Source organism: Rattus norvegicus, chromosome X, assembly GCF_021556685.1.
Source record: "Rattus norvegicus strain SHRSP/BbbUtx chromosome X, alternate assembly SHRSP_T2T, whole genome shotgun sequence".
Lineage (NCBI taxonomy): Eukaryota > Metazoa > Chordata > Mammalia > Rodentia > Muridae > Rattus > Rattus norvegicus.
This window is the reverse complement of record NC_141554.1, coordinates 66764160-66836248: the sequence shown is the minus strand read 5'-3', so window position 1 is coordinate 66836248 and position 72089 is coordinate 66764160. Positions and strand designations below refer to the sequence as shown.

General features: G+C 40.4%; 1 protein-coding gene across 10 annotated transcripts; it reads left to right on the top strand.

The window, feature by feature from the left end:
* The first annotated feature begins 20265 nt into the window (after nucleotides 1-20265).
* Zfx (zinc finger protein X-linked) lies at nucleotides 20266-69499 on the top strand. Of its 10 annotated transcripts, none has more exons than XM_087600460.1 (9): nucleotides 20266-20340; nucleotides 29521-29588; nucleotides 43620-43709; nucleotides 47249-47818; nucleotides 61778-61927; nucleotides 62109-62252; nucleotides 62596-62745; nucleotides 63257-63397; nucleotides 64145-69499. In XM_087600460.1, the coding sequence occupies exons 3-9, from the start codon at nucleotides 43649-43651 to the stop codon at nucleotides 65326-65328; spliced, it is 2400 nt and encodes a 799-aa protein (XP_087456586.1). In that variant the 5' UTR covers nucleotides 20266-20340; nucleotides 29521-29588; nucleotides 43620-43648; the 3' UTR covers nucleotides 65329-69499.
* Nucleotides 69500-72089: the final 2590 nt, after the last annotated feature.

Here is a 72089-nt window from a genome sequence, read left to right as displayed (position 1 = left end):
TTCTCTAGTTCTGAGGTCATCTGCATTCCTAAGCTCAGTTCTTCCTCACATTACAACACCCTCTGGTATCCAGCCCTACATCTTGCTTCCTCCTTCTCAGTCTTGTTTTTAAGGATTTTTGTCATTACATTTAGAGCCCTCATGAACCCAAATGGATAGAGAACACCAGATGAGTTCTTCTCAAGATCTAATCACATCCTATAAAGTCCTTTTGCCGTATAAGGCAACACTCCCAGGTTTCTGAGAGTAGAATGTGGGTATCTCTGTGGGCCATCATTCAGTCAAAAACAGGAATGGAACAGACCAAGGGTTATCAGGGCCTGGAAAATAAGAAAGAGGTAAAGCCATAATGGGGCTTCACAAAAGTAGTGGCTGCTACAATACAAATGTCAAAACCCAGAGAAGAGTACACCAGAGAGCAAATAGAAAAATCAAATATTACTGCCTGAAATTTAAAAAAGCAAAACCACAGGAAAGACCCTACCTGGTCAACAAAGGAACAGGGAAACAGTATCATAGGAGGGATAAACTCAATAATTGTGTTGTGCAATGTGATGAGACCAAATAAATGTTATTAAGAGAGGGGGCGGGGTTGGGGATTTAGCTCAGTGGTAGAGCGCTTGCCTAGGAAGTGCAAGGCCCTGGGTTCTGGTCCCCAGCTCCGAAAAAAAAGAACCAAAAAAAAAAAAAAAAGAGAGGGGGCTGGGGATCGAGCTCGGCTTTCTTGCAAGAAGCTTTTGAATTGATCCCCAGAGTCAAGAGAAGCTGGTGTGGAGGCGCACACCTATAATTCTAGTCCTGGAGAAGTGGAAGCAAGAGGATTAGACGTTTAAGGGTATCCTCAGCTACATAGGAAGTTTGAGGCCAGTTTGGGATACAGGAGACTCTGTCATCTGTCGAAAAAGAATGATAACAGAAAGGAAGGAAAGGAGGGAGAACCCAAGGAAGGACAAAAGGAAGAAACACTGAAGAAGAGATTTTTAAGCTTTCAAATCATAAAAATAAAATATGTAATAGATTGAAATAATCAAGTAAGGGTAAGAACATGACTTTAGATTATCACCAAACAAACCTCAGTTTTTCACCTCTAAAGAAAATATGATTGATGTAGAAGGCTTAGAAATTAGTGAGATAAAGAAATTGGTAAATATGGGCTGGAGAGATGGCTCAGCAGTTAAGAGCACTGACTGCTCTTCCAGAGGTCCTGAGTTCAAATCCCAGAAACCACATGGTAGCTCACAATCATCTGTAATGGGAGCCAATGCCCTCTTCTGGTGTGTGTTTGAGGACAATGACAGTGTACTCATATAAATATAATAAATCTTTAAAAAAGAAAGAAATAAATTGGTAAATAAACATCTCAAGGAACCAGCCACTTAATGGGAAAATTGTTTTGGAGTATGGCTGTGAGTTAGGGGCAAGCCTGAGCTACATAGTGAGACCTCGTTTGTCTGTGAGTACAGATGTGCATTCGTGTGTGTGTGTGTGTGTGTGTGTGTGTGTGTGTGTGTGTGTGTGCGCACACACACAGACACACACACATCCACATACATAACCACACCCCTAACCTGTTGACAAGTGTGCTATCATATGCCTGTAGTCCTTGCACTTAAGGGGCTGGGGCAAGAAAATATTAAATTTGAGGATGGTGAGTTTGAGGCCACCATGTTTCATAAAAGAGAAAAGAAGCTTGGTAGGTGGTGTGTTTACTCAGGAGACTGAAGCAGGCAGATCATGAATTTCAGGCAACTTCGGGTTATATAACAAGTACCTGTCATATAATAAAATAAAATAGATGAGGGGGAAAAAGCACACAATCATTTTATGTCTTTGGTTTATTTTTAAATATGATGAGAAAATGGAGACACACCAAAGAAAATCTATTAAGGGCTGGAGAGATGGCTCAGTGATTAAGAACACTGCGGGGTTGGGGATTTAGCTCAGTGGTAGAGCGCTTGTCTAGGAAGCGCAAGGCCCTGGGTTCGGTCCCCAGCTCCGAAAAAAAGAAAAAAAAAAGCACTGACTGCTCTTCCAAAGGACCTGAGTTCAATTCCCAGCAAACACATGGTGGCTCACAACCATCTGTAATGGGATCTGACGCCCTCTTCTGGTCTGTCCAAAGACAGTGACAGTGTACTTACATACATGGAATAAATAAATAAAGCTTTAAAAAAAAGAAAATCTATTAAACCTTAGTTTAAACAATGGGAACCTGAGGCATTTGGGCCACAAACTCCTCCCACACTCTGCCCCACCTACTGTTTGTGATAGAAGTTTTTTTTTTTAAAGATTTATTTATTTATTTTATGTATGTGAGTACACTGTAGCTGTCTTCAGAAACACCAGAAGAGAGCATTGGATCCCATTACAGATGGTTGTGAGCCACCATGTGGTTGCTGAGAATTGAACTCAGGACCTCTGGAAGAACAGTCAATGCTCTTAACTGCTGAGCCATCTTTCCAGCCCATGATAGAAGTTTTATTCTGGGAATACAAGTCCAAAACCTAGGGGCACTAGTTCTTCTCAAAAACCTGAAATAACTTTAGCATTAATTTTAAAAAATGGAAGTGGATTATAAATTCATGCATTCAAATTTACCCGATTATTTCAATCTACTTCCATTTAAGGAAGAACTAGTGCCCCTAGATTTTGGACAGGTTCTAGTTTCATCCTAAGGAGGGGCAGGGCGTCAGTGTCTTTCATCCTTTTCAGCTCCACACTGGGGTAGCTGAGTTCCAGGCAACTACAAGGCAGAGGAGCTCCTTTCCTTCCCCCTCTACTTTTGGACAGAAGTCCTACTATGTGCGGGGCAGGCAATGGTGCTAAGCCCTGAACACACTCACTCTGGCCTGCTAACATTAAGGTAGAGGTTCCATACCAGGAAGGACAAGTCAGGTCAGGAAGAACAGGGCTTAATAATCTCTCCCAAGGAGAAGCAGGGCACAATTCCTGTGTCCTCCACTCAGTTCAAATGTGATGACCCAGAGATCTTCCCTAGGGGGTGAGAGATAACCCAAGTGAACACAAAGCTTTACCACTCTCTCAAAGAGGATGATATTTTGAAACTGAGCTTGGACAGTTCTTGCCTGGGACAACTTGGGGAAAATGGCAATCTCAGCAGTGAGTAGATAAAAGAAGGGCCATGGTATTTGTAGTGCCAAGTGAAATGATGTACCTGCTAGAAGGTTAAAATAGATAATGAAGGAGAGACAGCTAAGAAGAACTTTCTGGGGTAGGAGCAAGCATCAAGGTTGGGCACTATGCTGTCCCTAAAATGGGGAACTGATCGGATTGTGGCATAATTTATGCTTCACTATCTATCAAAACCATAGCAATCAGCTTCGAGTTAGTAGAGCGCAGCAGCTGGGTGTGATGCGTTTCTGGTAGGGCAGCTAGATGAGAAGGTCAGAGAGAAGCTAGCTAGCTGGTGCTTCTGAGAAAGACATCAAAGGCTCTGCACTGGGCAGGAATCTCAGATTCATTGAACTAAGACAAATGACTAAACAACTGGCCCTGGGAGAGAGGGGAGAGTCAGGATCCAGATTTGCTCCAGTGTCTCTAAAACATTCGGTTGTCAACAACAAAGAATGAAATATGAAAAAAAAAACAAAGTGCATGCATGAGCCGTGACACACACACGCACATGCATGCACACATTGGGACCCATATATAGGAAAATAATACAGGTATTAGAAAATCACTTTTGAGGGTTACCTTACTCTGTTTTCTTTTCTTACAATGAAAAACCAGAAAGTAGATAATTTACAAAGAGCAAAAGGTTATTTGGCTCCTACTTATAGAAGGTGGAGGGTTCAAGACCATCCACTAGGGACCTTTTTGCTGTAAAATCTGGTGGCAGAGAGCATCACATGACAAGGTATCAGCTCCAGCTATTCTAACTCTTATGGGACACCTACCTTAATGACTTTACCTAATGCTGATTTACTTCCAGATCATGTATTTGGGCATTAAATTTCCAGGACAGAAGCACATTGGCAAGGCAGGCCCCCACAGAAACAGTGCTTTGCTCCTTCCTGCCTTATAGGGTGTTCTTCCCTTGTAATGAAATAAAAAGTCAGTAAATGTAGCTACATGCAGGCAGTTAGGTCTTCCTGGAGCGTCAAGCCTTTCATTCTGCAGATACCATTTTCTGAAGCTCAGGGCCCCCGTCTTTGCAACTGCCACTTTCCTGCTCTGAGGTGGAACAGCAAGTCCCCCTATCTATGCTGCTGCGGCCTCTGTATTCTCGGTATCACCCCACTCTTTCAGAATTCTCTCTTCTACCTCCGAAGGCTGGGGGTCCTTGGGGTTTGGCCTTGGGCAAAAGTATTCGTCACTGGATTGGTGGACTCTGCTGGGTCCAACATTCCTGAGTCTCTGTGGCTTAGAGGAGGAAGATAAGCTGCCCCAGACCACCCGAGGGAAGGGGTTCTGGCCAATTTTCTGGCGCCCATTATCTCTGTAGCAGCAGCTGCCCACAGCTAAGGACAATGTGTGACTCACCTGTCATAGGACTCTGTGCTTGGGTGGGGTGGGAGGGAAGCCAAACCGTGAGAATCTCAGAACCAGGTGCTGCTGGAAGCAGCTGCAGCAACCTGGGGCCTCCTTGTGGGAGCCGCATACAAGGGCAGACCCACCCTTAGGCCCAGACCTGGACCCTCTGTACGTCGAAGCCGACATGCTTACAGCAGCCCACCACTGTGTGAGCATCTAAGTGTGCGAGTCTCTGCTCCTGAGCCCGGGCTCCGCTTGACGTTCTGTTCCTAATCCTTGTTTCTCTACCCAGCCAGTTATATCACGGTAAAATCCCCAAGTGCCTCCACAGACCAAATCGTGGACTGCGCTATCTCTCTCTCTTGATTTTCATGTAAACCAAGCTCTCACACAGCGCGCCCCAACATAGCGGTACTATCAAAACACTCAGTTGTCCCGCACCTAGGACTCTTGGATGTGATTCAGACTTCATTGGAATTTTAATTTTGCTCTGTCAGACTCCTGCTGTGTCCTTGGCTTGCCTCACCTTTGCCAGAATTACAAAACTTTCCACAGTCCTGCCAGCTGCTTCTTCCTGTTTGGTTCTCAATTTAGGGGTGTTTATTTCTTTTGCTTGATGTCTGTGTGCTAAAAGAAATAAATAAGCAGAAAACATTTGTGGTTCGTTTGAGACCAGGGCACCATCCAAATTTGTTCCATATGATATTGTCTAAGAATTCCTATGTCTTGTAATTAGTGGCTTTTTTTTTTTGGTATTAAAGTATAATGTTAAATTCTCACTTATTTTAGCCTTTAAAAAAAAACAGGGTGTATGTTGTCCTAGCTGTCCTGGAATATGATATATATGTAGACCAGGCTAGCCTCTAACTCATAGAGGGTCATCTGCCTGTCTGTTTCTGGGATGAAAGGTATGTGTCGCCCTGCAGTGCTTCACATGATGGACTTAATTTTAACAAATTTATTGAATATATTTGATGCAGGGACGCAGGAGTCTTTGTTTAAAGTCCAGTTCAATTTTCAAGACGTGATTGGGCCACAGTTAACAGAAGGGTGGTCATGTAAGTTAGTGAAATATTGTGTTGTGTTACGTACATTGTGCAAAGCAATACTATTACCTGTGTAGTTTCTGCAGTGCTTCCAGTCAGTGGATTTCTTGTTACTAGCATGCGACAAGTTAAAGACAGAAAGTGAGGGAATGTGTTTAAAAACATATTTTATTTTTTTGGAGATAAAGTATCCCCTCTGACCTCAAACTCAGGTTCCTTTGGAGTGGTATAATATTCAGGTGCTACTAGGCCTCCTTAGTACTGTTTTATAGAATTTGATAAATATTTTATACTGCCATCTCTAATAGTAAAAAATTTGATCTTCTTTCCCCCCAAATTGAAGTTGCTAGTTTACTGTCTGTCTTTTCAGTTATACACATCAAGGGTGCTCAAAAAGCATAGCGTTTTCTCTCCTCCAGTAAAGCACATAAGCTCCTGGGTGGTGAATTCCGTGGGAGAATCACAGGTAACATAGCAAGTGGAATCCCTGGAATCAAGCCGACCTCATTTTTAAAAAATGTCATTTGGAAATCTTACATCTGGGGCTTGGAGAGATGGTTCAGGGCTAAGAGCACTGACTGCTCTTCCAGAGGACTGGAGTTCAGTTCCCAGCAACCACATGGTGGCTCACAACCATCTGTAACTCCTGTTCCAGTGAATCTGACTCCCTCACACAGACATACATGCAGGCAAAACACAAATGCACATAACATAAAACCAAATCATTATAAAGTACTTTATGAAAATATTACTTCCCAAGAATTTAATGAAAAGCAAATAAGAAAATATTTGCACTGTGGTCAAAAACAATTTATCTTGAGGCTGGAGAGATGGTGCACTTATTAAGAGCACTTATTGCTTTTGCAGGGAACCCAGGTTCAGTTCCCCAGCAACCACTGGGTGGCTCACAACCATCCATACCTTCTGTATTAGAGGATCTGCCGCCTTCTTCTAATCTCCATGCCAGGCACACAAGCGCCACACATGCACACATTCAGGCACTCATACACACAAAAATGGAATAAGTAGTTTAAAAATTACCTAATTTATTCTTTTTTATACAAATAGTGTATAGTAGATTAGCCTTTTGTTTTTTTGAGACAAGACTGACCTAGAACTTCTACCTCAGCCTCCTGGGATTACAGGCATGAAATATCAGGCACAGTTTAGATTGGGGTCTGTCTGTCTGTCTGTCTGTCCGTCTGTCTGTCTGTCTGTCTATCTATCTATCTATCTATCTATCCATTGACCTACCTATCTTTGAGACAAGGTGTATTTTGTTGTATTGCTATGAAGAATCTAAGAATTGAAATATATGAGCCAATGTGGATCATTCTTATTCAAACCACCACATTCTTCTCCCTTGCTCCTGTAGGCTTGTAGCCATGTCATAGCATAGAAATGCATTCGGTTCGGCTGGGGATTTAGCTCAGTGGTAGAGCGCTTACCTAGGAAGCGCAAGGCCCTGGGTTCGGTCCCCAGCTCCGAAAAAAAAAAAAAAAAAAGAAAGAAATGCATTCGGTTCAACTTCATAAGCACTCGAAGCATATCGTAGTCTCAACATTGCTTAAAAGTTCAAAGTCTCTTCTGAGACTCAAGACAATCTCTATACAGTATGTAAAATCAAAAGCGCATCGCGTACTTTAAAAATACACTGTCCCAGAATACACATTACCATTCCAAAATGTAGGGAAGGGAGCAGAGGGAGGAAATACTGGACCAAAGCAAGACGGAAAAACAGCTGTCAAACTCCAAACTGCATCTTCATGTCTGATGTCAGAGCTCTCTTCAGGGCTGTAAGTCCTCTCAGCTATGTTAACTGCAATATACCTCTCTCTCGGGGATTGTTTCCACTCTACTAGCAGCCTTCCTCAGCAGGTAGCCCACAACTCTGGCATCTCCAACATCTTGGGGTCTCCAAGGCAAAATCCATGCTTCATTTTCTCAGCTTTCCAGCTTTATGCAAAATGGCTGCCTGGGCTTTGTGAAAGGACACTCCTGACACACACCTGGCCTCAGGGGCTTTCCTTAGTCATCCAGGGAGATTTCATAACTCCTTGCTTGCATCTTTGATTCTAAAGACAGAGTCACATGGCCAGACCTTCCAAGTTCTGTTGCTTGCTGGAGTGGAACTTGGCCCCTTCCGCCCCAGCTTTCTGCCGTGGATGGTTTCCTTCACTGCTTAAGCTTTCCTCAAATTCTTTCTAACAAGGAATTAAAGGAAATATAAGGAATTTCCTTAGCCGGGTAGGCTCTTGGTCTGATGTCATCGCTCCCTTTATTATATTTAACATCCAACTTTTCCTTAAACTTTTCATCTCCTTGAGCACTGGGTATAGCTCCATTACATGTCCTGGTGCTCCTTTCTCTCCCCTAAACTGTACATTTTCTATTTTTTCTTGTTCAGCTCATTCCTTTTTTTTTTTTAAAGATTTGTTTATTATATACAAGTACACTGTCACTATCTTCAGACACACCAGAAGAGGGCATCAGATCTCATTATAGATGGTTGTGAGCCACCATGTGGTTGCTGGGAATTGAACTCAGGACCTCAGGAAGAGCAGTCAGTGCTCCTAACCACTGAGCCATCTCTCCAGCCCCAGCTCACTCCTTTTCATCGTAGATCTGCATAACTAACTACTAGTTGCTACTAACTACACCACACAGTCAATATTAGCCTGTCCTGAAATCCCTGCCAGCAACGTTAGTCCAAAAATCTTCAATTTAGCCTCAGACAGAGGTTTAGGATGTGGGCAAAACGTAGCGGTGTTGTCTGCCAGAATATCTCAGGAACAGTCTCTAGACCCTTTACTGATATTCTTTCCCTCTGAAATCTCTTGAGCTTGGCCATCATAATCTGCATTGCTCTCAGTGTAGTGACAATTTTGTAATTTTGGTTTCTTTAAAAAATATGTGTATATTACAAGAATATGTTTTTGTTTTAGTCCCGGGTGTGGGATATGGGGCTGCTTCAGATGTCCCAGAACTCTGGGAACGTTTTCAGAGGGTATATAAATGCTAGGGCTCTGAGAGGTGGGTGGTTGTTAGTTGATGTTGCTTACTGTTGGTCACAGTTTGTTAAGGTAGTGTGCTCAAATAAGAAATAGCAACAAGAAGAAAATTGATATTCCGATGGTGATCAAACTTGCCTCAAGGAACTCAATGACTATCAGCAGGAAGTAGTCTAATGATAATGTCACCCCTTTCTGACCCCGACTTAATTCTCTCTTTTCGAGGACTAGGGGGTTGAAAGGGTGGAAGAAAAGGGTGGAGAAGAGAGAAAAACCCACCAAGTAGCCAAGGACCAGTTGCATCTCAGCACCACTGTCTTCTATGCTCCTACTAGTATGACCCATTAAGCCCTACTTAAAACATTCAGCTGCCAAAGTCCATACTCCTTCAAACAAAAGTGTGATCGGGCTTATCATAGCAACAGCCCAGTCCCTGGCACCAACTTCTGCCTTAGTCACTGCTCTATTGCTATGAAGAGACGCCATGACCAAGACAAGGCATAGAAAAGCATTTATTTGGGAGCTTCCTCATCATCTCATGGCACGGAGCATGGCAGCCATGGTGCTGAAGAAATAGTTGAGAGGGAGAGAGGGAGAGGGAGAGGGAGAGGGAGAGGGAGAGGGAGAGGGAGAGGGAGAGGGAGAGGGAGAGAGAGAGAGAGAGAGAGAGAGAGAGAGAGAGAGAGAGAGAGAAGAGAAACTGAACTGACTGGGTCTGACATGGGCTTTTGAAACCTTAGAGCCCCTGCCCAGAGACACACTTCCTCCAACTAGTTCACACCTCCTAATCCTTAAAATCCTTTCAAAGAGTTCCACTACTAATGTCTAAGCTTTGACCCTTTGGGGGCCATTCTTATTCAAACCACCGTGCAAAGTACCACTCTGTATCCCTGCTGGGGCTAAAACTAGTTAGTTCCTTGTACTCACAGAGAAATGCCTGATTCTGTCACCCGGAGCTCTAGGATTAAAGACTTGTGCTACCTCACCTGACTGAAATAAACAAAACAAAACAAAAACCCCAGTCCCCAGTCTTTCACTAAAGATGGTTTGTGTAACCCATGTGCCAAGTACAATCTTTGGTTCAGAGAAATAAATCATATTTGATATGAACAATATAAAAACAACCTTGCCCTCCTCTGTTAGGCTCTCTTCCTCCCCACCCTTCCTCTGCCCTGTTCTTTCTCCCCTCATCCCGAACTCCCCCCAGGATCTCTCTATGTTGCCATGGATGGCCTCAAACTACTGGGTTCAAGCTATCCTTCTGTTCCAGATTCGCCAGCCACTGCAACTTCATACACAGTCTACCATATCTGGCTTTGTAGAGGCATTTAAAAGCACTTCTAAATAATGACCAGGTTAAAAAAAGAAAAAAAGTTGAGAGGTCTGTGAGATGGCTCAGCAGGTAAAGGTGCTTGCTACTAATCCTGACAACCAGAGTTCAATCCTGGAATCCACACAGGGGAAGGAGAGGACCAACTCCTGCTAGCATGTTGTCCTGTCCCATGGTGTACTATGGTGTGCATGAGTCTCTTTGTCTCTGTCTGTGTCTCTGTGTGTCCTCTGTTTTTCTCTTTCACACATACATACACCCAACACACACACACACACACACACACACACACACACACACACACCCCACCACCACCACCACCAAAACGAGAGAGAGAGAGAGAGAGAGAGAGAGAGAGAGAGAGAGAGTTAATTAAAGCAAGAAAAACTGTAAATGTTTAGCACTTGACAGCAACAAAACAAGTCTATCCAAACCTGAGTGATACAGGCAGGGTACTAAGAAGGAAGTTACCATTTTACTTGTGTATTTCAAAGAAGAGAAAGCATTTAGAACATATGATCTGACTGCTCAGAACAAGAAGATAAAAAGGTAAGGCTCAGTACTTTTCTCAACGAGTTCTCAAAACACAGAAATTTAACGTGATTTAACTGTATTCCCATTCCGCAAAGGAATCTTGTGGCGGTGGAAGGTCCAGGTTGGCAGGAATCCATGCCAAACGCAACAGGAGCCTCTTATCTGCATAGGCCAAGTAGCACTGTCAGCCTGCTGTCGTGTCCAAGCCATCAGACAATGGGAAAGGGCCCAAGAGAGTGCAGACATCATGTTTTAAAGGGGCCCTGAAGAGGCACTTAACCTGTCTTCCCCAGTTCTGTTGGTATGAACTTGGTTGTCTGGGAAGCTGAGTGCCTGCATTCTCAAGCCTCTCAACCCCACAGGCCAAGGAGCTGTGATAAGAATTAAATCTTGAGGTCATGCTTTAGTCAGAGACCAGGGGTCAACATGTTTAAAGAAAAAAAAAAAAACCACAACAACCTCTGCCTTCTATCTCTTCTGCAGCCAGCACTGGGTTATAGGGGGAAGGGAGGTCAAAGGGAATCAGCTAATCTCTGCAGCCCTCAGTCTTGGCCTTCTGCTCAGATACTTAGTGTCACTTTGAAGACTCAGGCTATCTGCCCATGCTTCCCTTGTTACCAACCTGTGTACTCTTCTAGCTGGTGGATGTTTGAGCCCAGACACTTGAAAGGCTGAGTCTCGTTGGGTTCTGCTGGTATCAACCTGGTGCTCCTCCCAGGACATCTGGATTGGGGGAGGGGGGTTAATGCAAAACAAGCCAACAATTAACAGTGCATACTTTCTAAGCTATTAATAATATGTACGTGCAGATTCCTTTTTGTAATATTGAGTACAAATGTTTCTTTATAATACAGAATAGAGCAAGGCCTCATCCCTCCCTCCTGTACTATATTAATGTGGTGACAGCTAGTGGCAAAGGGGGCCAGGAAGTGTATATTTTAGCTGCAAAGCCCTGTGTCTAATTAAAATTCCCTCGTTGTGAAGGAAAAGGAGAAATACTTTGGGGGGATAATTTCCGTGCTTCCATATTCACAGTATTAAACTCAGACAAAATTGAATAAAAACAGAAGTTTGGGGCTAGAGAAACGGCTCCATGTTTAAGAGGTTCAATTCCTAGGGTCAGTTCCCAGCACCCTCCTGGGAGCTCACAACCACCTGTAATCCAGTTCCAAGGGTTCCCAGACCCCTTTCTGGTCTCCTTAAGCTCTAGACACAGGCATGGTGAAGAAACATACATGCTGCCGAAAACACCCATACACATAAAATAAAATCCAATAATAAGAATAATTAAGTCAGAGGCTGGAGAGATGGCTCAGCAGTTAAGAGCATTGGCTGCTCTACCAGAGGTCTCAGGTTCAGTTCCCAGCAACCACATGACAGCTCACAATCATCTGTAACTCCAGTTCCAGAGGACCCAACACCCTCCCACAGACATACCTCTAAGCACATAAAATAACCAATGCACATAAAACATTAATCATTAAAAAAGAATTAAATCATGCCTTGCTCCTCTTTCTCACCTGTGGGCTATGTACAACACACAGGACGAAACGATGAGTCAAAACCTAAATAGTTCCGTTAAGGTGTCTTTTCCTCACGAAGGTCATGTATTGAGCTTCCAATTCATGTTCGCAAAGGAGCCAATTAAGGCTAGGATGAGAAGCAGGTGTGTGTGCATGGAGGGTGTTGCTCTGTAGGCGGCATCTGCAGAAAAAGCTGGAAACCCCACCCAGCTCTCAACTCTCCACTCTCCCAGCTCCAACTTGTATGAAACATAGATTAAAGAAAAGAATAACCAGGCGCTGGGAAACTAAGTAGTTTGAGTTTGTTCCTTTTGGATTTCTGAGACACAGTGTCACGTAGCTCAGGCTGGCTTCCATGTTGCTAGGTAGTTTAGGATCTAGAGCTTCTGACCTTGCTGCCTCCACTTTCCGGGTGCTGGAATTATAGGAATGCACCACCATGCCGGGCTCACACAGTGCAAATGTTCTTTCTAAGTAGCCTATACATTCAACATAATTAAACAAAATATACCACCCAAGTCAAAGGGTGGTGGTGCACACCGGTAATCCTCGTGAGTGGAGCTCATACTACAATTAAAACCTGCATCATCAGGGAAAGTACATCAGGGCCTTCAGGGCATCTCAATCACTGAAAGCATTTGGTAATCAAGCCTTCCGTGATTAAGCAGCAGGCATTTGCACTTACAGCCTATCTTGCCACATTACTTTCCGGTCATTGTTTTAGTGTTAGGGGTGATACAACCCTGGGCAAAAGGAACAACAGAGATCCGGTGTTTGCCCTTGGGAAGGTCAGTGAGGAGGTTGTGGAAAGGAAAAAATATTCTTGGATATCTGGCATGTTGCTCGAGCTGCAGTGTAGCACTCGAGAGAATGAGGGAGGGTGGTGGTGTTGTACACCTGGAATCCCAGCACTCAGGAGAGGACGAGGCAGGAAGATCATGACGTTTTTGCCAGCCTGGGAAAAATTCAGGGCCAAAATCACGTGACCCTTGTCTGTCTCAACAAATCAAACCAAGCCAGACCAAATTATAAGTCCTGAAAAAAAATCATTGGGCTGAATTGAAAATTCGATGAGGTATTTCAGTTTATATGTGTGGGTGTTTGTGTGTCTGTGTACCATGGGCACACAATACTCATAGAGGCCAGAAGAGGGCGTGCTGTCCCCCCCGAACTATGGTACAAGTGGTTGTGAGTTTCTATGTAGGTGCTGGGAACTGAATCCACTCTTCTGGAAAAGCAACTAGTACTCTTAATCAGTGAACCATCTCACTATGTATTTGGTGATCTGCTCCTACCTCCAAAGTGTTTCAAGTATGCCTTCCTTCCTTCTTGTTTTTTTTTTTTTTAAACAAGGTCTTAGTTTGTAGCCTTGGCTAACCTGGAAGTAAGTACACAGACCAGGCTGGCCTCAAACTCACGGAGATCCACTGCCTCTGCCCCTGGAGTGCTGAGATTAAAGACATGTGCACTACTATACAAGGGTAGATCAGAATTTCTAATGAGACCCTGAAACAAATTCAGAAGCTGGGGCTCCAGTTCATTGCTTGTCTAGAGTTTCTGCAAGATGGGCCCCAGGTTTCTTCCTCTTTACCAAAGTGGTCTCTTACACATTTGGAAAACATTACTGTTTCCTGCCTCCCTTTTTTCTTCCTTCCTTTTTGTTCTGTCTGTGTTGGAGATTGATCCTAGGGTTTCATTGGTGACAGGTAAGCCCTCTATTCCTGAGCTGTATTCCCATCACTAATGGCTTGCTTAGTAATAAGTAGTACAGTTTTAGTCACTTAATTGCTTAAGCGTGATGATCGTTTTTGTCATAAGCAATATTCATTGGTCCATAGAAAAGTGATATATGCAATGGCTTTGCCTGCGTCAAAGATGCTTTGAAGTTGGAAGCTAACTCTCTTCTTTGTATACATATGCATATAGGGTTTAAATTTGCTATGGAAAATTTAAAGCCAGGTCTGGGGATTCACATCTGTAATCTCAGCAAATGAGAGGCTGAGGCAGGAGGTTTCCCATGAACTGAGGACAGCCAGAACTACATAGTGAGTTCCAGGTTAGCCAAGACTACATGGTAAAACCATGTCTTAAAAGAAGGTAAAACCATGTCTTAAAAGAAGAAAAGAATGCACACACACACACACACACACACACACACACACACACACACATACACACACTCACAGAGAGAGAGAGAGAGAGAGAGAGAGAGAGAGAGAGAGAGAGAGAGAATAATTTAAGAAATCCTTTCTTGTCTGTCATTCAGCTTCACCATGTGTGGTCATGCTCCCCTCTGTTAATATCACTTAGTCACTCACTTTACCTTCAGTCTTTGTTTCATTCCAAACCACCCCATGCTTTTTTTTTGAAGGCCACCCATAATAGTATGTCATTTTACCTGAAAATATTTTGGCCTTGTATCTCTAAATGATATCATCATACCTAAACAAATGCATAATCTGTTTCTATAAGCTGTATATCATTATTTTTCCAATTCTTTCATCAGTTTTTAATTTAATTAATTTATTTGTATTTTATTGCATATTTTTTGTTTTTCCTGAATTCATGTTTGTGTGAGGGTATTGGATACCCTGGAACTGGACTTACAGATATTTATTAGCTGCTAAATTGGTGTTGGGAATTGAACTCAGGACCTCTGGAAGAGCTACTAGTGCTCTTAACCATTGAGCCATCTCTCCAGCCCCCCACCCCAACTCCTTTAAAATTTTTAAAAATGTATTTTGATTTGTTTGTTTGAGTCAAGGTTGAAATGAAAACGCTGAGGATGGTGGTGCATGGCTGTAAGGTTTGCACCCAGGAGGCAGAGGCAGAAGATTGTTTGGATTACATAGACCTTGTCTCAAAACAAACATGACACCAAGAAACAATTGGAGTTCATTCGTTGCAATTAGTTGGCATTTTTTTTTTTTTTGGTTCTTTTTTTTCGGAGCTGGGGACCGAACCCAGGGCCTTGCGCTTCCTAGGTAAGCGCTCTACCACTGAGCTAAATCCCCAGCCCCATTAGTTGGCATTTTTAAAGGTTTGTTTGTTTTTTCTTAACCTCTGAGCCATCTCTCCAGCCCACTTTTCAAGGTTTTTCTAACTTCTTTTTTTCTTCTTTGTTTTTGAGATAGGAATTTATGTAGTCCAGTCTGGTCTATGTAGGCTGTGATAACCTTGAACTCCTGATCCTCCTGTCTCTACCTCCCCGGTGCTGGTTACCAGATTTGTTTTTCTCCTCGATGGTTTATAATTTGTAGGAGAAAGCAGACCGCTTGTTTTCTAGACTTTTTTAATAATTATATGTTGTTGGTCACATCACAGACTTCTCTTTGTTCTATTTCTTTGTCCTCTGTGTTTGCTGTGAATCGGCAATGTATGTCCATCATGGGGTATACATCTGGTAGGCCGTTTGCTTAGCAGCTCTTGACTATTGTTGCCAAGATCTATTATTAGCCTGGTGGTTACAAAATGGGGATAGTCTAATTTTATCAAGTGTTCTTTGAATATTAGTGGGAATATTTCTGCTTAAAGAGTTCCCTGGCGAACCATTTAGTCAATTGGAGGAACAGTTCTTATGGGGCAAGTGCTTCATGTTTCCCTTCGCTAGCTTTCAAAGTAATGAGTGGGTCCCTTAGCATTCTCCAAACGTGATCATTTTAAAAAAGGAAGATATAATTTGCATACCATCAAAATCACCATTTTAAGGTGGTGAACCTGATAGATAGCATAGCTCAGGAGGTAAAGACAGGCAGGTTAAGTTCCAGGTTAGCCTAGGCAATATAGTGGAACCCTATCTCAAAAAAACAGGGGCTGGGGATATAGCTCAATTGTAGTTACTAGTTCCTTACATTTATTCCAAGTTGTGCAAGCATCGCCATTAACTGATCTTTTTAAGGCCTCATAAATTCATGACCATATCCAGTACATTCCGATCCGTAGAAGTTAGTATCCTTCAGATGTTCGCCTTTTCTGAACTTTAGCCAGCCGGACTCTTTGAACTGGTCCCCAAGACCTTTTCTACACACTATTATTAAAGTCGGCCACTTTCTTTTCTTGCTTTCCTGGAGAAGGTGTCCTGGCTCATTGTGTCCTTTTCTGGTCTTCAGTAATTTCTCTGAGGAGCCCTGAGTTCTTCAGTGGAAAACAGTGGAGGTTGAACGCTGGCACCAGGGGTGTTCCCGATTACTGCTGTTTGTTTCTAGGCCACTGTATTGATTTTTCCCTCTTCAATGGAGCTATTCGGTCTGCTGTGTCCTGTTATTTATACTCCCTGAGGTACAATCTGCCCATTGGTGAGTTTTGGGAATTATACAGTATCTTACTCAACTAATGATTCATATGAAAAACATTGCTTGAAACTTCACCTTCTTCTCAATCATTACTTTGCACTTATTTTCCTCAGGGAAGGCATACAGCTTGCAGACTTAAAAATTCTTATTTGGCACTAATTGTATCCAACTGAACTCTTCAGAACATGCAACTTGCTCATGCTAAGTATACTTAAGTATGAAATATCAGACAAGTGGTTAATTTTTATAGGGCATGCTCAGATAAAGATATAGCTTCCCTAGGGGAAATTTTAAAAAATTTAAATGTTGGGATATAAAATAAATGCATCATCACAACTTTATTCAAGAAAGTCTGTATTTAATCATAAGTCAGAAATACACCATCTTGTTTGGATTCCTACTAGTGACCATTGTGGAGTGCAAATCTTTCCTTTTTTTCTTTTTTTCTTTTTTTTTTTTCGGAGCTGGGGACCGAACTCAGGGCCTTGCACTTGCTAGGCAAGTGCTCTACCACTGAGCCAAATCCCCAACCCGTGCAAATCTTTTTGAACTAATCTTTCTCGGGGAAATGATCCAAAGGCCTCATGTGGCTTCTGGTTCAAGCATATATAAATATGTCAGAAATTCTGTTATTAAAACTTCCAGGGGCTGGGGATTTAGCTCAGTGGTAGAGCGCTTACCTAGGAAGCGCAAGGCCCTGGGTTCGGTCCCCAGCTCCGGAAAAAAAAAAAAAAACTTCCAAAATTGACTGGATTTTTTTAAACATACATGAACAGCTCTGAAGGAACAAATACATATCAGCATACTGTCAAAATTCTATTAAGTGCTTTGAAGTCAGTCATTTTATATTTCTAATATAGGCTTTTGGAATATTCTGCTCTCCGTTTCTTCAGATAAAATTTCCTCTTATTTTGTGTTTACTTAGCTGAGAAAAATGAAAGCAGTTTAAGACTGTATTTTTGTTAGGTGTTTGAGACAGAGTCTACCCATGTATCCTGGGCTGGTCTTAATTCAGCACTTTCCTGCCTCAGCCTCAGCATTGCTTGAGATTAGAAGTCTGCAGCATCATGTTGAGTTCAAGAATGTTTTTATCGCTCTACACAGCCTCCTTTTTCCAAGTTCTGCAAGCCAGGCAGTGGTGGTGCACACCTTTCATCCTAGCGCTCAGGAGGCAGAGGCAGGTGGATCTCTGTGATTTTGGAGCCAGCCTGGTCTATAGAGCGAGTTCCAGGACAGCCAGGGCTACTCAGAGAAACCCTGTCTCAAACAAACAAACAAACAAACAAACAAAAACAACAAAAATGTTTTGTAAGGGTAACCTTTGCATCTTTGTTGCTTCCTTTCACCAAAAATCTACATGCCATTTTATCCGGAAGGCAGAGAATTGATACCCAAGGTTCTATAGTCATTAACACTATTAGAAATTAAGCAAGAGGTGTCTAATGCTTAATCACCCAAGGCTTGATTAAGAAAGGCTTGGGGACTGGAGAGATGGCTCAGTGGTTAAGAGCACTGACTGCTCTTCCAGAGGTCCTGAGTGCAACCACATAGTAGCTCACAGCCATCTATAATGGGATCCGATGCCCTCTTTTGGTGTGTGTCTGAAGATAGCTATAGTGTACTTATATATAATAAGTAAATTTGGAAAAAAACCAGAAATGCTTTTCAGTAATCTTAGGTACACTAGAGGTTTGAGCATACTTTCATAAATGATGTAGCTTTTTAATGATAGTTCACTATCTCTTCCTCCTCCTTTTTGGATGCAGTGCTGGCTACCAAATCCAGGACTTAGCACATGATAGACACATTGAGCTATATATCTCTGTTACCTTTCGTGTCATGAAAATTTAAAAAAAAATACTTGATTCTATTTCTGAAGTCATCGATAGGATTCTCATTGCACTTTAATAGAAATATGTCTAATTTAAGCATCAGAAGTAGGCCATCCTTTCTTTCCCCTTTCCTGTCAAAGTTTCTTTATATATGCCAAGTAATCACAAAGGGCTCTTTGACACTGTCAATACCCAATAACTTGTGTGATCTTGTAAATTGAAGCAGCATCTTTCTTTATTCTCCTCGAACACTCTCTTCTTAAGTGCTTAGCAACTGCTAGAGGAGTTGGTGGTTAACAAGGGAAAACCTGACCAGAATGCTGACATTTGGTTTTTCTGTTTTGAACCTGCTGTTTATGGTTGTGTGGATAATGTAGATTCCCTTCTGGCCAAACCTAGTATTAAGTAGAGGACCTTAGAAAGTACTTTAAACACAGGTTGTCATTAAATAAACTGTATTAATATGACTCCATAACCCACCCCCCCATACTTTTTCGAAGTGAGGCTGCTCTTCAAGTCTTAGACTGCAAAGATTCCTTCCTTCTTTGTTTCTAGAAACATCTAAAAAATGCAGAGCCTGCCTGCAACTTTTTTTTTCAAGTTTTTTTTGAGAAGACCATGCTGGTCTGAGCTCTTGATTTTCTTCTTGCTTCCGACTCCTGAGTACTGAGATTAAAGGCATATGCCACCCCCAACCTTTTCTCATTTCTCTATTTGAAGCACTCTTGCTTAGTTTTATTTTCATGTGGACATACCCTGTATCATAGCTCGAATTTCCTATAAGTGGTGAAAATGTTGTCATTTATATTTGAAAGACTTTTTTTTGATGGCAGGAAGCTAAAACCCCAACAAGAAAATTACTATCTGATTATTAGATAGATTTGCTAGATTTCTAGTAGATCCTCAGGGAGGGAATGATGGATGGAACCCATCACAGATTTACGGCATTCTTTCCAGGGTCCATGCTCATTTCTGTTCCAATCTCAGTATAAGTTCTACCTAAAGAGTCCTCCCACCCCCTGCTTCTTTTTTTTTTTTTTTGGACAGACTCTCACCCAATAAGCAGAGTCTGGCCTGAAACTTGCCAAAATCCTCTTTGACTTAGCCTTTGGATTGTGGAGATTACAGGTTTGAGTTACCATGCTCATCTCCCTTTTAAAAACAATTTTATGATTGTAAGATGTCTGACACAACAATTTACATATTTGGCATTAAAATACATAACCTCCACGTTTAAAGACATTTCACTATTTGCTATTTGCTTTATCATCTTTGTTTTTTGATATTTAAAAATGTCTGTGATCCCAGCACTTGGGAGGCTGAGGGAAGAAATTGTCAGCCTGGACTATATCCCCAAACATTCTTACATCCTCCTAGTACACCACAAGTTATATCATGTTAGAGTCTACATTAATGTACAAACTACATGATTTAACGTTTTCCTAGTATCTTTTTAATATTGTTTTAGCCCCCAGTCCAGTATAGAAATGTAATAATTGGGCGGTAGTGGCCTATGCCTTTAATCTTAGCGCTTGGGAGGCAGAGGCAGGTAGATCTCTTAAGTTCAGCCTTGTCTACAAAGCAAGTTTCAGGACAGCTAGGACTACACAGAGAAACCCTGTCTTGGAAAAAGAAAATGTAACGTAGTAATCTAGACAGAGGAAAACACAAAATTCCTGTTTTTAAGTTTATAAATATTTTGTCGAATCGGAAATTTTCCCTTCTCTATCGTCTTAAAGTTTCAGAGACTTAAGAATCTTATTAAAAAAAAAACTTCCAGATAATAGTAGAATGTATAGTATTATTACTGAAACATACATTAAAGTTATAATTCATACACTTCCAGTGTAACACACGTGTAGTTTCTATACCACTAAAAATTCTCTTCCCTGCAGTGTGCAAGTCTTCAAAATGTAACCCCCCCTCCAAAAAAAAGACCAATTTGGCTTCCTGACAGAAAGCTTATTTATTAAAAAAAAAAGTACGGTAGTTGGTAGTTGTTTTTGCACCCCCCCCCCCCACAACACTTTGCCTGCACCATTCAAATTGGCAAGCCCATTTTCATTTTGTTTCAAAGTTGTTTTTTTTAAGGGAAGACAGGGGACGGCGAGGGTTGCTAAATTTATCTTCATCCCCAGGCACCGGGGATGAAAACACACACACATACACACACAGCACAGCACACACACACACACACACATTTACGGCGGGAGGGGGGTCTGAGGGCCTGCAAACAACTCGAGCCACCGCCTCAGGCCAGGACCCTCGCGGAGAGGCGGTAGGTCTCCCTGGAGGCCCCCGGGGGGTGGTTGCGGCCCACAAACATGGTGGGGGGTGGCCCGGGCCTCCCGCCTCTCGACGGGGTCGGCGGACCACGGCCTCGTGCGGACTTTACAGCCGAGGCGGCGGTGGCAGCGGCGTGTGTGTGGCGGCGGTGGCGGGCGGGAGCGCGGAGGTGGAAAGAAGGGGGGCGCTGTCACGGAAACTCAGGCCGCCCGAGACCCCGCCGCAGCGAGGCCACGGGGCTCCCCGGTTGCGGGGCGTGAACGGTGCCAACCCGGGGCGTCAGAGGGACCCACCGGGCGGAGGAGGGGGCCCATCTATCCTTCCGCATTTTCCTGGGTCTCTCTCCCCGGCGGTGACGTGACGTGCTGACGGCGGGCCCGTGCCGGGGAGCTGGGCCGCTTTTTGTCAGCTCCGAGCTCGGCCCCTCCTCCCTCCCTCCGCCCGCCCCACCAGCCGGAGCCCGGCCCAGTGCTCCAGAGAAAGGCCGGCCTGCAGCACCCGCCACCGTCGCCGACCGCCGCACGACTGTCCGGTGAGTCCGGGGTGCCACTGCGGCCGTAGGGCCTAGTGCGCGCGCGGCGGCCTGGTCTCGGCCTGGTCGGCGGCCCGCAAGGCGCCCTCCCGCGCTAGGCCGGGCGGCGTGGCGCGCGACGCCGAGCAGGCCCCGAGGAGGCCGCAGTTAGGCCCGGGGTGGCGCCCGGGTGTTCAGAACGGCGGTTGAGGCGCGCTCTGCAAACGGGCGGGCGCCGGGGCAGTGTTGCCCGGCGGTTGGGGAGGCAGTTGAGGGGTCCTAGGTGGGCGACGCGGCCGACCCGGGGCACCGTGCGGGGGCGAGGCCTGACGAGGAGGCTAAGGCTGCAGGCATGAGGTGAAGGCCGCAGGCCGGCCGGGCCGATTTTCGCTATGTAAATATCGGCGAGGGGGGGGAAAGAGGGACGGGGGACAAGATGGCGGACGATCGGCGCCTGCTGCAGGGTACGACTGAGGGGGTTGCCGGGAGGGGGAGCCGCCATTTTGAAGGCGGCGTCTGAGGAGAAAATTCCGCTACAGCCCGTGAGGGGGGGTGTGAGAGCGGGCAGCGGCGGCGCTGGCTACGGGTACCGGAGCCCGGGCGCGGCGTCGAGTGTGCGCGCAGGGGCGTGTTCGCTCCCCATGGCGGCCATTGCCCTCGTCGCCATGATGAGCACTTGGATTCCAGGCGCTTGGCGGCAGCGCCACCTTCCTGCCCAGCCTCCCACAGCCCCGTGACTGGCTGCTGTTTCCGCTGTATTTCAACTCAGCTGCCGCAGGCGGCCATCGCGGCTGTCTTGGCGCCGGAGCCACCTCATCCGTATTGCCCCGGGGCTTCGAGCCTTTCCCTGGCGCTTGCTGCCGCTTCAGGTTGATCTGCAGCGGCGGCAGTAGTGGAGCCGGAGACATTTTATTATTACTTTATTTCCTCAGAGGTAGACATGGCCATTAGGGTGACCCTGGTGCGGTGGTTCTCCGCCAATCGTTGCTTTCACGAGTCTGTGAATAAAGAAAGAAAAGTGATGGGAAAGTTCTCACCACTCTTTTGACCAATAGGGGGGAAAAGGCATCCTACGAAAGCGGAAGACTAAGTATCGGAGGGAAGTTTTTGTGTTCCTTTCTGTAGAAATAAGTTTCTTGGGACGCTGTGTTTAAATTTTAGTATATTCTTTTTTTTTTCTTGAGGAAGATTAAAGGGCAGAAAGTTATTTTCTTATCGAACAATGTAATGTGATTATTATCTAGCGTTCGTTTATTCGCTGTGGTAGTTTGTGAGATTTTTAGAGTGGAATTCCACCCTTGAAAGTTCTTTCGATCTCACCCCGCACAACTTTTCTGGTAATCCCATGCTAGCCGTGCTAGATGCTAAGGAGGAGGTTCTTGTAGGAGGTGGTTGCAGGAGGCTTGTTGTTCAGAGGTAGAAGAGCAAATGTTGAAATGTAAGAAGTGCCGCGCGAAAGCTACAACCGAGTTGCTGTGGGGTTTCAGAGGACGCATGGTTTCCTTATGAAGCATCAGGAATGAGTTTCTGAAATAAGTGGCATTTTGAGGTTCCAAGCCTGGTGTTTTTAGGTGGTGGCCCAGACAGGCAAAGGGCGTTTCAAGGGTGAAGTTTCTTTAGAGAACGCTAAATATTTACTGTTTAGCTAAACTGAATAGTATAGGCAGGAGGCTTGGAAAGATGGGTTGCAGAGTGAATGGTGGAAGGGCTTATCCTCCGTGGGGAAGCAGTGGGGGAGCCCTCAGACTCGAAGGATGACGACAACACCCGGATCTGTGCTTGATAGCTATCAGCTCGGTTGGGCTAGAATAAGTTTGAGAGAAGTAGATTGTAGTATAGGCTGACCAGTGTTTTCATAGTGATGGTAATTACAAAGAGTGGTCAGAAGCCAGATTTTATTACCCCTTTAAAGTATTTTATTACATTTTTGAATGATCATTTTCGTTAGCTGCTCCTTTTTCTCTACTCGCTGTAAATAACGTTTCGCTCAGAGTTGTTGTTTCTCTAGTAAACAGTAGAGTTTCCTATAATTTCATTTATCATTATTGAAAATTAAGACTGGTGCTTCTTGAAGAAGATGAGAACGTACGAGAACGTACGAGTGTTCCCATGATGACTTTTTTAGGAAGTCAGTTTTGTAAAGTGGTTTGGAAGGATGGTTATTGAAAAGCAGTGGCCTTCAGCTGCCCTTTGCAATCTGTTTTTCTCCCTGCTGAGAGTTTTGTTTGAGAGGCTGAAAAAGGTTATTTGCTAAGCAAGCCTTCCTGCATTTTTGATTAATATTTGACTTATCGAGATGCTTATGTGGGAAATGTGCTTCACAGTTGTACATTTATTCACTCTCAGTGGCTTCTCTTCTGAAGACAGCAACAGGTTGGAAATATTGCTCCTGAAGAGTGGTTTTCCTAGAGGCCATGGCAAACTTTAATTAAAGAAGTTTTCTTAAGCTTGGTGGTGTTGGCACATGCCTTTCACTCCAGCATTCAGGAGGCAGGGGGATTTTTGTGAGTTTGAGGTCAAAATTAAAAAGAAGAATCACATTTAAAAATTCTCTTTAAAAAGACTTTCAAGATGCGGTTCTTGGGTGGGGGGCAGAGAGCAGTCAGAATGCATAATATACAGTGTGAAGTTCTTAAGTTTAATTGGTACAGTTAAGTGGTTCTTTGTAAAAAGGTAGATGGTGATTTTTTTTGTTTTTGCAATTTCCTTTTTTCAAAAAAAAAAAAACCTGCTCTCAGATTCTTTCAAAGACATTTCCCCTTCCATTGCTTGAAAATGTTTAGTCTCTCAACATTGTTAATGATAAGGTGTTAATTATGCTTATGCACAGTGGCAATTTACCTTTAAACTAAAAAAAAAAAAACAGTTAAAAGGCCCCTGAAATCCTTCATCCTCATCAAAGATATAATTTTTGTTTGTTTTGAGACCCAAATCTTATTAAGTAGCTTGGCTAGCCTCAGCCTCAGCCTCCTAAATCTCCAGCCTCAGCTTCCTGAGGCATGCATATCCCCACAACTGGCTTAGAGTCCTCCCCTCCCTTTTTTAAACCTAACTGAAAGTCTAGCCAGTTACCTGGTTGTCAGTGTCTCTTCATAGTCTTGAGTTTTTTCCGTGCATACATTTCACTTTGCCTTTTGTCTCTGTATAAGGAATGCCCTACCTCTATCTAGCCTTGGTGTCTGCACACACAGTGGCCTGCTTCCTTTGGGATGGAGCTCTGTCCATTCTTTTTGGTTGGTTTGAGACAGAGTTCTCTGTAAATAGTCCTGGCTGTCCTGGAACTCATTATGGTAGGCCAGGCTGACCTCACCTCTGAGTGCTGGCATTAACCTTGCCTAATTTGGTCTCTTGTAACTTTGCTGGTTCCTTTCCCTGTCCTTACACGTTTTTTGTTTTTCTTTTGTTTACCTCACCTGTCTTTCTTTGCTTTAACTTTCCACTTCACCTTTTACTAAAGCCAATAATTCCCAAGTCAGGAAATTTCAGCCACATGCTAATGTTGTCAAGTATGTTCTGTTTCATACACTCTGCTTTTTCTTTCTCCTATGGTGGGGTTTCCCTCAAGGTTTATCTGTTAGCTTCTCTCTCTGGAATCTTCTCTGTTAGTTCAATGTCTCTTACCATACCCACATATCTAGTGTCTAATCCAGCATTTGAGGTGTCTAGTGTGTCTTAACATAGCTGCAAACAGACTTATCCAGCACATAGATGACCAGTACTATTTATAGGATTATTTTAAAGCTCAGGGTCCCCAAACAACTCTCATTTCTTACTCTTTCTGTTGTTAACACCATCCGTGTTCCTGAGCTGTTATTTTTTGTTCCATGAACAATGTGGACATCTTTAGCATTTAATCTTTAATGTTTTAATGAATGTTTGTATGTTTGTCTTCTCAATAGAATGTAGACACAGGTTCTCATTTGTCTTTGTCCCCAAGCAGTACCTGGCATATGATCATCATCTTCCCAAACAATTATCTAAATTATTGGGCTCAGTAAATTTGATTTGTTGAATAGTTTCCAGCTATTCAAATTCAGTTATCTATCCTGTATGTTCTTTGACTAAGGGATATTCATTTTAAGGCACACCTATCTTGTTAGGACAACAGGTCAAACCCAGGTGCTGAGTAACCTCTATACTTGCCCCAGATTTGATTGGAATATAGCCAACCTGCTCCTATTCCTGCCAAATTCTTTATCCAGACAGCATTTTTTAAAATCCATGTAATCTTAAAACCTTTTTTTTTCCGGAGCTGGGGACTGAACCCAGGGCCTTGGGCTTGCTAGGCAAGCGCTCTACCACTGAGCTAAATCCCCAACCCCCAAAACCTTGTTTTTTTTGCTCCGCAGGAAGTATACTTTAAAGAAGCTAAATGGCCTTAATGTATATAGCTGTTTGTTTAAAGTTTTAATTATGAAGTTTTTCAGAATTGTTAAAGAGTAAATATTGAGTTGACAAATTTTAGTTTGTTGCGATGTTTTTTTTTTTTTTTTTCTTTTCTTTTTTTCGGAGCTGGGGACCGAACCCAGGGCCTTGTGCTTGCTAGGCAAGCGCTCTACCACTGAGCTAAATCCCCAACCCCTGTTGCGATGTTTTAATGAAATGCTCTCACAGCTTACAACTTCAAGGATGCATCCCCTTTAGCCACATTCCTCTTTTCTACATGCAACCATTGTTCAATATGTATGTAACTAAAGTAATATCAGGTATTGCCTTATGCGTCTTAACTTTATTTATAGTGCATTGTTGTATATATTTAACATGCTTTGTTTGCTGGTTTGTTTGTTTATTTATGCATGCTTTTTGAGAGGGTTTATCTGTGTAGCCCTGGTTGTCCTGGAACTTGATCTGTGGACTAGGCTGGCCTCAAATTCAGAGATCTGCCTGCTTCTGCCTCCCGAGTGCTGGGATTAAAAGGGATGTGCCATCACCTCCTGAGAGTACCAAACATAGTTTTAAAGATCCAATTTATTGGTTTCCAATGTGCTACAGGGATTCTTCCAGGTCCCTAATGGTCTTAGAGGAGGCTGATGAGGTCAGAATTAGCTTCATAATGCTGTCACTTGCCCTTTTTATCCACATTCACCTGTATATTATTCAGGCATTAGAGAGTACATGATTTATGATGTCATAATTGAGTAAGTGCAGAAACAGTTGGAATTTATCTTTCCTCTGTGAAGTGAGTCATTAGATTTGCAGAAATAAAACAAGTTTCAATTTTAAAAAACTTAACATAGTAAAATGTTATTCATGCTTAAAATTTTTAATGAATTAATATTTTTAAATGTTTAAAAACAAAAGACAAGATCTTGCCCCAGTTCCAGAGGGGCCTGAAACTTGGTAATCAAGCTTTTAACCTCTCAAGTCCTGAGGTGGCAGGCATGTGCCATTATACTGTACTCTTAGTTTAAATTTCTCTGAGTGACATAAAAAACATCTTATGGTTCTGTCATTTTGAAAGCTTAAGAGTCCTGAAACCAAAAAGTTTGAAAACTACTGTTGTAGTTCATTCATACTTTTGGGGGACAAGCAGTACTGGGTATCAGAGCAAGGTCCTTTTGGGTGCTAAGGAAGCTCTTACTAATACTGTATTTCAATATATAAAAATGCTGATCTATTTATTTTTATGGGGGACACATTAGGCTGTTGGCAGTTTTGAGCAATTTCCAGCAGTGCTGTCGTGAGCATCCTCAAACAGTTGTTCCCCTTGTAGTAGAAGTGCAGTTGCTGTATTGAGGAAGTCTGTGCATTGTCAGTTTTACTGGGAATTGCCAAAACACCAAATTGCATTTCATTTGACACTCTCACCAGCTGTTTCTGAGCTTAGTTCACCAGAACATTGCCAAAAGATTAGATTTTGCTGTTTTCCTAATCTGTTGGGTATAAATGCGATCTCCTTGCTAAAAGATTAGATTTTGCTGTTTTCCTAATCTGTTGGGTATAAATGCGATCTCCTTGCTGTGTTTATTTTCCATTTCTTTGGTTACTATTAGAGTTGGCTGAATTGCTTCTCCAGATTTACTGGCCATTTGAGTTTTCTGGGAATTGTTTATGCATACGTCCTTGATCAACTTTTGTGTTGGACTGTTGCCTTTTTCTTATGGTTTATGGATATTTTTATATTGTGGATCTTAAAGATTTGTGATTATATATGCTAAAAGTATCTTCCTACTCTGTGGCTTTTCTCGTAGCTTTGTTTACTTTTTGTGTTGGAGTTCTTAATGTGAAGGTAGCTGGTTTTTGGGCTGTGCGCTCTCTCTCTCTCTCTCTCTCTCTGTGTGTGTGTGTGTGTGTGTGTGTGTGTGTGTGTGTGTGTGTGTGTGGTGTTCTAGAAATTCTTAAAGGTAATCATGATACCTTGCTCTCCTTTTCTTTTTGTTTTTTTCTTGAGACAGGTTTTCTCTGTGCAGCTCTGGCTGTCCTGGAATTCACTCTGTAGACCAGGCTGGCCTAGAACTCAGAGATCTGTCTGCCTCTGCCTCTCAAGTTCTGGGATTAACAATGTGTGCTACCACTGCCTGGCTGTGTGCTTTTTCATATACAGTTTATCTGGAAAATTTTCTCTGGTGATGATGCAGGGATCTCATTTATTTTTGCATTTCTCAGTTCAGTCTGTCTCCCCTGAGGTATTACTGCATTACATACATCTGTACATGTTTTCATTTAATTTTGTTTAAACTTTCATTGCATCATTTATTTCTGTGTATATTCGCGGGGCTGTGTCTGGAGGTTAGACGAGGACCTGCAGGGATCATTTCTCTCACCATGTGGGTCCTGGCGATTGAATTCAGGTCTCAGGCTTGATGGCAAGTGCCTTCTACCACTGAGCCACCTCATTGGCCCCACATCTGCTTTTAGTTTCTGTTTCTATTGACCTGTTGGGCTAGTTCTATCACTGCCACCTTGATTTCATGATGCTAGCTTTATAATTAAATCTTAACTTGTTCATTTTTTAAAGGATTATTTTATTGGATTTTTATTGTGTTTGCCTTTAACTCTATTGGAAACACTAATCTCAGTTTGTTATCTTTGTTGCCATTGTAAACCCAGTTTTCTTTTCATTTGTTCTCTGTCCCTCCACCCTGAACCTGCTTTGGTGCTGTCAGGGATTAAATTTAGTGATTAACACATGCTAGACCAGCGTTCTTCCGCCAAGCTGTCTGTCTCTTTACTCTCTCCCTCCTTTTCTCCCCTTCATGTGTCCTAGGCTGTTGCCAAACTAGCTGTATATAACCAAGAATAACTCTTGCCTTCTGATCCTCCAGCCTCTGTATCCAGAATGCTAAGATTATAGACATATTCCGTTATGCCAAGTTCTTTGATAGTCTTAGATAGCACTATGGATGTGATACTTGGGATCGAACCTAGGACTTCATATGTGCTAGGCCAACAAATTGACTACATCTATCCTCAGCCTCTTCAGTCCTTATTTTAAAAGATTATTTATTATATATAAGTATACTGTAACTGTCTTCAGACACACCAGTATAGGGCATTGGATCCCATTACAGATGGTTTTGAGCTACCATGTGGTTGCTGGGAATTGAGCTCAGGACCTCTGGAAGAACAGTGAGTCCTCTTAACCACCAAGCCATCTCCAGCCCCCAGTCCTGGTTTTTTAATTGCTAATTTTTTTCCACATAGTTGCCCATGTTGGCCTTGAATTCACTCTATCTAGCCCAGACTGTCCGAGATTTTGAGATTCTTCTTCCTTCAGCCTCTGCAATTGTAAGCCAATTGGGTGCTACCAGCCACCTCTCCCGCAAATGGTGCTGAGGACTGAATGCACAACCTTGTGCATGCTAGCCAGACAAGCGCTCTGCAGCTGTATAAAAGACCTATACCAGTCTTTAAATTTCTATTTTATCTTTTATAAACAGCATGGTGCATTCATTTTACAACATTGCTAAGCTCTTGTGATCATATGTTATAGATTCTGAAATATACTTCCTACATTTTAACATCTTTGAAATAGAGCCCCAATTGATAGTATCATATAATTACTTTCCCAGGCAGGTGCCATTATATAGTTACAATTTTTTTAAGGTGGTTTCTCTGTTAATTTGGCTATCCTGAAATTGACTCTGTAGACCAGGCCGGCCTAGAATTCACAGAGATCTGCCTGCCTCTGCCTCCTAAGTGCTAGGATTAAGAATGCGTGCCACCACTGCCTGGCACATAACTATATTTTGCTATCACTTTAAAGAATATGTGCACTGTTGCATGTTATTTCTTGCCAAACAGTGCAACAGAACACAGAATTGCTAAATGGTTATCTGCCTTGAAAGAATGCTATAGATAATAGTAAAGCTTACTAAGAAATGCTACAATATAAGCACTTGCTGACAAAATAGTTTTGTTAGAAACAGTTGACCAGGTTTGAGTTAGAAGAGCAACTTACAGTGGAACCCTGAATGTAAATTGGGAATACCTACCCTACTAGTTCTTTTACACATATGCGTGCGTGTGTGCGTGCGTGCTTGAGTGTGTGCGTGTGTGTGTGTGTGCGCGCGCGCGCGCACGCGCGTGCGCATAACACTATAAAAACCCTACCCAAAATAATTCCAAAAGTTATTTTGCTAAGTCTAAATGAAAGTTCAAGATAATGACATAGGATATCCTATTAATTGGGTTTTTTTTTCTCTTTCTGTCTTTCTACAGGTGCGTATAACTGTGCCCAGCTAACCTTGTAAGATGAATTGGGGAGCATTCCCTCTTTTTTGAAACAGGTCTGTTGCATAGAGGTATCTGATCACTGAAAGGTAGACAGACTCCATTTGTAAAACTGTACTTGGTTTCTTCTTTTTTTGTAGATTGTGGATTTGAATTACTAATAGCCCCCTTTCTCCTGTGGTTATATCCATTTTGCTTTTGAAGTTTTTTTTGGGGGGGGGGATAATTTATACAAAATAAAGTATAAATTTTCAAATATTATGATATAATACAGTTTCCTTGATGATTAAAAAATTAACTTTAATTTCCATTTTTATTATGCATTGTCAATAACTAGCCTGTGCTAATCAGATTTTTCAAACTGTTCATTTTACGGATGTTTTGTGTTTCTATTCTTGGCACTATTATTCCTTTCTATTTTGTTTCTGTATGATTTGACATTTAAAAAGAGCTAAGTTGGAGGCTGCTTACTAGTACTTAACCGATTTTTAAACTACATGGATTGAAATTTGGAATTTTTCCTCTGATAACTGGATCTTATGATTTTGATACTTTATTTTTATTATTAAGTGGTTCTGAATGCATTGTGCTTTTCATAATTTTTCTGTTAAAGACAGGGTCTCATGTAGCACTAGCTGGCCTCAAACTCACTGCTAGCCATAATTCTTGATCCTTTTGCCTCTGTCTCCCATGTGCTGGGTTTACAGACATGTACACTGTGCCTGTGTTCTGACTTTTCTTTTCCAACTTTATTGTATCATGGTTGGAGAACATTGACTACTAAACAAAACTCAGTTGTAGTTATACCAACAGCAAGCAACTTGAAAATCAAATTTAGGAACAAGGATAATTTATAATAAGATCAAACAGCATATATTTTAGTAAATCCAAAACATACTGTAACTTTTATTTTGGTTTTTGCTTTGTTTTGGTTTGTTTTTCCAAGACAGAGTTTTTCTGTGTATCCCTGGCTATCTTGGAACTTGCTCTGTAGAACAGACTAGCCTTGAACATTTATCCCGCCTCCCAAGTCCTGGGATAAAAGGCAAGCTCCACTGCACTTGGCCTTCTTCCCGTTTTGAATGATTAGTCTTAACCGTTGTCTGGCTCCTTCCTTTAACACTGTGGTGATTATGTTGTGTTAATGTCTCTCTGTATGTGGAGATAGAGTCCCACTAGGTAGCTCTGGCTGTCCTGCAACTCACTGTGCAGACCAGGCTGGCTTTGAACTGAGAAATCAGCTGCCTCTTCCTACCCAGTGCTGAGGTTAAAGGCGTGCACCATCAAGCACAGCACTATTATTCTTTTTACATGATGGGTCTTATTTACAAATATTTGACTTGAAGTTCAAAATAGCCAAGTTTCTATTTTGGTTAAATTGCTTCATGGTTTTGTTTTAAATGGGGAATTTTATTTGATAAAGCTTTGTGTTCTGGCATAGTTTATTCCAGTTTGGAAAAAATGTGATTTTTTTTATTTGAATTTTAGATTTATTTATTTTATGTATGTGAGTACACTGTGGCTGTCTTCAGACACACCAGAAGAGGGTATCGGATTCCTTTACAGATGGTCATGAGCCACCATGTGGTTGCTGGGAATTGAACTCAGGACCTCTGGAAGAGCAGTCAGTGCTCTTTTTTTTTTTTTGACACAGTGCATAATATTCTTCATTTCTCTAAATCACTGAATAAGAATAATTTTCACCATTGACAAGAGATATGAACAACTATTAATTCAAAACACAGTCTTTCTGTAATACGATTTTGCATCTTCAATTAGGTACTTGATTTTTTTTCGTCTTGTTTTTTTTTTTTTTTAAAGATTTATTTATTTATTATATATAAGTACACTGTAGCTGTCTTCAGATACACCAGAAGAGGGCATCAGATCTCTTTACAGATGGTTGTGAGCCACCATGTGGTTGCTGGGAATTGAACTCATGACCTCTGGAAGAGCAGTCGGGCGCTCTTAACCGCTGAGCCATCTCTCCAGCCCCCCCCCTTTTTTTTTTTTTTTTATTAACTTGAGTATTTCTTATATACATTTCGAGTGTTATTCCCTTTCCCGGTTTCCGGGCAAACATCCCCCTCCCCCCTCCCCTTCCTTATGGGTGTTCCCCTCCCAACCCTCCCCCCATTGCCGCCCTCCCCCCATAGACTAGTTCACTGGGGGTTCAGTCTTAGCAGGACCCAGGGCTTCCCCTTCCACTGGTGCTCTTACTAGGATATTCATTGCTACCTATGGGGTCAGAGTCCAGGGTCAGTCCATGTATAGTCTTTAGGTAGTGGCTTAGTCCCTGGAAGCTCTGATTGCTTGGCATTGTTGTACTTTTGTGGTCTCGAGCCCCTTCAAGGTCTTCCAGTTCTTTCTCTGATTCCTTCAATAGGGGACCTATTCTCAGTTCAGTGGTTTGCTGCTGGCATTCGCCTCTGTATTTGCTGTATTCTGGCTGTGTCTCTCAGGAGAGATCTACATCCGGCTCCTGTCGGCCTGCACTTCTTTGCTTCATCCATCTTGTCTAATTGGGTGGCTGTATAGCAGTCAGTGCTCTTAACCACTGAGCCACCTCTCCAGCCTGTGATTTTTTTTGAAAGGGTTATATCTAACAATTTTGTTTTTTTAAAAAATTTGTCGTAATTAGATTAATTTTTCCTTCCTCTTCCTCCTTTCTTTTTTCCCCAATATTAGGGATTGAGTATTAGGTACTAGGGTCCTACACATGATAGGCAAGCACATTACCATAGAGCTGCCCCTCTGTGTATAACAAAGTGCTGGTAATTTACATGTTCCTCATTGATTTACAGTTTTCTTAGAAGTTTTCCCCCCTTTTTTGTATCAGTTCTCCATATTTCAATTATATTTTTTTATATCTTATTTAATTATATTTTTATGTTAGTAGTTATTGTCTTCATACTTCTTAGGGAAAAAAACCCTTAGATAATTCCCTCCTTAAAATAGTTGATTAGTTTAAAAGCACTTGTTGATAGTCAGCTTGGAGTATGTTTATTGCTGGTCTTGTATGCCAAATCCAGCCCGTTCTTTTGTTTGATGACTCAAGGATTTATTAAATTATATATGCAAAGCCTATTGCTATTAATACAACATCAGTATAGAAACACACTCTACAGTTCTGCAACTGCCAATTAGAAAATGTTGTTCTAGTTATACAAAAGCCCAATATTATATTCTTACCAATGTTTATGATGCATGGAGACCATTACTGGTGTTAGTATAATGTATTTAGGAATAGCAGTAATAGAAATCTTATGTTTATGTAGGTTAGGAATAGTGTGGAGTCACTATTAGTTACTTTTATTTAGTATTAGTGGGTAGGACGGTGATATTAACAGTGTTTATAGTTAGTTTGACACGATGGCACATGACTTTAACCTTAGCACTAGAGAGGCAGAAGCAGGTAGATCTCTAGTTCAAGGCCAATCTGGTCTATATAGTAGTTCTAGAACAATTAGGACCAATAGAGATATTGTTTCTCAAAAATTCAATTAAAAATAATAGATAGAAACATAAATGAATGTTCATAGTTTATATTTGTGATATCTGGTGTAGAACCCAGTTTCAAACAAGCCAGGCAATCACTCTACCACTGAACTATACCCCTAACTCTTCATAGTTATAAATATCTTGAATGTTTTAAAAATATCTTGAATGTTTTAAAAAGTACAAAGTGATAATATATGAATTTAAAAACTAGTTACCAGACAATTAAGAAAAGAATTAGTTTGAATAAAGTAATTGAAAGTTAGACCACATTAAACTAAAGGTGTAGGGCAATTACAGTAGTTAGCACTTGTAATTTCAGTACACAGGAAGCCAAGACAGGAGGATTGCTGTTAGTTCAAGGGCAGCTTAGGCTTTTGAATTGTTAGACCCTATTTCAAAAAGTCAAAACCCAGCAGTGGTAAATGACTTGTCTGGTGAGGGTGGCTGCTGCTAGGCTAGACTACCTGGGTTCAGTTCCTGGAGATCACATGGTACAAATAGAGGGTTAACTCATAGGCTGTGCTCTGACTTTCACAAGAATGTGGGTCTTGAATGCACATTCACATGCATGTACTCATAAACACTAAATAAATAATTGTAATGAAAAATTTAAAAAACAAAACCAACAAACAACTCAAAGTCCTTTTAAGTTTTAATGTATTAGAAAGAGTTTTGTTTTGAGAAAGAGGTCCTGGCTGTCCTTGAACTCTCTCTGTAGACCAAACTCACAGAGATCCTCCTACGTCTGCCTCTCTAGTGGTAAGTTTAAAGGCATGTACTATCACCCAGCTTAAGTTGTTATTGTTGGTTTCTTTCTGTTTGTTTTTTCGAGACAGTTTCTTTGTATAGCCCTTACTGTCCAAGTTGGCTTCAAACTCACAGAGCTCTGCCTGCCTCTTCCTCCTCGTTGGGATTAAAGACAGTTTACACCACTACTAGGCTTTTTTTTTTTTAAATGCCAGGGTATATGTCACTCATTGAGAAAAAGAAGAGAAAAAAAAAACATATCGAGAAAGGGAATCCATAAGAAAGGTACCCAACAACTACTAAAATGACTAGGCCAGAGATAAATTAAATACTTAGTTTGGGAAGCTCGATTGGCAGAAATTATAGGAACAAAACAAATGTGTAAGGGAACCCTTTTTAAATAACACAAGGGGTTGGGGATTTAGCTCAGTGGTAGAGCAGCAAGGCCCTGGGTTCCGTCCTCAGCTCCAAAAAAAAAAAAAAACAAAAAACAAAAAACAAAAAAAGAGAAAACCAAATATTTCTTTACCCTGCATTGTATTTGATGGAAATCGACTTCTTAAAAATTTCACCTGTAATGGTTGTATTTTGCATATTCTTGTCTAATGTAATGTAAATTAATCTCCACTCTATATTATGTTTACATAATGTCTTTATCCTAGTTTTACACACTCCACTCTAGTACACCTACAGCTAAAAACAGGATACATTCAGGAGACATGTGAGTAGGATTTCTGTTGAAAATTCCAGCAAAAGTTACAAAGCAACTTATAATTAGTCACTATGAAGTCAAAAAGGGGGAAACAAAGAGTCGTTATATTCATCCCATCATGATAAACAGTAGAATGTTATGGTAAGTGGATTGGTCAACTACTGCATGCCTTTAAAGGGTAATGCTTTTATAAAGGGGGCTCTATTGCTCTACATATGTGAAAACAAGTGCCAAGCCTGTACTGTTCCTACCATCAGGCTAATCTTAAAAGCATTTAACATAGTGTGCTATTGTTAGCTTACAAATATAGCTAAATTCAGAGGATATTTTTGGCAGTTCTTAATCTGAGCAGGAATAGGGGCTTTGGAAAAATAAGGGTTTTAGGTTTTTCGTTTTAGGGCCAATTTTTAATAGATTGTGAAAGTTCAGGCTCTTTAAGCAAACAGAACCTTGCAATTACCAATTGGCACAGGATGATTTTATGGAAAAGCTAGTCTGTAACAAAAACTTGGACTTAATTCGTGAGTGAAGCGTGCAAAGGTTCCAAGTGGGGCAGGGCAAGGAAGGAGGACAAGGTTCTTCCATTCACAACTGCAGGCATTTTCTCTTCCCTTTGACAGAGGAGGTGAACAGGATTGTTTGAAAGTAAAGTAATCTGGTATAATCTGTTCTAATGGACTAGGGTTTGAATTGATTGGTTACTTATGTCTAAGAATATTTGTTCTGTTAAGTGTTGTTTATAATGTGTTACTAGTGATTCATTTTTTAAAAATTTTTGTCTCATGGATATTTTGTTTTATTTACACATTTCCAGGCTATTTTCTATGGTACGTTAAAAATCATGACTTTAAATTTAACGTAGAATAAATATCAAATACCTTTGCTCTTTTTTCCTCCAAAATCATGTTGAGGAAAAGAAGTAAAAATCCAGAGCCGAGGAACCTTGAAACATACTTTTCATAAGAATACTTTGTCCTTGTATAAATCAATTTAGAATCTGTCAGGGGAAAAAAACAAGAGAGTTAGTGAATCTGTGGTCATATACCAGAAACTGGCATCCTATAAATACACTAATGTCCAAAGCAAAAAGGTCCTAGGAGAAAGAACAAAGTCATGGCCATAGTCAAGTGATTAAAGCTGAGCCAGTTCTCTGTCCATGTAGGTAGGGTCTACCTCTGGTGGTCTTGCAGCAGGAAGTGCATTAAGTTAGCTGAGTTATACATGGATTTATAAAATGGGTGCCCTGGCAAGAAAAGTTGGGGAGTGTTTGTTTAATTTTGTGATACTGTAGATTGAATGTAAGATCTTCTGCATGCTAGTCGAAGTACTCCACTTCTAAGCTATTTTCCAAGACCTCTTTTTATTTTGTTTTATTTCATCTTGGTTTTTTTTCCAGGTAGTGTTTTCCTGTGTAGCCCAGGCTGTCCTGGAACTCACTCTGTAGACCAGACTAGCCTCAAACTCACAGAGATCCATTTGACTCTGCCTCCTGGGTGCTGGGATTAAAGATGTGCATCACCCTCTTCGTGTTTTCATTTTTTGAGGCTGGATTTGCTTTGTAGTGTAGTCAGGCCTCAATGTCCCAAGTAGGTAGGATTAGGCTTGTGGCACCAGACCTAGCTAAGGGATAGTGTTTTAGTTGGCTTATAGTAATTCTACAGGCTATGAGACTTGGCCTGGAAAGTGTAATACTTTTCTACCATTAAAGGAAAGCCTGACTGATTATATATTTTGTCTTCTGTACGCATATAAAGGATGCTTGTGACTGGTAGAATACAACTTCACTCCTTGGCAAAGCAGAGATTTTTCACTGGGACTGAGGAAAGTTTCCCAGTTGTCAGTGTAACTAATTTAGCAACTTGTCTGTAAATGTGGACAACCAAAAGGAACAATGCTTTTGAGGAAAAGCAGCAGTTTAGAAGAGGCATCCAAAGCATCCAACTGAGAAATGAAACACTAGGGAAGACAGTGTAATGTTTGCTATAGGATAACCATTGGGATTTCAGAAGTGTCTGGGAAAACATTTTCGTCCACCACATAATTGAAAGATGGCTATGGAAAAACCCTCAGTTATTTAGGAACCAAAACAGGATCTCTCGCTGGGTGTGATGTCCTGTGCCTTTAATGTAGGTGGATCTCTAGTTCGAGGACAGTCAGAGAGCATAATAGAGAGAGACCTCGTCTCCAAAACAAAAGAAAAGATCTGGTTTGTGATGATCAAGTTAGCCAGTATAGAAGTTAGTAGAAAGGTAAATAGAATAAGAGGGAAGTCGGGTTGGAGAGATAGCTCAATGGTTAAGAACACATATGACTGACAGGACTGGAATTGAGTTCCCACGTTAGGCAGATCATTACCACCTGTAAGTTCAGCTCCAGAAGATCTCACAGCTGGCCTCAGTGGGTATCTGCACTCATGTGCTCATACCTACATATGTAAATACATAATTAAAAGCAAGTAAGAGGAAAGTTACTGATAATAGAGGACAGATTTAGGAGTACTTACCCTGTAATAGAAATTCTAATGAGTGATAGAGAAGCCAGCAGAGTGCACTTAAGAGTTTGAGGCAGGGGGCTGGGGATTTAGCTCAGTGGTAGAGCGCTTACCTAGGAAGCGCAAGGCCCTGGGTTCGGTCCCCAGCTCCGGAAAAAAAAGAACCAAAAAAAAAAAAAAGAGTTTGAGGCAGGAGAATTGTCACCAGTTTGAGGCCAGCCTGGCCTGTATGAGTTACAAGCCAGCCCTGTCTCAAAGCCAAAAAAAGATGAACTACAGAAAATAGAAGGAGCTGGGGTCTAAGCACTTAACCGTACATGGACTAGGTCTAGCTAGAATCAGTTTAGTTTTGAAAAAATAAAGTACATTAGGAATATCTGTGTCTGGAGGTAAGAAAATCCCTAAGTTGAAAGAACTTAGCTGGACCTTATGACATGGATATGTGTCTTAGGTTTTACTGCTGTAAAACAGACACCATGAGCAAGGCAACTCTTATAAGGACAACATTTAACTGGGGCTGGCTTACAGGTTCAGAGGTTCAGTCCATTATCATCAAGGTGGGAACATGGCAGCATCCAGGCAGGCACAGAGCAGGAAGAGCTGAGAGTTCTACAGCTTCATCTGAGGGCTGCTAGTAGAAGACTGGCTTCCAGGCATCTAGGATGAGTCTTAAAGCCTACACCCACAGTGACACACCTACTCCAATAGGGCTGCACCTTCTAATAGTGCCACTCCCTGGGCCAAGCATATACAAACCATCACGATACATAATCCCAGCAACTAGGAAGACTGAGAGGCAAGAGGATAGAAAGTTAAAGGCCTGCTTGGCATGATAGGGTACGTTAAAGGCCAGTTTGAACAACTTAGTGAAATTGCTTCAAAAGTGAAAGAATGACTGAGATTCAATCAGTGGTAGATAGAACATATTTGCTCTCTGTTGAAGGCCCTTGAAGTTTCTTGTGCCAAAAATCCTCCAAGAAAATGTTCATTGTTTAAGCAAAATTTGATTGAAGTGCCGACTAAGTGTACATATGATTTGAAAAGTGCTTGTTAGAGTGATCACAATGAAAACAAATACAAAACTAATGACAACTGACAGTAAAAACTGATGATTACTGGTGAGTAAAAACTCAGTGAGAGCAGTGAAAATAAATTAAAAACGGACACAGTTTTAATCTCAGCACTCAGGAGGCAGATGCAGGTGAGTTTGAGGCCAGCCTGGTCTACAGAGTTCCAGGACAACCAGGGCTATATATAGTTCACTGTCTTAAAAAATAAAAAGAATAGCTGACTTGAAGGGTTAACCTAATAGAAGTGAGAATACTTGGAGAAATGATGGCTAGCATTGAACAGCACGGCAACATTTGGGAACAAAGTCTAACTAAAGAGGGATATTAATTATTATTAATTAATAATGTTAATTACATTTTAATAGCTGCAAATTTTCACCAGTTTCAATTTCTGAAAAAAATTCTAGATAGGTTTGCTCTTCATGAAGTTTGAAACATTTCCTCTAACATATATAATACAATTTAGTTCTCAGGGTGTGGCAGGGAAAAGACTGGTCAGCCATAATATTTTATTACATCAAGGTTTTTGGAGGACCACAAGCAAAAAGTGATTTTGCATATTAGTAATGTGAATATTTAAGAATCCTGTTAATTTGTCCAAGAGTAGACAGGGAGGTGTGTAGGTATACGAAAATAGAACACAGCCATGTGTTTGAGTCTAGCCTGGACTGTATTGCAAGACCCTGTCTTTCTCTCTTTCCAGGGAGAAAATTAAAGAAATATAAAATAAGTAAATTATCTCACATTCCTAATCTAAGAGATGGTACCAGTGCATTTCCTATTGACTTAGTGGGGGTATTTATGTTGCTGTGTTTTAAAGGTTGGAAGAAAAGTTTGGGTTTGATATTCAATATTTCCCTTAATACTTAATTTTTCCATTCTGAATTGTTTCAGAATCATGACTTTTGTATTGGGAGGGGATATTTTTCCAAATTGGGTTGACAGTCTCAGAGGTGTTTCAGAAAAGCAGTAGCAGTGATACTTTTCCTCTGTATTTCATTGTGGTGCTCTGATGCATTCTGTTTGCCTAGTTTTTTTGGGGGGGGGGTGTTGGTTCCTGCTCCCCAGTGCACACACTTCTGTGTCATTGTTGGCCTGGCCCTTTTCTTGATCACATTTTCTAAGTAGTTTCCATTCTAACAGCACAGTTTCCTTGTTATTGTCAGAGGGAATTAACAAGTCTAACCTCAGAAGGGTTACAAAGCCCTAGGTATATATATTCTTTCTACTCGTAAGTACAAATTTTGTTTTTTCCAAACTTGATTGAGCTTTGTAATGACTTCTTCCATGTTTGCTAGAATATGTTAGATTATGATAAGAAGATGAAAATAACAACAGATAATTCTGTCATGGCATATTGGGTTCATATTGTAGAGCCTCTGAGTGTTGGAGAGCTGCTGAAGTATTCTGACCCCAGGGGAGTGCCCTGATCAAAGCAGTGGTTGGAGGATTAGTTTCCCACAGATATACATAGCTGTAATACCTCAGACCTTGGCACTAACTCTTGTTCAGGGTTCCTAGTCATTTGTTATGGGAGTGGCAAAAAGAGCAAGGCCACTTAAGAGGCTATTTTCATGCCTCAGGGATCAGGAAGTTTAAAGGACAATAAGACTGGAGATAATAAAGGACTGAGATGGATTAACTGCTGAGGAGTCCTGTGGAGAAGTAGTTGACAAGATATGAGTATGAGTGGGGAAGAAGGAAGAGAGGAGAGTGGCCAAAAGAGTCCTAAGTCTGTCGGAAGCATAGCATGGTGCTCTGAGCATGTAGATTTTGGTGGTCTGTACCAGGGGAGTAGAGAGAAAACAGTAAGAGGAAGGAGTAAGTGTACCACACTGAGGTCTGGCTCTGTTGTAATGTGAGGGGAATCAGGGTAGCTACTGTACCGAGAAGGGGGAAGGGAGCTAAGGTGGCACTTTGAAAAAATAGGCTGCAATGAACTTCAGAATCAGTGGAATTGCTTATCTGTCAGAGTGTCGTAGAAAAGCCAAGGAAGATTAGAGCTGAGTTAAGTAGTTGCTTTACAGGTTGAGGAGTTTTAGAATTGATGGGAATTAGTCTTATATAGAGAGACTTGACAGATGTACCTTAATGCATGTATCCCTTTTTTAAATCTTAGTTGGCTTAATTTCACCTAACATTTTATTATGCTTAGAAGGTTAACATACATTTATCACTTTGCAGTTGCATTTTTTTTTAGAAAGCAAAAAGAATTATACCCAAAGGTGACTTTAAGTTGTATGTAGTAGTGACAGCTTAGAACATATACACCTTGATTTTCATGGTTAAACCATTTTTTGTTTATTAATCTAGCCATCATTTGTTTTCATTTCAAATAGTTCTTACCACAAACATAGCTATTTCTTGAAAATGATAGAACCATTTATTATGTACGTTTTGGGTTTCTCATGATATTTATGTGGAATTTAACATATAAAAATAAGATATATAGGGGCCAGATTCTTGGTAAGATGACTCTTGTTGCATAAGCATGAGGACCTGAATTTGGATCCTCAACACTGCCATAAAATCTGGTATGAGGTGGTGACAGACCCGGCACTGGACTTCATTATTAGCCAGCCAGCCTAGCCAAGCCAGGAAAGGTTCAGTAAGAAACCTTGCCTCAAAAAATAAGGTCGGGGTTGGGGATTTGGCTCAGTGGCAGAGTGCTTGCCTAGGAAGCACAAGGCCCTGGGTTCGGTCCCCAGCTCCGAAAAAAAGAACCAAAAAAAAAAAAAGGTGATGTATGGGTCCTAGAATCATATCTTAACAGTTCTGTGTATAACCTGAAGTAACCATAGAAGCCAAGGTAGTAGACAACTGATGGGAAATTGGAAACTTTAGCTGCACATGGGGGAAGAGGGGGCTGGGGGTAAATACAGAAAGGATATTTGTAAAAGCCTTGGGGAAACCTAAAGAATTTAGAAAACAAAAGCAAGGTGGAGAGTAATCAAGAAAGACTATGGAGATGACCTCTGTATGCATACCAAAGCCCACCTACGTATATGACCATGCATGAATTCAGTACCTACAAGTACAATTCAATACATTAAGCTAGACATAAAATAGCCATGGTTAAAAAGGATACTAAGAAAGAAAACATGCTGTGGAAGTTCTGGTAGGGAGGGTACATTTCTAGTATATTGTGTATTTGTTGGAGTTGTAGGGGAGAACATTTGCAAGGAAAGAGGTCTACAGAGGTTAGGTCTGTGTTTTTGTTTGTTTGTTTGTTTGTTTGTTTGTTTTTCTAACAGTCTTCCTGTATAGCCAGGTTAGTTTAGACTTTGGCAATCCTCCTGTCTGTCTCTGAGTACTAGAATTACCGAGGGGCCCTAGTGTACTGGGGAAGGGATGTTCTGGCATTTTTATTTTTTGGAGAGTGTATGCATGTGTGAGAGGTACTTGGGATAAAGTTGGGAGAGCCAGTGATGGAAAGGTAATTTGGAGTTAGCATTTAAGATAGTATGGGCTTGAATCTTCTTTGAGTAGAGAAACGATGCTTTAGAGAAATTACATTTGTGTTAAAATTTTCACAAGCATATAGTATTTACTAATAAAGAATTAAAAGCCAGGGCTGGAGAGATGGTTCAGTGGTTAAGAGCACTGACTGCTCCTCCAGAGGTCCTGAGTTCAAGCCCCAGCAACCACATGGTGGCTCACAACCATCTGTAATGGGATCTGATACCCTCTTCTGGTGTGTCTGAAGACAGCTACAATGTACTCATATAAATAAAGTAAATAAATGCTTCTTTAAAAAAATTAAAAGCCAAAGAAAGATGTGTCTAATAGTTCCATTTAGTTTGGATTAGAAAGTAGAGACTAGGAAACCAATGAGGAAGTTTCTGCAGTATTTAGAACATGGGCAAATAAAATCTGTGATGTCTGATCTTTTGAAATAGTAATCAAGTAATATTAGTTGATATGTTAAGGGTTGGTTTGTTTTTGGCTAAAGTAGAAAAAGAAGAATTAAGGTCATTGGGATGTCTTATAAGATCCCAAGGGAGTAGGATAAAGTGGGTCCTTAGGAAGTTCTGTGTTCAGGATCCAAAAATCTGTTGGTAAGCCACCTCTTCCTGCTTTATCTATTTTCTCAGGACATTAAATTGATTGTTTTTGTTTGTTTGTAAACTTTATTTTACTGGTCTAAGCCAGAGTGGGAAAATGACCTTCCTCAGTTCCGTGTTAGCGGCCTAGACTGAGAGATGCAGGCGGGCAGAGAGTGGAAGAAAGGGCTACATGAAAGGAGCAGATAACTGATTTCTGCTCACAGTTTTAGGTTTTTGAGGGTAGAAATTTTATTTTATTGGGCTAAAGTGGACTTAACTGTTTTTTTTAAACCATTTCATAGCTAGTGCTAATCACTTTTGGCCAAAATAGTTAAATACACTGTGAAAATTGTATGTGCATAAATCAGGAGGTTAAGAAAGGTGCTTACTACAGTTGTGTTTACTATAATTATGTACTTTGTGATTCTATGATTATTCAATATAGTGTTTGAAACACTGCATAAGTTTAGAGAAGTAATGAAAAAACTTTTGTGCAGAAATTTTCCATGACAGAATGCATTTAGTTGAACCTTTAAAAAGTCAGTTGCTGCTGAGCAGTGGTCACTTATCCCTTTAATCTCAGCACTAGAAAGGTAGAGCAAGTGGATCTCTGAGTTCAAGGCTGGCCTGATCTACAGAGTGCGTTCCAGGATAACCAGAGCTACATAAATAACAACAACAACGAAACAAAAAAGTAGTTAAGTAATCCTGTGAGAGGATGATGTCACTTAGTCAGATGATAGTGCTAGGGTTCTGAAAATACTCTTTATCTTGGTTCTAGGTGGTGCTAAAGGCTTTGGGGGAAGGGGAGGGAAACACATAAAATCCTGTTAAGTAGCCCAGTTTGGCCTTGGATATTTAGGAATCCTCCTGAATTCTGGGATGAAGGTTTTCCGTATATGTGAACATTTACCAATATGTGTGTATTTAGATCTGGAGCAGTGACTCAGTAAAGATTATTGATTATTTTTCTTTTTTCTTTTTTTTCGGAGCTAGGGACCGAACCCAGGGCCTTGCGCTTCCTAGGTACCACTGAGCTAAATCCCCAGCCCCGATTATTTTTTCAAGACAGGGTTTCTTTAATTAGCCCTGACTATCTTAGAACTCACTTTGTAGACCAGGCTGGCCTCGAATGCAGAAATCTGCCTACCTCTGCCTGCAGAGCACTAGGTTTAAAGTACCATCACTATCTAGCCCTGAATTTATTTTTTATTTTATTTATTTAAGATAGGGCCTCACTGGACATGGTCTTATCATATAGCTGAGACTGATTTGGAACCCTCTGTGTAGCCCATATTGGTCTTGAACTTGTGAGTCTCCTGCCTCGCCTCCTGAATACCATGATTATAGGTGTGTACTTGGCATGTGTCTCAATTTATAATGAGCCTGGATAAAGGTGACCCTCTAGATTTATATGTTTATGTCAGATGTTCATCTGTTGTATAACTTGAGTCCTTCAGAAATGAAAATGTGACATTAAAAAAGGATACTAAAATTAATACTGGTGTCTCTTGATTTAGGTGTTCTGGCTGATGAGAATTTAAAGGCCATGGATGAAGATGGACTTGAATTACAACCACAAGCACCAAACTCATTTTTTGATGCAACAGGTATAGTGACTTGGATTGCTGCTGTACTTTTCATCTGCCAAACTGGGAGGTTGTTATGGCTCATTGCTAAACTCTCACATCGTTAGTTATGTTTGGATTTCAGAATCTACAAATAAAAAAATGAGCACATTATCATCCCTTTCTTAAAAATTGGGCCTTTTCATAAGGAGCTTTAATATTCTTGTCAGTATAAGTTGAGTATCCTTAATCTGAAAATCCCAAATGCTCCAAAACCCCAAACTTAAGAGTACTGCCATGACAACACAAGTCGTGTCATGGGTTAAGTAAAGGTACATGCATATGAACAAGCATTGTAGAAAATGACCCCTGGGCTATTTATGTAAAGCGTGTATGAAAGAAATAAATTTTACATTTCTACTCGGATCTCTACCAATGATACATTGTGTATGTATGACTATTTTAAAAGGTGAAAAGTCTGCTATGCTAAGCACCCCTGTTCTCAAGCATTTTGTTTTAGTTTTTTGAGATAGTCTCTAAAATCCAGGTTGAGCCTTGAATTCTTTATCCTTCTACCTTAGCCTCCTGAGTTCTAAGACTGCAGGTGTGTGCCACTTTCCCAGCCTGGCCTGGTCTCAAGAGCAAACTGTCTCTTGGACAACAGTAATATCAGCCTCTTAGTGTTTCTTTAGTTACTATCTTCTTGCTCAGTTATCCACTGAATTCTGTTCTTTGTCCCTTTGAAAAAATATTCCTTGACTACATCCACACCACTGTCACATAGTCTCTTGTGTTGTTCTTAGTTGACAGTGACATTTATTCCTTACCCTGAATTTATTTAATCCATCCCACTAGTCAGAATACATACCACAACTGTAGATTATATGATCTACGTGCTTTCTATCACCCAACCGGTAAAGTACAAACCAAGGTCTTCCACATCCAGACACTGGCCCACTTTCACAGCCTTCTCATAGGTTCCCTCAAAGACTCTTCCTTCAGGAAGACAGTTTTGCTTCACTACCCAGGGTACAGAAGGGGAATTTATAACATTGAAGTGGGTACAACTGAGTTGTCTTTATTAGAAAATTAACTAATTTTTCATTGGTTTCTCAATGATCAGGTTGTAATATATTAAATAACAAGTTGATCAGAAGGTTAAATATTTAATAAGGGAGGACATCATTTTTCATAGAATAATCATTCAAGTTTGGTGATTTCCTTTTGATAATGATAACTACATAGTTTATTAGAACATGAAGCATAATTATTGTTTTTGGAAGAGAAACTGAGGAAAATAAAGTGTGTATTTGCTCTTACTTGTGACAAGGAAACCTAGCTAATGCCCTGAGTGGTAGAGTGAAAGACTGTTTCATTGTGGTCCTGATTAACACTTAAGCAAACTCTTTGCAAGTCACTAAATCTGTCAGGGCCTCCGTTTCTATGTCATGATAATAATGAAACGTCTCATTACGTTTTTCAGAACATTTCCCATATACTCTGATTTGATGGTCACAATCTTGTGACGTATGCAGGGCACATACTATTCTCATTTCCCTGATGAGGCAATGGAAACTCAAGTTCAGTGACTTGCTCAAAGTCATAAAATTATTAAGTTTTGTCTAATCCTCATCTGTGAATTACATTTCTTGCTTGTTTGGTTGGTTTTCGTTTTTTGAGACAGGGTTTCTTTTTGTGTTCTAGGATAGTTTTGGCCACAGATCCACCTGCCTCTGCCTCTTGAGTGCTGGTAATAAAGGTGTGGGCCTCCTCTGCAGCCAGGCTAGTTTTGTTTGTTGATTTTTCTTGCTGTTTTGTTTTGTTATAGAGTGTTTGAGTAGGGATATAGTGATTGAATTAGGTAACTACTTGGATCTAACTTGTTCTGAAAACCAAACAGAAGCATTGATCTATTGAAGAGGTTGTTTTTGTTTGTTTTTTGAGACTTGTAAAACTTTCTTTGTTGTTCTCTGGACTGGCAGCCAAGATACTGGATTTGTTTTATTTTATTTTGTATTTCTCATAAAGATGTATAATTTGCTCCATTTGCACCATTTGTTGCTAGCAATATTAATTGCACACCATATACTATGCAAGCGATGATCTTGGTTAAATCATTAATCTCTTTACATAACAATTGATTTTTATCTCCTATCACTCTTTCAACTAAGATGTACTCAAGTAGAGTTTCTTGTACTGTGAGGAGCTGCTTTGGGGAGTGAGGGCAGGGAAGCAGCTAGAAAGAATCCAGTGCTCTGGGGGTTGGGAATTTAGCTCAGTGGTAGAGCGCTTGCCTAGGAAGCGCAAGGCCCTGGGTTCGGGTTCGGTCCCCAGCTCTGAAAAAAAGAACCCAAAAAAAAGAATCCAGTGCTCTGCTGAAGTGGGGAGGTTCCTTCTGTTGCCACTTTCCTTTATCCCACTGTCTCCTGCAGAGACAGGCCAAACTTTCTGAGCCTTCTTTTTGTTTATGCCCTTGTCTTTTTTTTTTTTTTTGTTCCCCCCCCCCCCCCCCCCGGAGCTGGGGACCGAACCCAGGGCCTTGCGCTTCCTAGGTAAGCGCTTTACCACTGAGCTAAATCCCCAGCCCCTGCCCTTGTCTTTTTATGTCCCAGAATAGAAGTCAAATTCTAAAATTCTATAGTCCTAGGTAGAGGATGTTTGTGATACCAGAGCAAAAGAAGGAAGTGAAGGAGGAAAGAAAAGGAGTCATGGGAAAGATAGAAATAAGAAAAAATTAAGTTCAAGGAAGGAAGGTAGAACAAGGAGGAAAAATGCATGAAAAACACATATAATAAAGAAAACTGACCCATCTGCCTGCCACCTATAGGTACATTATTTTTTATAGCAATGCCTTAAGTAACTGAGTTTTAGCATGCCTAGAGTTTTACTGTCGAGAAAATTTTTCTTTGTCTCAACTGTGTTATTATCATAGTTTTTCCTTACTTATTGATTTGGGATAGATACGTAAGAGTGTCCTAAAAAGTGTCTTTCTAATTTTATTTAAAAATAGGTTCAGGGGAATCTAAGAGAAAACTGAGAAGCTACTGTAGTATCTTGGGAGAAATTGAATGATAATTTTGCTGGTTGGAATATTTATTTAGTGCTCAAATTCATGATTTTGTTTACTTACTGTCTTAGCTACTGTTTTGTTGCTGGGAAGAGACATCATGACCAAGGCAGCTCTTATAAGAGAAAGCATTTAAATTGGGGACTTACTGATAGTTACAGAGGTTCAGTCTGTTCTCATCATGGTGACAGGTATGGAAGTAGAACCAAGAGCTACATCCTGATCCGTAGGCAGAGACCTTTACATTTTGATCTACAGGCCAGAAGGTTAGGCAGGAGAGAGACACACACACATGTGCACACACGAGTGCACACTAGGCCTGGCACTTGGCATGGGCTTTTGAAACCTCAGAGACCACCCCTAGTGACACACACCCTCCAACAAGTCTACAACCTCTTAATCCTTATAATCTGTTCAAACACTTCCTGGTGACTAAACATTCAAATATATGAGCTTATAGAGGCCATTCTTATTCAAACTACCACACTTATTTATGAGTTCATTTATTTTTTAGGAGCTGGTGCTACACACATGGATGGAAATCAAATTGTTGTGGAAGTACAAGAAACGGTTTATGTGTCAGATGTTGTGGATTCAGACATAACCGTTCATAACTACGTTCCCGATGACCCAGACTCAGTTGTAATCCAAGATGTTATTGAGGATGTTGTTATAGAAGATGTCCAATGTACAGATATCATGGACGAAGCAGATGTGTCCGAAACAGTCATCATCCCTGAACAAGTCCTGGATTCAGATGTAACCGAAGAAGTTTCTTTAACGCATTGCACAGTTCCAGATGATGTTTTAGCTTCCGATATTACTTCAGCCTCAATATCTATGCCTGAACATGTCTTGACAAGTGAATCTATACATGTGTCTGACGTTAGTCACGTTGAACATGTGGTTCATGATAGTGTAGTAGAAGCAGAAATCGTCACAGATCCTCTGACCGCTGATGTTGTTTCGGAAGAAGTGCTGGTAGCAGACTGTGCCTCTGAAGCAGTCATAGATGCCAACGGGGTCCCTGTGAACCAGCAGGATGAAGACAAAGCCAACTGTGAGGACTACCTTATGATCTCTTGTAAGTCTGGGGTAGAGTGTTTCTCACAGGTACTTCTGAAGGCTCTTTATCTATCTTACTCCAGGGGTGAAACTTTCTTAACTAAATGTCCATCACACAAAGTGTATAAAGATACCTTGTCTAGGTGTGGTGGTGCACACCTTTAATCCATCACTTGGGAAGCAGAGGCAGGCAGATCTTTGAGTTTGAGGCCAGCCCGGCTTATATAGTGAATTCCAGGACAGCTAAAGCTACACATAGTGAGACCCTGTCTCAGACAAAACAACATGACCAAACCAGTCATATTCTTGTATGCTTATAGGTACAGGAAACAAACATGGTCAGAGAAAGCCTGAAGTATGAACTTATGTTCTTGAGTGTACATTAATACTTAATGTACTTCGTATGAAACGTATTGTTTATGGAACAGAATGGGAAAGAACATAGTACTGCAACATGATTTCAAGCATGATGGATTTATTAGAGCACTGAAGCAAACTAAGGTGTTTTGGGGACATACCTCCAAATGCTTTAAGTTGGCATCTGGGAGAATAGCTGTCTTCTTGGTGCTACTTTCAGATGTCAAGTTATCAAGTTCTAGGTTTGGTAGACTAGAGTTCTAACCCAGTATATATTCTTACTCCTTAAGGCACTAAACTCCCATAAATAAGGACTGGTAAATTATTTATAAACTTGCCTGGTTTTTATACATGAAATTGGTATGCCATATAAAGGAGTCCACCCGCATTTTATAGTAAACCATCTTTTTAAAGCTATTGAGATATTCTCACCCTGGAGTGGTGGTACATGTGTACCTGTAGTCTCAGCACTCAACAGGCTGAGGAAAGAGGACTTCTGTATGTTTGAAGTAAGCCTGGGCTGCAAAATAAAATTCCATCTCAGTAAGTTATGATAGAACTTTTGAAACGAATGGTCTTTGTAAAAAGGAAACCTTCATTCTGCAAGTATTTATAGGACTTGTATGTGTTTACATTGTTGTAGGTGCTACAGTTATTGATAAGTCCTAAATAAATAAAGTACAGAAAGCCATTGATTCTAGGGGGAAAGGCTTATAATCTACTGTAGGAGGGAGCTGACAGAGTGATGTAGAGTTGTGACTGAATTCTTGTGGAGAGTGGAGTAGCCCACCTGGTTTACAAAGGGTTGGGGACGGTTAAAGGGATGGCTCATTGGATTAATGTTTGCCATTTAAGTGTGGGGAATGGAGTTTGGAGCCTCAGGACCATGTAAAATCCAGGCAAGCATAGTGGCCAACAGTGATCTTAGACAAGAGGCAAAGAAGCAGGTTCCTTAGGGGCAAGCTGGCTTGGTAGAGTAGTGGGAATGAATAAGCTCCAGGTTCAGCAAGACCCCTCCTCAGTAAAGTAGACAGCAATCAGAGGAACATACCTGATACCAACTTTGGGTCTCCACGTGCATGTGCATATCCATCTGCATGCACACACATGGCACAGACACATACACGCTCACATACATGCACTTATGTACATCACATGCATTATAAAAAAGGTAGCTATGTTTCTTTGTGTGCCTGTGTTTGTTCATGTGTGGTTTCTATCTTGGCCTTTCCTAGAAACTTAAGATGTGCTGACATCTCTGTGCTTTATTCCTTGTAATGAATTTTCAAAAATAGAATGACTGGGTTACAAGGTATACACATTTAGGACCAGTGAGATGGCTCAGCAGGCAAAAGTATTCGTGTGTTGCTGTATAATCCTGACGGTGAACTGAGTTTAGTCCCTGGAACCCACAGTGGAAGGAGAGAACTGAGTTCCCAAAATTTTCCTGTCTTCCACACGTGTGCTCCCTACACATAAATACACAGACATACATACAATAATAAAAATTTAAAAAAAATTATCCATACTTACAAGTTTGATTATATTACCTCAATGTTTTGTTTAAATAAGTTCTCCTGTGTTATGAGATTATTATTTTTTTATATTCTAACCAATACAAGGTAGTTTTCTGTTTAAGTTTTTGCTGATCTTCAAGGGAGTATGTGATGTGGCTTATTTCAATTTTAAATTTATTTTGTAAGATAATCCTTGTAGCAGTAGAGATTAAGAATACAAGAACAAGAGGCTGGGGATAAACAGTAGTTGAAGTGGTTCATGTATAAGAAAGAGTACTTCAAGTTGGGGAGTGGTAGTGTAGTTCTGTAATTCCAGCACTGAGGAAGATTGAGTTCCAGGGCCAGGAAGACCTCCTTTCTCAACAAAACAATAAATATCCCAAAGACCTTGATAGTAAAGAAGATCGAGGAGAGCTGAACTCGAGATTAGAAAAGAAAACGGATGAGATTTAGCCTCAGATGAGGTAGGTGGGACTGGTGGATGGAGAAAGATAATACAAAGGTAACTGGTTTTTAACCCTAAGATTTCTAGCTTGGAAGATTGGGTCATAATAATTATTCAAGAAAAGGGAGTAAGTTTGGTGAGTAAGAATGATTTAGGATTTGCTAAAAATATGAGGTGCTTCCTTGTTGGAGACAGTTTCCTGCTTGTTTTCTTGGCAGTTGAAAATATAAATTTGACATTTTGGAGAGAGGAGAAATGGGTGAGGTAACAGAAAGATAGGAAGTATCTCATGGAAGTGGTTGGTGGTTTCCAGAGAGTTCTTGCAGAAAAAGTATTAAAGTATGTAATGAAGTTACTATGGATTTGTGAGTGTGTGTGTGTGTGTGTGTGTGTGTGTGTGTGTGTGTGCGCGTGCGTGCGTGCGTGCGAGAGAGAGAGAGAGAGAGAGAGAGAGAGAGAGAGAGAGAGATGTGTGTAATGTTTATATTCATTCATTCATTCCTGGGTATCTACCTGAAGGAAGGACTTTTGAGTCAGTGTACCACAGAAACCTACAGGCAAAGTTTACTGCTACACCACAGTAGCTAAGAAATAAAACCAGCTAGATGTCCACCAGCAGATGAGTGGATTAAAAAAATGGTAGATACATAGTGATAGATACTCAGCTGAGAGAAAAGTAAAAGAATTGCGGGGAAATGTGTGGAACTAGAGATTATCTTGTTAAGAGAACTATGTCAGAGTCAGAGAAGTAACTACATGTTTTCTCTCATGCTGACATTACAGATTGAAGTTGTGTATGGAGTAGGTTGTAAGTCATAAAAGTAGAAAGGGAAAGGGCTGGAGAGATGGCTCAGTGGTTAAGAGCACTGGTTGCTCTTCCAGAGGTCCTGAGTTCAAATCCCAGCAACCACTTGGTGGCTCACAACCATCTGTAATGGGATCTGATGCCCTCTTCTGGCATGCAGGTGTACATGCAGACAGAGCACTCCTCAATAAAAAAGTAGAAAGGGACCGTGAGAAGGGAGGAAGAACTTTTTGTGTGCTGTTCTGAAGCTGAAACTGTTCAGAATGGACTTAAACTCAGAGATCTGCCTCTGCCTCTTAAGTGCCTGAATGAACCTCCACACTGACGGGGAGGAAGAACACCTTTTTAAAAAAAGATTTATGTGTATGAATGTTTTTTCCTACATGCATGCATATATGTGTAACACATGTCCATAGAAGTCAGAAGAAGGTATATTGGCTCAGATGATTGTGAGCCACTGTGTGGTTGCTGAGAATAGAACTTGGTTCTACTTTAAGAACATCCAGTGCTCTTCTCTTAACTGGTGACCCATCTTTCCGGCCCCAAGGAAGAATTCTTTAGGGAAGGGGAAAGGAGACAAAAAACGGAATACATGTGACATGAATGCAGAAATGGGGGCTAGACTACTTGGTGAGAGGAAGGCAACTAGCAATAGTGGGTCATGAGGGAGTGGGGCGAGTAACAGTATTATACACATGTATTTCCATGCTATAAGGAAACCCATTAGTTTATGTGCTAACTGAAAACAAAGTGTCAGAATAGATCTTTTGGGTAAAATGATGTGGGCATTTGAAATTAGCTTAGGCTGCAAGGTGAGACGAGGTCTCATTAGAAGGAAGAGGAGAGGTGAAATGAAAATTGAAGGTTTGCAGGAGACAAGGTAACAGTCTTTTCAACCCTTTTGAGGGATACAGAGAATGCCTTAAATGTGTCGCCACTGAGAAGAAAGACTCTTGGTGGGCAATAAGGATGAATGGATAAAAATGGATTAGTTTCAATAAAACATGAGTGAATGGATAGGAGATAGAAGAATTGAACTACAATGGGTTGAGAAATCAGTGAAAATAATATAGGGGGAAACACTTTGTATAAGACATTATGGTTAGTCAAGGGACAGGAGGCTATAGTATGGCTTTTGCTGGTTAGCAAAATGGTGAATATATCTCAGACATGCTTATGGGTAGAGGGACAAACCAATGGACAGGGCCAGTTTGACAATAGAGAAAGGAAGGCAAATAGGTGGAATAAGATGTGCAAAGAGGAAAGGACTGGTGTTTAGGGTCACAGTAGATAGCTGTTAGTTGTGTCTTAGGCAGAGAGATAAAATGTTAGGAGGAATGAGAATCTTCTCTGAAGACAGAAGATTAGAGGAAATGTTTGAATGTCACATGTTTTCTCTGTGGAGGAGCATCATCTACTGTCTTAGGTTTTACTGCTGTAAGCAGACACATGACCAAGGCAACTCTTATAAGGACAGCATTTAATAGGGACTGCCTTACAGGTTCAGAGGTTCTGTCCATTTTCATCAAGGCAGGAACATGGCAGCACCTAGGCAGCTATGGTGCAGGAGGAGCTGAGAGTTCTACATCTTCGCCTGAAGGCTGCTAGAATCCTGACTTCCAGGCAGCTAGGAAGAGGGTCTTAAAGTCCACGCCCACAGTGACACACCTACTCCAACAAGGCCACACCTTCTAATAGTGCCGCTCCCTGGGCTGAGCATATATAAACCATCACATCTACCAATACAGAATAAGAAAAAGCACAAGGTTGGGTGGATAGCCAAAGGCTAGTGGTAAAAGGTTGATGGACATGGGCTAGTTTAAGAAGCTCAGATAAATGTCTAAGATGGATGGAAGTGAATTGAGCAGCCTGCTGAGGACTGAAGACTTAAGTTCATTAAGAAGATATCTTAGTACAAAAATAATGTTATTTTATTTAAAAAGTTTAGATTTATTTTTATTTTATGAGTATTTTGCCTGCGTGTACATATACCTATGCCAGGTGTGTGCTTGGTACCGGCTTCGGGTCAGAAGAAGGTATCAGTCTTCTGGAGCTGGGGCTATAGGTGACTGTTAGTATGCTGAGAGCTGAACATGAATTCTCTTGAGAGCAAGAAGTACTCTCTCCAGCCCCTTTATTTTAGCTTTTTTGTTTTGTTTTATTTTTTAAAGATTTTATTTATGTATGTGAGTACATTGAAGCTGTCTTCAGACACACCAGAAGAAGGTATTAGATCCCGGTTACAGATGGTTGTGAGCCACCATGTGGTTGCTGGGGCTTGAACTCAGGACCTCTGGAAGAGCAGTCAGTGCTCTTAACCCCTGAGCCATCTCTCCAGCCCTTATTTTAGTTTTAAAAATACATTTTATTTGTGTGTGTGTGTGTGTGTGTGTGTGTGTGTGTGTGTGTGTGTGTGTGTGTGTGTATGTGTGCGCGCATGCCATGGCATCTGTGTAGAGGTCAGAGGACATCTTGTGGAAGTCTGTTCTTTTTTGTAAGAGTATCTTTTCAATTTTTTTTTTTCGGAGCTGAGGACCAAACCCAGGGCCTTCCAGCGCTCTACCACTGAGCTAAATCCCCAACCCCGTAAGAGTATCTTTTATTTGGCTGGTTTATTTGTCATCTGGGAGGCTTACTGCTTCTGTCGGCTAACCTAGTCCTGAAAGCTCCTGGCCTCCATACATTATCTAGGCCTAGAATGTTTTCAGCCTCTGAGACTCACCCTTTCTAGTTCTTCCTGAGCTCTAGCTGGTTAGTCAACTCAGCTGTTGTGGCTCAAACTCCTTTCTAAGCTGACTGATTCAGTCGGGCCTCCCTCTCTTGTCCTGAATGGCTCCAGTCAGCCTCATACTAACTTTAGCAGTATGTTCTAATCTTCTGGCTCTTCATGCTCTGGTTCGTTCCATTTTTTTTTACCTGTGTCTAGCTTGTTCTTTTTTCAGACTGTCTCTGTAAAACTCTCCAGTAAAACTGCCTCCCTCTTCCTCTCTGGCCTGCTCTACTCTTCAACTATTCTCCATGAACTCTACTGTATTCTCCGAACTATTCCTTCCTGTACTGTCCATCTCTCTCTTAAATAGCTTCTCTTTCCTTTCTCTTTTCTTGAGTGTGGGGCATATCCTATTGTGTCAAATCTTTCTCTGATTTGTAGCTTTTTCTGTCACTCAAGTATAGACATTGTTTTCAAACATGGGTGCTTCCTTCTATAAACTAACTTTACCTTCAGTGTTTGGGATTAAAGTGTGTATTAAGGGTGTGTCTGTATTCCAGACAGAGGGATTTAAAGGTGTGTGCTAAGGGCTGAGCCACATCCTAACAAGAAACAGGTTCAAATATCCTGTAACAACTCCTATTGTGCAGGTTCCAAGCATAGAACGTGGATTGTTAGCCTTGATAGTGGCCTTTGCCCACTAAGCCATCTTAGCCCAAGACGCTGTTTTAAAATACCAATGCCAGATTTTCTATAACAAGACTAGACAACCCAGCACCAAGGTTAGAGGAAATAGTTGGCTTTCTCCCAGATTGTGAAGGAGACAGCACTCTGCCTTCCTTCTGCTTTCTGCCCTTCTGGCTTTCACCCTTCTAGTCTTCTAAGGGTTTACTAAGGAGTAAGGATTGACCTTTATTGCTCTTTTAGAAGAACATCTTTAGAAGACAAATTTTAAAATAGATAAGTTTACTAGTGATTGAGACCAACATACCAAGTGTAGTATTGCAGAATCCAGACTTTTAAAAAATGTTATTTATATTTACTTGTCTTTTAGGTCCTAGGATTCTGATTGAAGTCAGTATTGATGGTTCTGAAAAAGGCAGAAATAAACTTGTTTTAGTCTATTTTGGCATATTTTAATTTGTTATGTATATTAAATATATTTAATATTGTATTCACTCTATTCTTGTTAAAAGATACAAGTTCAAAGAAAGCAAAGGTACATTTAATTTAAACAGGTATCTAGGCTCATGTTCCTGTCCTATTGCTATAATGGTAGTTAGGTTGTTTTAAATTAGATTTAGAGATAGTGGCTTTGGTTGTATCTTTTGTGTTTTCTATTGTACAGGCAATTTTGAACTTTTGTCCCCTCTTCTCATCATCATCTCTTCTCTTCAAAGTAAAGAAAGATAAACTCAATCCACTTTTGGAACCAAACCATTATAATGTCTTGGGAATTGTTAGTTTTTTTTTCTTGGTTTCTACCTTATAGCAAAGATTAAAGCTGGATTGTAACATAAAATCTATCTTGACTTAAGACCTTTAAGAATGGCAAAGGTTTTGTAGTGAGTGACTAGAGGAACTTCGGGGGGTTGCATTGAACAGTAAAGTTGCATTGCTCTTCATAGTTATTTTCTTTGTCTTGATAAAAAAAATCTATTTCTTTAGTGATTTTCTTTTTTTTTTTTTGGAGCTGGGGACCAAACCCAGGGCCTTGCGCTTCCTAGGCAAGCGCTCTACCACTGAGCCAAATCCCCAACCCCCTCTTTAGTGATTTTCAAGTATACAGAACATTGTTATTATAATCACCTTAAACGTTCATCTTTAAAGCTTGTTCAGATATTTTTTTCCTCTATTCAAAATTGTTTTTATAGGTGAAATTCACGGGTAGAGTTGGTCCTAAGTTGCATCTCTATAAAGAAATAGACACACATTCATTTTCTTTCTCTTTCTGAGAAGGAGGGAGGGGAAATATTGTTGTGTAAGCATTCTAAATTAGGCATTCACAATAAATTAATGGGTTACAGACCTTAGATGCCACAGTATCCACTGTTATTGCGAGTGATCATTTCCTAGTTTTCAATCTTCAGATGGGTTTACTGAGGCTTCCTTGGACCTGTATAAAGCATGGTTATACTTGCTAGAGTTTTGTTATTAGTAATGAGATTGTTCACCAAAATTTCTTTTCAGTTTTTGGGTCAAATGCTGGGCAAAATGGGAAGATGATTTGCTAGATTCAGTTTTTTTTTCTTTTTTTCGGAGCTGGGGACCGAACCCAGGGCCTTGCGCTTGCTAGGCAAGCGCTCTACCACTGAGCTAAAATCCCCAACCCCAGATTCAGTTTTTAGAATAGAAAAAAAAATACAAAAAATAAAGTGAGAGAATTCCTGGGTGGCTTGGGATTATTGATCATTTTTTTAAATACTGAGTTTCAGACAAACTAAACATTTTTCTGTAACTACTAGGAAATGAAAATAAAGGCCTGAGTTTGAAAGACAGGCATGTTCCTGCACTTTCCTCAATCTTTCTCTAGCTAACTGACTTGACCAGTTATAGACCATCTCAGAGCCTTTGTTTCTTTCTCTGGAAAATGAAGCAAAAAACTTCATAGAAACATGAAAGAAATAGCAAGATGCAATGCAAATGGTAGTTATTATTAGAAGTAATGTTAATTTAAAAAATAATGCACTTCTATTTTGGAGAAGCCTTATTCTAAAGTACTAGTTCTCATGACTGGTAAAGAAGACACTTAGGCAGAAATCAGACACAGGATGACTCAACTTCATTGAAGCTTTCTTTGTTTTTAGAAATTTCATTTTTAATAGTAGCTTTAGAATTACAGTGAAATTCTTAACAGGATCATCAGTGTTCTTTAAAAAACTGAATATTTTATATTCAGAAGAATTTCACAGGTTGAGTAGGTAGGGCGATTTCTCAAGGTGAAAATCTGAAGGTAAATTTTACTTTTGTATAAGAATAGAAATTGCCGTTATCAGGGAAGTCAGTGTATTTGAAATGCATCTTCCCATCTTTCCTGAAAGCAAACAAATTTTTTAAACTCTGAATTATAAGTGAACATTTTGCATGTTCTAAGATGATTGAAGGTTTTATAAGGGTCCTGACAGACAAGCTAACATGTCAAAACAGCAAGTCCAGCCTTGCTCTTTGGAACCAGAAGGACATCTGACGTTTTAGTACCAGTTAAAATTAGGTGGGATTTTTGTTATTACTTGTTTTTTTATTGACTTTATTTAACTTTTCAAAATGTGTGTATGTCTGGGTGCATGTTACCTATGTGCTCAGAGGATAGAAGAGAGTGTTGGATCCTCTGGAGCTAGAGTTACAGGCAGTTGTGAGCTAGCTGATGTAGGTGCTAGGAATCGAACTTGTCTCTTGTGGAAGAGCTGCAATCACTCTTAACTACTGGGCTGTTTCTCCAGCCAATTTTTTTGTTGTTTTGATTTTCATTTTTGAGACAGTTTTGCATTACGTAGTTTCAGCTTTTTGAGTGCCTTGCCTAGTATTGGTTTTTGAAACTTTGCTCAAAGTTTAGGTCAACTTCATCAATCTTGAACTGTTTAAAGTAAGTGCCCTGTATTCTGGACTCCTCTACACAGATTGGTGAGATTTCTGGGGCTACCACTGTTTGAAAGTTGAAAATGACCATTGGTTCAGTTATCTAGATTGTGAGAATATTTAAAATCCTCTCTCTCTCCCTCCCCTCCCTCCCTCCCTCCCTCCCTCCCTCCCCCTCCCACCCCCCTCTCTCTGCTTGTTTTTTTTTTTTCCTCATTTTGAGACAAGAGTTTCTCCAGTAGCTCCTCGAAGTTGTCCTCTGACTCACTCTGTAGACCAGGCTGGGCTCATACTCAGAGACCTATCTGCCTCTGCCTCCCAAGTGCTGAGATTAAAGGTGTCTACCACCACCCTGCAAGACTATTTAAATTCCTACTACTTTAAAGGAATTACACTATTCATTGTTGAGTATGTTGGCACATGTTTTTATTGACTTTTTAAAATTCTATTTCTTTGTGTGTGATTGGGTCTGGGTGCATGTGTATATCATGTACCACAATATGAGGACAACTTGCAGGAGTTGGTTTTCTCCTTCCAGGGATCAAAATCAGGCTTGGTGACAAGCACCTTTACCTGCTGAGCCATCTTAATAGCCTAGCACAGGACTTTTAATGCCAGTACTACATTTTGAGGATGAGGCAGGAGGGATGCCTCAAATTCAAGGCCAGCTTGGGCCATATCGAGATTTCCATACCTGGCTGGACTACAGAGTAAGAACCTGTCTTAAACAAACAAATAAATAAAAGAGAGGTCCTCCCTTTTCTTCTTTTCTGTTATATTCTCACCCACTTATAATCAAACCCCTGACTTGGTTCCTTTTGTTCTTCTTGAAGTAGCGTACTAGACAAATCCCCAAGTCCTGTGTATCCCAAGTTGGTGTCCAACCTAGCCTTCTTTCTTCTTCCTACCATTTGTTGTTTTTATTGAAGGCCTTGTCTGTCATCTACTATAGTAGACTTATAAGTGCTCTCCCTGCTTTGTGTCTTAATGGAGTTTAGCCCATCCATGTTTTCAAGGCCAGCAAGATGTTATAGCAATAGGCCTCTGCTCTCATTGCTTAAAGATTCCTCATCACTTAACAGCAGATGCTCCCACCCCTCTGGACAGGATTAGGGCTTTAGGGTCCTTCTAAATCAATCTCCCCCCTTTTCACTTTCTAGGCCCCATGTTCCCTACATTTAGATTATATAGAGTTGCTTGGCTAGAGACTCATCTTTGCCCTCAAGTTTCCCAAGAGATTTTGATGTCTGACCTGATTGAAAAACTTCCAGCTTTCCAGGATCAAGTCTGAGCCTCTCTGTCTGCCATGTGCAGGAGACCCTTTGTGATCTGACTTCAGTTTAGCAGTTGGTTGTGTTCCCCACCATGCCTTTGCCCTCGGTCCTTCCCTACCATTTCTTGTCTTTGTACCTGTGTTCATAGTTTGTCCTTTACCTGAATGAAGTGCCCTTCTCATTCTTCCAGTCTGAGTGAGATATCCTTCCTTTGTCTACATAGCACCTCTTAGTGTACAGGGAAGCACTATCATTTTGGATGCCGATCCTCTTTCATGTTCTATATGAACTTCTTAGTAAAGGTTGCATCAGAGAGCTTAATGCCTGTTTCCTCCTATAGTGTGAGTTAACAGGTGGTTTGCCTTTTCTCTGTAAGGTACCTTCATTTTCAGTTACTTTAAATGACACAAGGAAAAGCAAAATAATTATCAACAAAAAAGATACACGTAAACATGTATTTTAGTCATTTTTGAGACAGAATCTCACATATAACTCTGGCTGTCTTTGATTTTCTTTTAAAGGTAGTTTTTCTTTGTGTAGCCTTGGCTGTCCTGGATCTAGCTTTGTAGACCAGGCTGGCACTTGCCTCTGCCTCTGCTTCCTGAGTACTGGGACTCAAGTAAAAGCATGCGCCAACATGCCAGGCCTTTGTGTTTGGTTTTGTTAAAGAGATCATTTTAAAGTATTTTTTTTAAATTGGTCTTAATTCTAGGTAAGTCAGAAATCAGGTTGACAAAGTTGTCAGTATATTGCCTTTTTAAAAAAATTTTTTTGCTGTTTTGTTGTGTGTGTCTGTTTATAAGAACTTTGTTTAGGTAAATGCAGGTTTTGAGAACATGACAGGACTTTATGGCACCACAGTCATGAGCTGTGTCTTGCTTTAATTAATATTGGTTGTAAACAACTAAAAGATCCTGGGGGTTGGGGATTTAGCTCAGTGGTAGAGCGCTTGCCTAGGAAGCGCAAGGCCCTGGGTTCGGTCCCCAGCTCCGAAAAAAAGAACCAAAAAAAAAAAAAAAAAAAAGATGATCCTGAATTTAAAGTGTTACAAGTGATCAGAACCAGTGCCATTTAGCCTTGCTTGCAATACCAACTGCCCAAAGAGTCATAAATATGTAAATCTCATTTCTGGTGAAAGCCATCTTTAGGTATTTACATCATTCACTAGTTTTTGATATAATGTAATTCTTTTGCCCGTATCCATCTCAAACTCTAGAGACCAAAAGTTAACAGACACAGACCATGACTCATGTGGTTTGAGATTTAAATTCTGTGTAACTACAAATGGTCAACCTTTCTGGACTTTGTTTGCTCTGTTGTAAAATGTCAACAGTACTTTATCTGCTTCACAAGGTTGTTGTAAGTAGTACTTAGTCAGTAAACAGTAGTTACATTTATTATTGCTCCAGTTAAAATAGTCGTCTGACTACTTGTCTGCTCTCCCACTGGAGTGCAGTCTTACTCTGTCGTATTAGTATTTCCCAATACCTATCCTAAGGTCTTAATAATATACAATTACAATTCCCCATTTGATGAATTGAGTAAAACATAAATGTCCAGCCAGAAAGAAAACAAATATATGTGGGAGATCATCAGGAAGAGAACTAAAAAGAGAAAGGAAAAGACTTGTTGGTACCAGAAAAGTCTCTGTTTCTAGGCCTTGGACCATTTTAAGGCAACTAGGCCACTAGTGCTAGCAGAAAGAACGGTTCTCTCTCTCTCTCTCTCTCTCTCTCTCTCTCTCTCTCTCTCTCTCTCTCTCTCCCTCTCTCCCCCTCTCCCCCTCTCCCTCTCTCCCTCTCTCCCTCTCTCCATCTTTCTCCCTCCTTCCCTCCCTCCTTCCCTCCCCTCCCCTCCCTCCCTCCTTCCTTCTTTTTTTTTTCTTTTTGTGAGACAGGGTTTCTCTGTACAGCCCCTTGGCTGTCCTGGAACTTGCTCTGGATCATGTTGGCCTTGAACTCACAGAGTCTCTGTCTCTGTCTCCCAAGTACTGGGATTAAAGGCTTGTGCCACCACATCCAAGTCATGACTTAACATTGATAAGTCTAACTTTTTAGGATAAGTTGTCCTAGGTGCTGAGTTTTTATTAACCTTTACCACACTTTCTGTGTTGCCAGAGATGCCCCTAAATAATGTGTGTGATAAAAGGCTACTTAAAATGGCAATTACATTTTTGGTCTTTTTTTTTTTTTTTGAGATCTAGAGTCTGTTTGACATCATTTTTCTTGTGTTTTATTTTCCAAATCATACATAACACTGATTTCTTTTGGTGACTTCTATAAAGCCTTTAAAAGCGTAGTTTGCTGTTTAAGACTTTCCTATCTTTTACCTTCTTTTGTTTTGTTTCTCTTCTTTTTCTTTTCTTTTTTTTTTTTTTTGGTTCTTTTTTTCGGAGCTGGGGATCGAACCCAGGGCCTTGCGCTTCCTAGGCAAGCGCTCTACCACTGAGCTAAATCCCCAACCCCTCTCTTCTTTTTCTTATGGCCCCTCTTATTTTGTCTTTCAAGAGGGCAGATAGGTATATCAGAGTGTGTTTGAATTTATACATTGCAGTATTTACTACCAAGGACTTTGACTTAAAGTCATAAGTTAAAGTTGTATATATGTGTTACTCAACATAAAAGATGTGTTACAAGGTTTTTGCTTGTTTAGGTTTTTGTTTTGTTTTTTGTTTTTGTTTTCTTTTGGGGGACAAGGTTTCCCTGTGCAGACCAAGTTGGCCTTGGAACTCATAGAGATCTGCCTGCCTTTGACTCCTGAATGCTAGGGTTAAAGGCATGTGTCATTGAGCCCAGCATTTTATAAGTTTTAAGTAGATTGAATTAGAATTTCCATTCTCCAGCCTTTCTGCCAGTCATGATTACTTTATTTTTAAACATATTATTCTGGTGAAAATAGATAACATCAAATAATATTTAAGAATAGTAACCATAAAGTAGAGTTTATGAAATATTCATATGAAGACCGTGCTTTTTCATTTTACTACTAGAATATTATTTAAAGGTTTTCATCTTAAATATTAAAAGATGTGTTTAGCAAAGGCTAAATACATCCTTTTACTTATAGTTTTTAGGCTCCCAGGCATTTTTTTCTGTAATACTTTTTTTAATATCTGATCTCAGTTTTAAAAGTCTTTAGAAAGGCATTTTATTGAACCTTCTACTTGTCTAGATTAAAATCATCCAATTTTATGTAACTCAAGTGAAAGAGAATGTTTGTTAGCAGAACTCAAACAGTAACTTTCTGTTTAAGCATTTTCTATTATTACTTGAGATGTATTTTCTGCTTGCTTAGTGGATGATGCTGGTAAAATAGAACATGATGGTTCATCTGGACTGACTATGGACAACGAAACAGAAATTGATCCTTGTAAAGTGGATGGCACTTGCCCTGAAGTCATCAAGGTGTACATTTTTAAAGCTGATCCTGGAGAAGATGACTTAGGTGAGCAGTGCTGAGCAGTGCTTCAGTCTAATTATTTTTGGGTTATTTAGACTGAGAAAATACGAAGTCTTTTCTGAAGATAAATAAGTTTAGTATAGTATCAGAGAAATGTGTTTGAAAAAGGAAGACGTGGAAATGAAATTTTAAAATAAATTCTTAGAGCTGCTGTTTTCCTTGATAGGTGGAACCGTAGACATTGTGGAAAGCGAGCCTGAGAACGAGCATGGGGTTGAACTGCTTGATCCAAACAACAGTATGCGTGTTCCCAGAGAAAAGATGGTTTATATGGCTGTTAATGACGCTCAGCAAGAAGAGGAAGAATTGAGTAAGTAGACGGTCTTTCTGGGGAGAAAATGTGTTTTTAAGTGTTTACTCTCTTTAATGGTCAGTATTTGAAGGAAATAAGTAGCGTCACTTTAGAAATTATTACGCTGTCATGTTCTCAGGGAGGCATTGACGCGTATGTTTACAATGTTTGCTACTTTAAAACTAAATTATGGTGAAAACCAAGGAAAGAGTCATTGAGCAAGCGTTTATTTTACAAAAGCTGTATTCCAGGTGATGTTTAGATTTCTTCCCATTTGCATATTAGCTGAATTCAAATAAAAGTATCTTTCCTATGAGCTCTGAGAACCTGATCAGAAAAGTTCATACAATTTTCTACTTAGATGTTGCTGAAATTGCTGATGAAGTTTATATGGAAGTGATTGTTGGAGAGGAGGATGCTGCAGCCGCAGCTGCAGCCGCAGTGCATGAACAGCAAGTGGAGGACAACGAAATGAAAACCTTCATGCCGATTGCGTGGGCAGCTGCTTACGGTAAGTCATAGAGCCGCTCTTTGGACATAAATTTGTGATTGAAAAATAGCTTTTGTGGTTTTAGTTTTTAGAAATCTAAAATGTTAATACTATTGTATAAGGATTATTTGATTGAAACAACAGTAGGGGGGAGGATTATAAAGCCTGTTTTTTGTCCTGACTTTAAACAGGCATTTCCTCCTGTCTACATGATATAGAAAGAATATACCGTATGAAGTATACAGGCTTCCAAGCTGGAATGTTTCAGCTTAACTGTATCAGGTCCATGGCTTTAAAATTTTAGGACATAGCCTGGGACCCTTGGGGGAAAATTCTGACACATGTTTTAGTTTTGGAAGGTAGGCATTTTCAGTGGTCTTACTATAATGAGTGTGCTCATAAAACTCTAGAGTGGGGTATATCTGTCATTCATGAGTATCATGGCTTTTCATTGTTGTAGTTAATAAACAATTCCTAATTCTTTATAATTTATAATACTGTATGATTTTGTTTTTTTAATACACATTGTTAGGTAATAATTCTGATGGAATTGAAAACCGGAATGGCACTGCAAGTGCCCTCTTGCACATAGATGAGTCTGCTGGCCTCGGCAGACTGGCTAAACAAAAACCAAAGAAAAGGAGAAGACCTGATTCCAGGCAGTACCAAACAGGTGAGGGCGCGCGTTCACGGTGCAGCGTGCTCGCTCCGCAAGCTCTCAGGAAGTGCTAGTGTGCATCCACAGGGGGATCGCGATGGCATTTTAGTGGCTAGACCATATGTTGCTTTTGTGTATTGAATTTCAGAATTCAGTGATATTCATGAATGATTTTATTGACTAAAAAGGAGTGGGAATGGATCAAACAAGGATGAAAAATGTACAAAACTTGAATTATATGAAAATGAAAAGGAGTCCTTTCATCCATGTTGGCAGTTCAGTTTTGAAAAAATAAAGAATGATTATTTAATATGGAATGGGCCTAATTGATATAGCAACATAAGTATGTGAGTTTGTATGATGTTGCTTACTTCTTATATACCAGTTTGCGTATTAAGACTTATTGGTATATTTAACTTTTATTATTAAGTTGACATAGATTAATGTTTTCTAATAAAGCAGGAATTATAACTAAAAAACTTTATATGAATAATTCCCACAGGTTTCTAAATTACGGCTTACTCACTTTGCAATAGAAATTACATATTTATTAATTTTGTTAAAGCGGCAAAGGCTAGTTGTGTAGTCCAAGTTCTTAGGGCCAGGTTGTTGTGTATCTTAGATTGAAAATGAGAGAAGAATGTATAGCATGTAGGCAGATGAGGAGCCCTTGACAGTAGTGTTCAGAGCACGCATGCATTCAGACTTTTGAAGAAAGTAAATCAGCATGTTTTGATCACTTATGCTCCTTTCCTTTCTTAGCAATAATTATTGGCCCAGATGGACATCCTCTCACTGTCTACCCTTGCATGATTTGTGGCAAGAAGTTTAAATCGAGAGGTTTCTTAAAAAGACACATGAAAAACCATCCTGAACACCTTGCCAAGAAAAAGTACCGCTGTACTGACTGTGATTACACTACCAACAAGAAGATAAGTTTACACAATCACCTGGAGAGCCACAAGCTAACCAGCAAGGCAGAGAAAGCCATAGAATGCGATGAGTGTGGAAAGCATTTCTCTCATGCTGGGGCTTTGTTTACTCATAAAATGGTGCATAAGGAAAAAGGAGCCAACAAGATGCACAAGTGTAAGTTCTGTGAATATGAAACAGCTGAACAAGGCCTATTGAATCGCCACCTTTTGGCAGTCCACAGCAAGAATTTTCCTCATATTTGTGTAGAGTGTGGCAAAGGTTTCCGTCATCCATCAGAGCTCAAAAAGCACATGCGAATCCATACTGGAGAAAAGCCCTATGAATGCCAGTACTGCGAATACAGGTCCGCAGATTCTTCTAACTTGAAAACACATGTAAAAACTAAGCATAGTAAAGAGATGCCATTCAAGTGTGACATTTGTCTTCTGACTTTCTCAGATACCAAAGAGGTGCAACAACATGCTCTTATCCATCAAGAGAGCAAAACTCACCAGTGTTTGCATTGTGACCACAAGAGTTCAAACTCAAGTGATTTGAAGCGACACATAATTTCAGTTCATACTAAGGACTATCCTCATAAGTGTGACATGTGCGATAAAGGCTTTCACAGGCCTTCAGAACTCAAGAAACATGTGGCTGCCCACAAGGGTAAAAAAATGCACCAGTGTAGACATTGTGACTTTAAGATTGCAGATCCGTTTGTACTAAGTCGCCATATTCTCTCGGTTCATACAAAGGACCTTCCATTTAGGTGTAAGAGATGTAGAAAGGGATTTCGGCAACAAAGTGAGCTTAAAAAGCATATGAAGACCCACAGTGGCCGGAAGGTATATCAGTGTGAGTACTGTGAATATAGCACTACAGATGCGTCAGGCTTTAAGCGGCACGTTATCTCCATTCATACGAAAGACTATCCTCACCGCTGTGAGTACTGCAAGAAAGGATTCCGAAGACCCTCGGAAAAGAACCAGCACATAATGCGACATCATAAAGAAGTTGGCCTGCCCTAACCGTACTCTTCACAGCTGTTTGTAGAGAAACTGGCCTTGAAACAGAAAATTCATTTAAAAGCCAATCAGTCTTGTTCACTTACAATACTGTATATTGATTTATGCTGTGTACAAATAGGATTATTGCTTCTAGTTGACTTTGTTTTTACGTTTTGTTCAATAGTGTGTTCTGAATTCTATTCAGTTTGTTTAATACATGGGAAAAAGCAGCAACAAGTTAGTTGCTTTTACTAAAGTAATCCCTGATTCTATACTGAAGTTTTCTATCTTAGAAGTTTTATATTTATTTTAAAATATTTACCTTGCTTACCTTGATGGTACTCTTGTAAGACCAGTTAACTCATGGTAACTCTGCAGTGGTAACTGAAAGGATTCATGTGGACTTTTTGTCTCACAAATTTCTCACAATTAAATCGTCAGAGACATCTAATGGAATGGGAGATTTTTGTATGGTGAGGTCTCATGATAGTAACATGGAAGTCATTTATTTGTCTTGTTTAGTATTGTAGACTGTATGACAATGAAAGTTTTCATATGAACTTTTGTGTCCCCAGCATCGCTGCGTAAAAGAGCAGTGGCTGGGTTTGTGTTTACTTTTCTTTTTGATTTTTTTTTCCTTTTTAGTGGAGAAAATATACTTTTTTTTTCCTTTAGACTCTTTACATCTTTTGTCAGTGTAGTAAACTTTTAGAAAACCTTGTTGGAAATTTTTGCTTGATCTTGTTGTATTTTGATTATTTTATCTGTGCTGCTTTGTCTTGGAATGGTTGTGTGCTCCAAATGAAATTTAACTGAAGACTGCATTTTGGAATCTCCTAGGGGTAACTTGTGGCTCATAGGATCTTTTGCAACTTTATATATGTAAATGTACCCTGAATTATATATATCTATCTATATATACACATATATATGTAACATGTATCTGTGTGTATTGCTTATTTTACATACTTATACACACAACCCCCAGTAGTAGTTCTTTAAAATCTATAATGAAAAGTATTAAATTTACAGAAACGTGAAAGATCCAGGGATGCATGAGAGAGCATTTTGTAAGTCTTGCTCTTCAGAGAGACTACTCAGGTGAAGAATTAGAAGGAAAATAAGGACACTAGTATTTTTAAAGAGTAAAGGTATTTTCTTTTAAATATCTTTGGTAATTGAAAAATAATTGAAAAATAGAGGTTAAGATGTTTATAGATACAATGTTTTCATACAGTTTCAACTCCATGCCTTTATATTTTTCTGAAAAGCTAATGGGTATCCAGACATGAATCCCCCAGTTCTCTCTGATAAGCCGGAGAGAGAGCTCTTGTCTGACCAAGCGAGGGAGACAGAAAGGGAGTGATGGCTCCATGGACCAGAGAACGGGTGCTAATAAGGACTTAGACTTGGCTAATTGAGCCTGCTCTGTTAGTTCTTAGTTAACTTGAAAAACTTAACACTCGCTTGTCTTGGATTACATGATAGAGGTGTAGTCCAAGTGTGTGAACAGTCTGAGGCCTCACTCGGATCCTCACTAAGTCTTTCACAGTTTTGCTTTTGAGAGCTGGCAATTCGTAACATACAGGTCTGATCGCTGATGAAATTTGTAAAAATAAGTTGGACATTAAGAGTTTTGTTAAGATGTCTTTTTGGAAAACAGTTTCTAGAGTCCCTGGAATTGGCTGTTGGCACACGGGTCTGGCACATCACGGGAAACTTAGAAGTTTCTTCCCACTCGATAGCTGCCTTGCTGCCTCATTATGGTGCTCCATCCCTTTCGTGCCGTTAGTTTTTACCTTCCACCCTTCTCTTTGTCATCAAGATTTGTATTCAAAAGTTATATTTTTGGGGTTAGATGTCTTGAGTATTTGGTGTTTGGCAAACCTCTGAAGTGCTAGATTGATTTAGTCTAGTTCTAAATCAAATTCTTAAGGCTGGTATGAACTCCATTCTCAATGCCAGTCAATGCCAAGGCATGGATTCCCTAGACTTTCATCTGATAAGGGAATCATTTTGCCTTTGTAGCCTCCGCAATGTGCTTTAAAAAATACATCATAACTATGATTTGTTTTATTGCCCTGTTATTCTTGAAAGCTGTCCTTTTTTTGTGAGAACTTTTAAAATCTACTTTATTATTTTCCCCAGAAGTAACGTAAAACACCTAACATTGAAATTTATGAAATTTAAAAATCATCTACAATCAGTACAGAACAAATGATTGGACTATTTAACATATATTTTTTTAAATAAACTGAAAAATAAGGAACACAACACTTTACATACTTTATATTTCTCTTTACATAATCTGGAACCACACGCAGTTCTTTTCTTTTTAAAGCACAATATTGAAGCCTTTAAAAGGTATTTAAGGGTTTGGTCAAGTGAATAGAAAATGTGTCTGTATAAAAAGAAAATGAAGTAGTCACTGTTATGTACTGACATTAGTTACAACCTAGTTTTAATTCTTAAAACAATTTTGATTAGCAAAGCTAAAAAAGGATGTTTCAGTTAAATGTTTTAAAGAGGTACAGATTTTTACAAGGACATAATATAAGTTATTGTTCTGTAGAAATATCCTATTAAATATTGTATGTCCCTCCCTCTGTATACTTTGTAAAAAAAGTAAAATACATAAAAAGGAAATCATATAGGGGATGTGTGACATTATTGTAATTGTGTACTTGAGAATAACGTGCAAAAATAAAAATCAGAATATTTTCCTGTTAACGAATGTTCAGTCTATTTGATACCAGTACTAAGTTAAAGCTTTTTCTTAAGAAAGAAAATGTACAGTTTTTGTAAACCTAATAAACATCAAAAGCAGTGGATTATTTTCATCCCCTATTTCTTAATTCCTTTTATGCAGCAGTGGAATGCAAAGTGCTTGGTTGCTTTGAATTTTGTGACTTGGATGCAAATACTGATATTTCAGTCCTGTGAATTTGCAAGTAACATTGAGAAGTTAAGAGGTGATTGGTGAGTCCTTTGATGAGCATGTCCTTGAAATTCATTTTTTCCTTTATCTCTGTAAATGGTTCGTTTTATTAGCATCTGATTCCTGTTATAAATTGCCCATCCATAAAGTGGGTTTTGAAAGCACTTAAGATTTGTTTTATTATCAATTCATAACAAATTTAGTCTGAGGTCCTACCTTAAGTTCCCCATTTGTGCCCAGGTTAGATGCCTCTAGTAGACTCAAATCTTGGAGGATGGTCACTGTGGTAGTGAAAGTCAGGAATCCTGAGAGATGTGCAGCACTTCGATTTTAACAATGAGATTCTGTAATCCAGAAACTAGTGTTGGTCTAAGAGAGCTGAGATGACAAGTAGCCAAAACTTGAGGTACATGTCTATGAGAATGTGGTGGACGTCAGTCAAGTCAGTCAGTCACGAGTCTGAGAAAACCTGATCTCACTCATTCTGCTAAAATGTGCTGCCCTATTGTCGCTGGGGATCTCTGTATTAATTTCCTGCAAAATCTTACGTTTGTGTAAGGAAACGCAAGATCAGTCAGCATCTTAAAGAGAATCCATGACAGAATAATGCCTGTCAGCAAGGTAGTCTGCCCTCTTAGTCCAGTCCTCAGGGAAGTGGGACAAGGCATGAGCCCCGGCAGCCTTTAATTCTGCTGCCTGCTCAACTTCAGTGATAGTGATCTTAGAGCACTTGAGGAGCCTAAAGATTACTTAGGTGATGGTTCGTGTAGTAGTCAAGAAGCTCACCAAAAGCAGCTAGTGATGGCACAGTGAGAGTAAGTTAGAATCCAGAGACTTTTTGGCTTTACCGTTTTTGTAAAAGTCTTGAGTCCTGTCAGTCACTAAGTACATCCTTCAGTGCACATCTGAACAGCTTGTACCTCCTACTCTTACGTAGCCCCCAATGTTGCATTCCTCAAACACAGGAAGACTTGATAAGTAAAGAGAAGGACTGAAAATTGTGTGTTCTTGTGTGTGTTTAATTGGCCCAGAGTTACTAAGGTAATTCATATTAAAAAGGACATTTTGCTGCATTTTACAACTTTTTAGGAGGTCAAAGTTAAGTTTGCCCTATGAATTTTGTTTTTATCTTTTGTTTCATGTATATATTGTTTGCCTTTTTCATAAAAATAATTCTTGGATTTGTTATATATTGTTCCTGTTATTTTTGACATCTTTGCTATTGTAAATAAATTCCTATTTTGTTTTAAGTTACCCTAGTGGAGTGTTGGCTATAGACAAGGCATACGTGAACACTTGAGCACAAATCACATACATGCACACAGAAATGACTTGGGTCACAAACCAATCCCTACCCTCTTACAAGCCCGGTGTGCTGTGACCCCTTCAGTTCAGCACTTCTCACCGTCAAGGGGACCACTGATGCCTTAGGTACAGGACTTGTACCGACTTGCATTTTATTTGGCTAGATTGACTGGCCAGCAAACCCCAGGGATGCTCCTGACTCCGCCTCTCCCATACTGACATCACAAGCATGTGGCATTGTGGGATTTTTACATAGGTGCTGGTGATTGGGCGCCTGGCTTCACGAGCGCACAGCAGCACTTTACTGGCGGCCCTCTCCCCATCCATATTTGGGTTTTAAAATAGTTTTCAGACCTCTGATGGAAATATTTGGTCAAATTGAGGGTACAAATCAAGAATTATTTTCTTTTGCTTGGTTTTCCCTTCCTATTTTATTTGTCTTGCTGGTTTTGGAAAAGACCAAGGATTTGCCACTAATGACCTTCTGAGACTGTAAGGCCACTAGGGTTCCTTTGTTCCCAAGACCCTTTGCATGAGTTCTAGAAGACATAGAGCTATGTGGCTTCCACAGAAATCTCTGAACTTTGGCAAAGATTACACAGTAGTGTGGTACTAGGCTTGTGTGAATTCACTTTCTAGAAGGAGGCAGTTTCATTGCTTCATGTTTGACTTAATGCAGAGCCCATTTCTTTTACCTGAGGTTCTTGGTAATAGAGATCTATGTTGAGGTTTTGGAAGTTCTGTTACATCTGTCCTCCCTTCTTAAGTTCTAATTGTGTTGGGAACATGCACAAGAAATCACATGTTGGGGCTGGAGAACGGGATGCAGTGGTTAAGCACACTAGGAGTGCTTTAGATGACCTGAGTTCAGGTCCCCATGTCCAGCAGCTGTAACTGGCTCCCAGGGATCTGATACCTGTTTCTGGCCTCCAAGGGCTCTTAACACATACATTACATCTACTCACACAGATATACATACATATACATACATAAAAATAAAAGATACAGTGTAGTGATGCTGAGTTGGGAGACTCAGAGCTTTTCTACCCATTGGAAACCCTAATTTCGGCCAGTCACTTGGAGGCATGGAACCCACCCTCCACACTGAGTCAAAGACTGGCTGTCACCTCCTGTAGAAACAGCATGCTCTAGCCACCTTGACTAAGACAGAAAGATGGAGAGGGTTCCCTTGTGCCATCCCAATATTCTAGTTCTTCCCCTGGCATTAGCATATGAATAGCTGCAGGGTTTTCCCTTTTGGCCAAGTGTGTTTGTGTCTACTCTTAGTGGTTGTGGTGGGTTAAAAGGTTTAGTTCCTATTTCTTGTAAGCAGCATATTTTGATAGTTCATCAGATATTTTGTTTTTTTTAATCATTGACAGAGGGATTTATATAATATATCACGTAGGTTGGCTTCAATTTAAATACAAACTTATTTCGTTTTATTGGTGGCCATGTATGTGCATAACACGTTGTATATGTGGAGATCATATACTTTTAGGAATTGGCTCTTTCACACCTGGTAGGTCCTAGGGATCAAACTCAACGTCAGATCTAGCAGCAAATGCCTTATCCATTGAGCCCAAGGTTGGCTTCAAATTTAAGAACACATTGTCTCTGCTTGCTAAGCGCTGGGATTACAGACATACAGTTGGCAGAAAAATAACCACAAAGAGCAAATTTAGGGCTGGGGACTTATCCTAGCAGTAAAACACACACACACACACACACACACACACACACACACACACACTCGTGCATAAAATAAGACAGACCTAAATGTTCACACCTTTAACATTTGGAGGCTGGAGTAGGATTGCCTGAGTTAAGGCCAGCCTGGTCTACATAGCCAGTGTATATTCTCCCCCCTCTTCCTCCTTCCCCTCTCTCCCCGTCTCTTAAGACTGGTCTCAGATTCATTCACTGTCCAGTTGAGGATGACACTGAATTGATTCACCTGTCTCTACTCCCTGAGTGCTGAAACTACTGATATGGACCACTGTAACTTTTCTTGTAACCCACCACCCTCCAGAGATAGAAAAGATACGGAGAAGTGGACCTGTTTTAAAAGGTTCTTTAGAACACTTATGTCTGTTTTGTCTTGAAATCATCAGTTCAGTTCATAGGTTAGCGGGCAGCGGCAGCTCGATCCACTCACAAACACTTCATGGACACACTAGCAGTTCAGTTTGATAGAGTCGGGGTTAGCAACAGTGGTGACATGACCTAGCAGACACAGCCCGGCCTCAGCCTCAGTTCAAATCAATAAGAGAGACTAACAACACCAGGCAAACTTCTCAGCTCTGCCTCTGCCAGGAAGGTGAAGATCAACAAAGGACTCAAAACAAGCCAAACACCATCTCTGTGAGGTCTTATTTATACCCTCCACACGTCGCATGTCCTCCACGTGCCTTGCCGCAGCACGTGTCTTGTCTCAGCACATGTATCCAGTCAGTCTGAGAAAGTGACAACAAGCTATAGTGCACCAGCAAAAGCCTCTTGGTATGTTTTTCTCTGTAGTGTCCTGACAAGTGTAATA

Bases quoted from the DNA above. Each gene is read 5' to 3' on its own strand.
- Zfx (XM_087600460.1), top strand. From the start codon at position 43,649: ATGGATGAAGATGGACTTGAATTACAACCACAAGCACCAAACTCATTT. The intron at 43,710-47,248 runs GTATAGTGACTT...TTTATTTTTTAG, and splicing joins CTCATTTTTTGATGCAACAG to GAGCTGGTGCTACACACATG. The intron at 62,253-62,595 runs GTAAGTAGACGG...TTTTCTACTTAG, and splicing joins GCAAGAAGAGGAAGAATTGA to ATGTTGCTGAAATTGCTGAT.